Raw genomic sequence first — 72,089 nt, 5'->3', positions numbered from 1 at the left:
TCTGTTAGTTGAATGCACAGAACAGAAAGAAGTTTCATACAATGCTTCTGTGTAGTTTATATTTGAACATATTCTTTTTTCCACTATTACCCACTTAGCGCTACGAATGTCCAGTTGCATTTTCTACAGACAGAGTGTTTCAAAACTGCTCAATCAAAAGTGTGGTTTAACTCTGTTAGCTGAATTCTCAGATCAGAAAAAAGTTTCACAGAATGCTTCTGTGTAGTTTATATTTGAATATATTCCTTTTTCCACTACTACGCTCTTAGCGCTCCAAATGTCCAGTTGCATTTTCTACAGAAATAGTGTTCAGATCTGCTGAATCAAAAGTATGGTTTAACTCTGTTAGCTGAATGCACAGATCAGAAAGAAGTTTCACCGAATGATTCTGTGTAGTTTATATTTGAAGACATTCCTTTTTCCACTATTACCCTCTTAGCGCTCTGAATCTCCACTTGCACTTTCTACAAAAAGAGTGTTTCATAACTGCTCAATCAAAAATATGTTTTATCTCTGTTAACTGAATTTACAGATCAGAAACATGTTTTACAGAATGCATCTGTGTAGTTTTTATTTGAAGATATTCTTTTTCCAAATGTAGGCCTCTTAGCGCTTAGCATGTCCAATTGCAGTTTCTACAGAAAGAGTGTTTCAGAACGGCTCAATCAAAAGTAAGGTTCAACTCTGTTAGTTGAATGCACACAACAGAAAGAATTTTCACAGAATGCTACTGTGTAGTTTATATTTGAATATATTCCTTTTTCCACTATTACCCTCCTAGCGCTACGAATGTCCACTTGCATTTTCTACAGAAAGAGTGTTCAGAACTGCGCCATCAAAAGTATGGTTTAACTCTGTTAGCTTAATGAACATATCAGAAATAAGTTTCACACAATGCTTCTGTGTAGTTTTTATTTGAAGATATTATTTTTCCCAATAGAGGCCTCTTAGCGCTCAGAATGTCCAATTGCAGTTTCTACAGAAAGAGTGTTTCAGAAAGGCTCAATCAAAATTAAGGTTCAGCTCTGTTAGTTGAATGCACAGAACAGAAAGAAGTTTCATACAATGCTTCTGTGTAGTTTATATTTGAACATATTCTTTTTTCCACTATTACCCACTTAGCGCTACGAATGTCCAGTTTCATTTTCTACAGACAGAGTGTTTCAAAACTGCTCAATCAAAAGTATGGTTTAACTCTGTTAGCTGAATGCTCAGATCAGAAAGAAGTTTGACAGAATGCTTCTGTGTAGTTTATATTTGAATATATTCCTTTTTCCACTACTACTCTCTTAGCGCTCCAAATGTCCAGTTGCATTTTCTACAGAAAGAGTGTTCAGATCTGCTCAATCAAAAGTATGGTTTAACTCTGTTAGCTGAATGCACAGATCAGAAAGAAGTTTCACAGAATGATTCTGTGTAGTTTATATTTGGAGACATTCCTTTTTCCACTATTACCCTCTTAGCGCTCCGAATGTCCACTTGCATTTTCTACAGAAAGAGTGTTTCAGAACGGCTCAATCAAAACTAAGGTTCAACTCTTTTAGTTGAACAAACAGAACAGAAAGAAGTTTCACACAATCCTTCTGTGTAGTTTTTATTTGTAGACATTCTTTTTCCCAATATAGGCCTCTTAGCGCTCAGAATGTCCAATTGCAGTTTCTACAGAAAGAGTGTTTCAGAAAGGCTCAATCAAAAGTAAGGTTCAACTCTGTTAGTTGAATGCACAGAACAGAAAGAAGTTTCATACAATGCTTCTGTGTAGTTTATATTTGAACATATTCTTTTTTCCACTATTACCCACTTAGCGCTACGAATCTCCAGTTGCATTTTCTACAGACAGAGTGTTTCAAAACTGCTCAATCAAAAGTATGGTTTAACTCTGTTAGCTGAATGCTCAGATCAGAAAGAAGTTTCACAGAATGCTTCTGTGTAGTTTATATTTGAATATATTCCTTTTTCCACTACTACGCTCTTAGCGCTCCAAATGTCCAGTTGCATTTTCTACAGAAAGAGTGTTCAGATCTGCTCAATCAAAAGTATGGTTTAACTCTGTTAGCTGAAAGCACAGATCAGAAAGAAGTTTCACCGAATGATTCTGTGTAGTTTATATTTGAAGACATTCCTTTTTCCACTATTACCCTCTTAGCGCTCCGAATCTCCACTTGCATTTTCTACAAAAAGAGTGTTTCATAACTGCTCAATCAAAAATATGTTTTATCTCTGTTAACTGAATTTACAGATCAGAAATATGTTTCACAGAATGCATCTGTGTAGTTTTTATTTGAAGATATTCTTTTTCCCAATGTAGGCCTCTTAGCGCTTAGCATGTCCAATTGCAGTTTCTACAGAAAGAGTGTTTCAGAACGGCTCAATCAAAAGTAAGGTTCAACTCTGTTAGTTGAATGCACAGAACAGAAAGAGTTTTCACAGAATGCTACTGTGTAGTTTATATTTGAATATATTCCTTTTTCCACTATTACCCTCTTAGCGCTCGGAATGTCCACTTGCATTTTCTACAGAAAGAGTGTTCAGAACTGCGCAATCAAAAGTATGGTTTAACTCTGTTAGCTTAATGAACATATCAGAAATAAGTTTCACACAATGCTTCTGTGTAGTTTTTATTTGAAGATATTATTTTTCCCAATAGAGGCCTCTTAGCGCTCAGAATGTCCAATTGCAGTTTCTACAGAAAGAGTGTTTCAGAAAGGCTCAATCAAAAGTAAGGTTCAGCTCTGTTAGTTGAATGCACAGAACAGAAAGAAGTTTCATACAATGCTTCTGTGTAGTTTATATTTGAACATATTCTTTTTTCCACTATTACCCACTTAGCGCTACGAATGTCCAGTTGCATTTTCTACAGACAGAGTGTTTCAAAACTGCTCAATCAAAAGTATGGTTTAACTCTGTTAGCTGAATGCTCAGATCAGAAAGAAGTTTGACAGAATGCTTCTGTGTAGTTTATATTTGAATATATTCCTTTTTCCACTACTACTCTCTTAGCGCTCCAAATGTCCAGTTGCATTTTCTACAGAAAGAGTGTTCAGATCTGCTGAATCAAAAGTATGGTTTAACTCTGTTAGCTGAATGCACAGATCAGAAAGAAGTTTCACAGAATGATTCTGTGTAGTTTATATTTGGAGACATTCCTTTTTCCACTATTACCCTCTTAGCGCTCCGAATGTCCACTTGCATTTTCTACAGAAAGAGTGTTTCAGAACGGCTCAATCAAAACTAAGGTTCAACTCTTTTAGTTGAACAAACAGAACAGAAAGAAGTTTCACACAATTCTTCTGTGTAGTTTTTTTTGTAGACATTCTTTTTCCCAATATAGGCCTCTTAGCGCTCAGAATGTCCAATTGCAGTTTCTACAGAAAGTGTGTTTCAGAAAGGCTCAATCAAAAGTAAGGTTCAACTCTGTTAGTTGAATGCACAGAACAGAAAGAAGTTTCATACAATGCTTCTGTGTAGTTTATATTTGAACATATTCTTTTTCCACTATTACCCACTTAGCGCTACGAATGTCCAGTTGCATTTTCTACAGACAGAGTGTTTCAAAACTGCTCAATCAAAAGTATGGTTTAACTCTGTTAGCTGAATGCTCAGATCAGAAAGAAGTTTCACAGAATGCTTCTGTGTAGTTTATATTTGAATATATTCCTTTTTCCACTACTACGCTCTTAGCGCTCCAAATGTCCAGTTGCATTTTCTACAGAAAGAGTGTTCAGATCTGCTGAATCAAAAGTATGGTTTAACTCTGTTAGCTGAATGCACAGATCAGAAAGAAGTTTCACCGAATGATTCTGTGTAGTTTATATTTGAAGACATTCCTTTTTCCACTATTACCCTCTTAGCGCTCCGAATCTCCACTTGCATTTTCTACAAAAAGAGTGTTTCATAACTGCTCAATCAAAAATATGTTTTATCTCTGTTAACTGAATTTACAGATCAGAAATATGTTTCACAGAATGCATCTGTGTTGTTTTTATTTGAAGATATTCTTTTTCCCAATGTAGGCCTCTTAGCGCTTAGCATGTCCAATTGCAGTTTCTACAGAAAGAGTGTTTCAGAACGGCTCAATCAAAAGTAAGGTTCAACTCTGTTAGTTGAATGCACAGAACAGAAAGAATTTTCACAGAATGCTACTGTGTAGTTTATATTTGAATATATACCTTTTTCCACTATTACCCTCTTAGCGCTACGAATGTCCACTTGCATTTTCTACAGAAAGAGTGTTCAGAACTGCGCAATCAAAAGTATGGTTTAACTCTGTTAGCTAAATGAACATATCAGAAATAAGTTTCACACAATGCTTCTGTGTAGTTTTTATTTGAAGATATTATTTTTCCCAATAGAGGCCTCTTAGCGCTCAGAATGTCCAATTGCAGTTTCTACAGAAAGAGTGTTTCAGAAAGGCTCAATCAAAGTAAGGTTCAGCTCTGTTAGTTGAATGCACAGAACAGAAAGAAGTTTCATACAATGCTTCTGTGTAGTTTATATTTGAACATATTCTTTTTTCCACTATTACCCACTTAGCGCTACGAATGTCCAGTTGCATTTTCTACAGACAGAGTGTTTCAAAACTGCTCAATCAAAAGTATGGTTTAACTCAGTTAGCTGAATGCTCAGATCAGAAAGAAGTTTCACAGAATGCTTCTGTGTAGTTTATATATGAATATATTCCTTTTTCCTCTACTACTCTCTTAGCGCTCCAAATGTCCAGTTGCATTTTCTACAGAAAGAGTGTTCAGATCTGCTCAATCAAAAGTATGGTTAAACTCTGTTAGCTGAATGCACAGATCAGAAAGAAGTTTCACAGAATGATTCTGTGTAGTTTATATTTGGAGACATTCCTTTTTCCACTATTACCCTCTTAGCGCTCCGAATCTCCACTTGCATTTTCTACAGAAAGAGTGTTTCAGAACGGCTCAATCAAAACTAAGGTTCAACTCTTTTAGTTGAACAAACAGAACAGAAAGAAATTTCACACAATTCTTCTGTGTAGTTTTTATTTGTAGACATTCTTTTTCCCAATATAGGCCTCTTAGCGCTCAGAATTTCCAATTGCAGTTTCTACAGAAAGAGTGTTTCAGAACGGCTCAATCAAAAGTAAGGTTCAACTCTGTTAGTTGAATGCACAGAACAGAAAGAAGTTTCATACAATGCTTCTGTGTAGTTTATATTTGAACATATTCTTTTTTCCACTATTACCCACTTAGCGCTACGAATGTCCAGTTGCATTTTCTACAGACAGAGTGTTTCAAAACTGCTCAATCAAAAGTATGGTTTAACTCTGTTAGCTGAATGCTCAGATCAGAAAGAAGTTTCACAGAATGCTTCTGTGTAGTTTATATTTGAATATATTCCTTTTTCCACTACTACGCTCTTAGCGCTCCAAATGTCCAGTTGCATTTTCTACAGAAAGAGTGTTCAGATCTGCTCAATCAAAAGTATGGTTTAACTCTGTTAGCTGAATGCACAGATCAGAAAGAAGTTTCACCGAATTATTCTGTGTAGTTTATATTTGAAGACATTCCTTTTTCCACTATTACCCTCTTAGCGCTCCGAATCTCCACTTGCATTTTCTACAAAAAGAGTGTTTCATAACTGCTCAATCAAAAATATATTTTATCTCTGTTAACTGAATTTACAGATCAGAAATAAGTTTCACAGAATGCATCTGTGTAGTTTTTATTTGAAGATATTCTTTTTCCCAATGTAGGCCTCTTAGCGCTTAGCATGTCCAATTGCAGTTTCTACAGAAAGAGTGTTTCAGAACGGCTCAATCAAAAGTAAGGTTCAACTCTGTTAGTTGAGTGCACAGAACAGAAAGAATTTTCACAGAATGCTACTGTGTAGTTTATATTTGAATATATTCCTTTTTCCACTATTACCCTCTTAGCGCTCCAAATGTCCACTTGCATTTTCTACAGAAAGAGTGTTCAGAACTGCGCAATCAAAAGTATGGTTTAACTCTGTTAGCTTAATGAACATATCAGAAATAAGTTTCACAAAATGCTTCTGTGTAGTTTTTATTTGAAGATATTATTTTTCCCAATAGAGGCCTCTTAGCGCTCAGAATGTCCAATTGCAGTTTCTACCGAAAGAGTGTTTCAGAAAGGCTCAATCAAAAGTAAGGTTCAACTCTGTTAGTTGAATGCACAGAACAGAAAGAAGTTTCATACAATGCTTCTGTGTAGTTTATATTTGAACATACTCTTTTTTCCACTATTACCCACTTAGCGCTACGAATGTCCAGTTGCATTTTCTACAGACAGAGTGTTTCAAAACTGCTCAATCAAAAGTATGGTTTAACTCTGTTAGCTGAATGCTCAGATCAGAAAGAAGTTTGACAGAATGCTTCTGTGTAGTTTATATTTGAATATATTCCTTTTTCCACTACTACTCTCTTAGCGCTCCAAATGTCCAGTTGCATTTTCTACAGAAAGAGTGTTCAGATCTGCTCAATCAAAAGTATGGTTTAACTCTCTTAGCTGAATGAACAGATCAGAAAGAAGTTTCACAGAATGATTCTGTGTAGTTTATATTTGGAGACATTCCTTTTTCCACTATTACCCTCTTAGCGCTCCGAATGTCCACTTGCATTTTCTACAGAAAGAGTGTTTCAGAACGGCTCAATCAAAACTAAGGTTCAACTCTTTTAGTTGAACAAACAGAACAGAAAGAAGTTTCACAAATTCTTCTGTGTAGTTTTTATTTGTAGACATTCCTTTTCCCAATATAGGCCTCTTAGCGCTCAGAATGTCCAATTGCAGTTTCTACAGAAAGAGTGTTTCAGAAAGGCTCAATCAAAAGTAAGGTTCAACTCTGTTAGTTGAATGCACAGAACAGAAAGAAGTTTCATACAATGCTTCTGTGTAGTTTATATTTGAACATATTCTTTTTTCCACTATTACCCACTTAGCGCTACGAATGTCCAGTTGCATTTTCTACAGACAGAGTGTTTCAAAACTGCTCAATCAAAAGTATGGTTTAACTCTGTTAGCTGAATGCTCAGATCAGAAAGAAGTTTCACAGAATGCTTCTGTGTAGTTTATATTTGAATATATTCCTTTTTCCACTACTACGCTCTTAGCGCTCCAAATGTCCAGTTGCATTTTCTACAGAAAGAGTGTTCAGATCTGCTCAATCAAAAGTATGGTTTAACTCTGTTAGCTGAATGCACAGATCAGAAAGAAGTTTCACCGAATGATTCTGTGTAGTTTATATTTGAAGACATTCCTTTTTCCACTATTACCCTCTTAGCGCTCCGAATCTCCACTTGCATTTTCTACAAAAAGAGTGTTTCATAACTGCTCAATCAAAAATATGTTTTATCTCTGTTAACTGAATTTACAGATCAGAAATAAGTTTCACAGAATGCATCTGTGTAGTTTTTATTTGAAGATATTCTTTTTCCCAATGTAGGCCTCTTAGCGCTTAGCATGTCCAATTGCAGTTTCTACAGAAAGAGTGTTTCAGAACGGCTCAATCAAAAGTAAGGTTCAACTCTGTTAGTTGAATGCACAGAACAGAAAGAATTTTCACAGAATGCTACTGTGTAGTTTATATTTGAATATATTCCTTTTTCCACTATTACCCTCTTAGCGCTCCGAATGTCCACTTGCATTTTCTACAGAAAGAGTGTTCAGAACTGCGCAATCAAAAGTATGGTTTAACTCTGTTAGCTTAATGAACATATCAGAAATAAGTTTCACACAATGCTTCTGTGTAGTTTTTATTTGAAGATATTATTTTTCCCAATAGAGGCCTCTTAGCGCTCAGAATGTCCAATTGCAGTTTCTACAGAAAGAGTGTTTCAGAAAGGCTCAATCAAAAGTAAGGTTCAGCTCTGTTAGTTGAATGCACAGAACAGAAAGAAGTTTCATACAATGCTTCTGTGTAGTTTATATTTGAACATATTCTTTTTTCCACTATTACCCAGTTAGCGCTACGAATGTCCAGTTGCATTTTCTACAGACAGAGTGTTTCAAAACTGCTCAATCAAAAGTATGGTTTAACTCTGTTAGCTGAATGCTCAGATCAGAAAGAAGTTTCACAGAATGCTTCTGTGTAGTTTATATTTGAATATATTCCTTTTTCCTCTACTACTCTCTTAGCGCTCCAAATGTCCAGTTGCATTTTCTACAGAAAGAGTGTTCAGATCTGCTCAATCAAAAGTATGGTTAAACTCTGTTAGCTGAATGCACAGATCAGAAAGAAGTTTCACAGAATGATTCTGTGTAGTTTATATTTGGAGACATTCCTTTTTCCACTATTACCCTCTTAGCGCTCCGAATCTCCACTTGCATTTTCTACAGAAAGACTGTTTCAGAACGGCTCAATCAAAACTAAGGTTCAACTCTTTTAGTTGAACAAACAGAACAGAAAGAAGTTTCACACAATTCTTCTGTGTAGTTTTTATTTGTAGACATTCTTTTTCCCAATATAGGCCTCTTAGCGCTCAGAATGTCCAATTGCAGTTTCTACAGAAAGAGTGTTTCAGAACGGCTCAATCAAAAGTAAGGTTCAACTCTGTTAGTTGAATGCACAGAACAGAAAGAAGTTTCGTACAATGCTTCTGTGTAGTTTATATTTGAACATATTCTTTTTTCCACTATTACCCACTTAGCGCTACGAATGTCAAGTTGCATTTTCTACAGACAGAGTGTTTCAAAACTGCTCAATCAAAAGTATGGTTTAACTCTGTTAGCTGAATGCTCAGATCAGAAAGAAGTTTCACAGAATGCTTCTGTGTAGTTTATATTTGAATATATTCCTTTTTCCACTACTACGCTCTTAGCGCTCCAAATGTCCAGTTGCATTTTCTACAGAAAGAGTGTTCAGATCTGCTCAATCAAAAGTATGGTTTAACTCTGTTAGCTGAATGCACAGATCAGAAAGAAGTTTCACCGAATGATTCTGTGTAGTTTATATTTGAAGACATTCCTTTTTCCACTATTACCCTCTTAGCGCTCCGAATCTCCACTTGCATTTTCTACAAAAAGAGTGTTTCATAACTGCTCAATCAAAAATATGTTTTATCTCTGTTAACTGAATTTACAGATCAGAAATAAGTTTCACAGAATGCATCTGTGTAGTTTTTATTTGAAGATATTCTTTTTCCCAATGTAGGCCTCTTAGCGCTTAGCATGTCCAATTGCAGTTTCTACAGAAAGAGTGTTTCAGAACGGCTCAATCAAAAGTAAGGTTCAACTCTGTTAGTTGAATGCACAGAACAGAAAGAATTTTCACAGAATGCTACTGTGTAGTTTATATTTGAATATATTCCTTTTTCCACTATTACCCTCTTAGCGCTCCAAATGTCCACTTGCATTTTCTACAGAAAGAGTGTTCAGAACTGCGCAATCAAAAGTATGGTTTAACTCTGTTAGCTTAATGAACATATCAGAAATAAGTTTCACAAAATGCTTCTGTGTAGTTTTTATTTGAAGATATTATTTTTCCCAATAGAGGCCTCTTAGCGCTCAGAATGTCCAATTGCAGTTTCTACCGAAAGAGTGTTTCAGAAAGGCTCAATCAAAAGTAAGTTTCAACTCTGTTAGTTGAATGCACAGAACAGAAAGAAGTTTCATACAATGCTTCTGTGTAGTTTATATTTGAACATATTATTTTTTCCACTATTACCCACTTAGCGCTACGAATGTCCAGTTGCATTTTCTACAGACAGAGTGTTTCAAAACTGCTCAATCAAAAGTATGGTTTAACTCTGTTAGCTGAATGCTCAGATCAGAAAGAAGTTTCACAGAATGCTTCTGTGTAGTTTATATTTGAATATATTCCTTTTTCCACTACTACTCTCCTAGCGCTCCAAATGTCCAGTTGAATTTTCTACAGAAAGAGTGTTCAGATCTGCTGAATCAAAAGTATGGTTTAACTCTGTTAGCTGAATGCACAGATCAGAAAGAAGTTTCACAGAATGATTCTGTGTAGTTTATATTTGGAGACATTCCTTTTTCCACTATTACCCTCTTAGCGCTCCGAATCTCCACTTGCATTTTCTACAGAAAGAGTGTTTCAGAACGGCTCAATCAAAACTAAGGTTCAACTCTTTTAGTTGAACAAACAGAACAGAAAGAAGTTTCACACAATTCTTCTGTGTAGTTTTTATTTGTAGACCTTCTTTTTCCCAATATAGGCCTCTTAGCGCTCAGAATGTCCAATTGCAGTTTCTACAGAAAGAGTGTTTCAGAACGGCTCAATCAAAAGTAAGGTTCAACTCTGTTAGTTGAATGCACAGAACAGAAAGAAGTTTCATACAATGCTTCTGTGTAGTTTATATTTGAACATATTCTTTTTTCCACTATTACCCACTTAGCGCTACGAATGTCCAGTTGCATTTTCTACAGAGAGAGTGTTTCAAAACTGCTCAATCAAAAGTATGGTTTAACTCTGTTAGCTGAATGCTCAGATCAGAAAGAAGTTTCACCGAATGCTTCTGTGTAGTTTATATTTGAATATATTCCTTTTTCCACTACTACGCTCTTAGCGCTCCAAATGTCCAGTTGCATTTTCTACAGAAAGAGTGTTCAGATCTGCTCAATCAAAAGTATGGTTTAACTCTGTTAGCTGAATGCACAGATCAGAAAGAAGTTTCACCGAATGATTCTGTGTAGTTTATATTTGAAGACATTCCTTTTTCCACTATTACCCTCTTAGCGCTCCGAATCTCCACTTGCATTTTCTACAAAAAGAGTGTTTCATAACTGCTCAATCAAAAATATGTTTTGTCTCTGTTAACTGAATTTACAGATCAGAAATAAGTTTCACAGAATGCATCTGTGTAGTTTTTATTTGAAGATATTCTTTTTCCCAATGTAGGCCTCCTAGCGCTTAGCATGTCCAATTGCAGTTTCTACAGAAAGAGTGTTTCAGAACGGCTCAATCAAAAGTAAGGTTCAACTCTGTTAGTTGAATGCACAGAACAGAAAGAATTTTCACAGAATGCTACTGTGTAGTTTATATTTGAATATATTCCTTTTTCCACTATTACCCTCTTAGCGCTCCGAATGTCCACTTGCATTTTCTACAGAAAGAGTGTTCAGAACTGCGCAATCAAAAGTATGGTTTAACTCTGTTAGCTTAATGAACATATCAGAAATAAGTTTCACACAATGCTTCTGTGTAGTTTTTATTTGAAGATATTATTTTTCCCAATAGAGGCCTCTTAGCGCTCAGAATGTCCAATTGCAGTTTCTACAGAAAGAGTGTTTCAGAAAGGCTCAATCAAAAGTAAGGTTCAGCTCTGTTAGTTGAATGCACAGAACAGAAAGAAGTTTCATACAATGCTTCTGTGTAGTTTATATTTGAACATATTCTTTTTTCCACTATTACCCACTTAGCGCTAAGAATGTCCAGTTGCATTTTCTACAGACAGAGTGTTTCAAAACTGCTCAATCAAAAGTATGGTTTAACTCTGTTAGCTGAATGCTCAGATCAGAAAACAGTTTCACAGAATGCTTCTGTGTAGTTTATATTTGAATATATTCCTTTTTCCACTACTACTCTCTTAGCGCTCCAAATGTCCAGTTGCATTTTCTACAGAAAGAGTGTTCAGATCTGCTCAATCAAAAGTATGGTTAAACTCTGTTAGCTGAATGCACAGATCAGAAAGAAGTTTCACAGAATGATTCTGTGTAGTTTATATTTGGAGACATTCCTTTTTCCACTATTACCCTCTTAGCGCTCCGAATCTCCACTTGCATTTTCTACAGAAAGAGTGTTTCAGAACGGCTCAATCAAAACTAAGGTTCAAATCTTTTAGTTGAACAAACAGAACAGAAAGAAGTTTCACACAATTCTTCTGTGTAGTTTTTATTTGTAGACATTCTTTTTCCCAATATAGGCCTCTTAGCGCTCAGAATGTCCAATTGCAGTTTCTACAGAAAGAGTGTTTCAGAACGGCTCAATCAAAAGTAAGGTTCAACTCTGATAGTTGAATGCACAGAACAGAAAGTAGTTTCATACAATGCTTCTGTGTAGTTTATATTTGAACATATTCTTTTTTCCACTATTACCCACTTAGCGCTACGAATGTCCAGTTGCATTTTCTACAGACAGAGTGTTTCAAAACTGCTCAATCAAAAGTATGGTTTAACTTTGTTAGCTGAATGCTCAGATCACAAAGAAGTTTGACAGAATGCTTCTGTGTAGTTTATATTTGAATATATTCCTTTTTCCACTACTACTCTCTTAGCGCTCCAAATGTCCAGTTGCATTTTCTACAGAAAGAGTGTTCAGATCTGCTGAATCAAAAGTATGGTTTAACTCTGTTAGCTGAATGCACAGATCAGAAAGAATTTTCACAGAATTATTCTGTGTAGTTTATATTTGGAGACATTCCTTTTTCCACTATTACCCTCTTAGCGCTCCGAATGTCCACTTGCATTTTCTACAGAAAGAGTGTTTCAGAACGGCTCAATCAAAACTAAGGTTCAACTCTTTTAGTTGAACAAACAGAACAGAAAGAAGTTTCACACAATTCTTCTGTGTAGTTTTTATTTGTAGACATTCTTTTTCCCAATATAGGCCTCTTAGCGCTCAGAATGTCCAATTGCAGTTTCTACAGAAAGAGTGTTTCAGAAAGGCTCAATCAAAAGTAAGGTTCAACTCTGTTAGTTGAATGCACAGAACAGAAAGAAGTTTCATACAATGCTTCTGTGTAGTTTATATTTGAACATATTCTTTTTTCCACTATTACCCACTTAGCGCTACGAATGTCCAGTTGCATTTTCTACAGACAGAGTGTTTCAAAACTGCTCAATCAAAAGTATGGTTTAACTCTGTTAGCTGAATGCTCAGATCAGAAAGAAGTTTCACAGAATGCGTCTGTGTAGTTTATATTTGAATATATTCCTTTTTCCACTACTACGCTCTTAGCGCTCCAAATGTCCAGTTGCATTTTCTACAGAAAGAGTGTTCAGATCTGCTGAATCAAAAGTATGGTTTAACTCTGTTAGCTGAATGCACAGATCAGAAAGAAGTTTCACCGAATGATTCTGTGTAGTTTATATTTGAAGACATTCCTTTTTCCACTATTACCCTCTTAGCGCTCCGAATCTCCACTTGCATTTTCTACAAAAAGAGTGTTTCATAACTGCTCAATCAAAAATATGTTTTATCTCTGTTAACTGAATTTACAGATCAGAAATATGTTTCACAGAATGCATCTGTGTAGTTTTTATTTGAAGATATTCTTTTTCCCAATGTAGGCCTCTTAGCGCTTAGCATGTCCAATTGCAGTTTCTACAGAAAGAGTGTTTCAGAACGGCTCAATCAAAAGTAAGGTTCAATTCTGTTAGTTGAATGCACAGAACAGAAAGAATTTTCACAGAATGCTACTGTGTAGTTTATATTTGAATATATTCCTTTTTCCACTATTACCCTCTTAGCGCTCCGAATGTCCACTTGCATTTTCTACAGAAAGAGTGTTCAGAACTGCGCAATCAAAAGTATGGTTTAACTCTGTTAGCTTAATGAACATATCAGAAATAAGTTTCACACAATGCTTCTGTGTAGTTTTTATTTGAAGATATTATTTTTCCCAATAGAGGCCTCTTAGCGCTCAAAATGTCCAATTGCAGTTTCTACAGAAAGAGTGTTTCAGAAAGGCTCAATCAAAAGTAAGGTTCAGCTCTGTTAGTTGAATGCACAGAACAGAAAGAAGTTTCATACAATGCTTCTGTGTAGTTTATATTTGAACATATTCTTTTTTCCACTATTACCCACTTAGCGCTACGAATGTCCAGTTGCATATTCTACAGACAGAGTGTTTCAAAACTGCTCAATCAAAAGTATGGTTTAACTCTGTTAGCTGAATGCTCAGATCAGAAAGAAGTTTCACAGAATGCTTCTGTGTAGTTTATATTTGAATATATTCCTTTTTCCACTACTACTCTCTTAGCGCTCCAAATGTCCAGTTGCATTTTCTACAGAAAGAGTGTTCAGATCTGCTCAATCAAAAGTATGGTTAAACTCTGTTAGCTGAATGCACAGATCAGAAAGAAGTTTCACAGAATGATTCTATGTAGTTTATATTTGGAGACATTCCTTTTTCCACTATTACCCACTTAGCGCTCCGAATCTCCACTTGCATTTTCTACAGAAAGAGTGTTTCAGAACGGCTCAATCAAAACTAAGGTTCAACTCTTTTATTTGAACAAACAGAACAGAAAGAAGTTTCACACAATTATTCTGTGTAGTTTTTATTTGTAGACATTCTTTTTCCCAATATAGGCCTCTTAGCGCTCAGAATGTCCAATTGCAGTTTCTACAGAAAGAGTGTTTCAGAACGGCTCAATCAAAAGTAAGGTTCAACTCTGTTAGTTGAATGCACAGAACAGAAAGAAGTTTCATACAATGCTTCTGTGTAGTTTATATTTGAACATATTCTTTTTTCCACTATTACCCACTTAGCGCTACGAATGTCCAGTTGCATTTTCTACAGACAGAGTGTTTCAAAACTGCTCAATCAAAAGTATGGTTTCACTCTGTTAGCTGAATGCTCAGATCAGAAAGAAGTTTCACAGAATGCTTCTGTGTAGTTTATATTTGAATATATTCCTTTTTCCACTACTACGCTCTTAGCGCTCCAAATGTCCAGTTGCATTTTCTACAGAAAGAGTGTTCAGATCTGCTCAATCAAAAGTATGGTTTAACTCTGTTAGCTGAATGCACAGATCAGAAAGAAGTTTCACCGAATGATTCTGTGTAGTTTATATTTGAAGACATTCCTTTTTCCACTATTACCCTCTTAGCGCTCCGAATCTCCACTTGCATTTTCTACAAAAAGTGTGTTTCATAACTGCTCAATCAAAAATATGTTTTATCTCTGTTAACTGAATTTACAGTTCAGAAATAAGTTTCACAGAATGCATCTGTGTAGTTTTTATTTGAAGATATTCTTTTTCCCAATGTAGGCCTCTTAGCGCTTAGCATGTCCAATTGCAGTTTCTACAGAAAGAGTGTTTCAGAACGGCTCAATCAAAAGTAAGGTTCAACTCTGTTAGTTGAATGCACAGAACAGAAAGAATTTTCACAGAATGCTACTGTGTAGTTTATATTTGAATATATTCCTTTTTCCACTATTACCCTCTTAGCGCTCCAAATGTCCACTTGCATTTTCTACAGAAAGAGTGTTCAGAACTGCGCAATCAAAAGTATGGTTTAACTCTGTTAGCTTAATGAACATATCAGAAATAAGTTTCACACAATGCTTCTGTGTAGTTTTTATTTGAAGATATTATTTTTCCCAATAGAGGCCTCTTAGCGCTCAGAATGTCCAATTGCAGTTTCTACAGAAAGAGTGTTTCAGAAAGGCTCAATCAAAAGTAAGGTTCAACTCTGTTAGTTGAATGCACAGAACAGAAAGAAGTTTCATACAATGATTCTGTGTAGTTTATATTTGAACATATTCTTTTTTCCACTATTACCCACTTAGCGCTACGAATGTCCAGTTGCATTTTCTACAGACAGAGTGTTTCAAAACTGCTCAATCAAAAGTATGGTTTAACTCTGTTAGCTGAATGCTCAGATCAGAAAGAAGTTTCACAGAATGCTTCTGTGTAGTTTATATTTGAATATATTCCTTTTTCCACTACTACTCTCTTAGCGCTCCAAATGTCCAGTTGCATTTTCTACAGAAAGAGTGTTCAAATCTGCTCAATCAAAAGTATGGTTTAACTCTTTTAGCTGAATGCACAGATCAGAAAGAAGTTTCACCGAATGATTCTGTGTAGTTTATATTTGAAGACATTCCTTTTTCCACTATTACCCCCTTAGCGCTCCGAATCTCCACTTGCATTTTCTACAAAAAGAGTGTTTCATAACTGCTCAATCAAAAATATGTTTTATCTCTGTTAACTGAATTTACAGATCAGAAATAAGTTTCACAGAATGCATCTGTGTAGTTTTTATTTGAAGATATTCTTTTTCCCAATGTAGGCCTCTTAGCGCTTAGCATGTCCAATTGCAGTTTCTACAGAAAGAGTGTTTCAGAACGGCTCAATCAAAAGTAAGGTTCAACTCTGTTAGTTGAATGCACAGAACAGAAAGAATTTTCACAGAATGCTACTGTGTAGTTTATATTTGAATATATTCCTTTTTCCACTATTACCCTCTTAGCGCTCCGAATGTCCACTTGCATTTTCTACAGAAAGAGTGTTCAGAACTGCGCAATCAAAAGTATGGTTTAACTCTGTTAGCTTAATGAACATATCAGAAATAAGTTTCACACAATGCTTCTGTGTAGTTTTTATTTGAAGATATTATTTTTCCCAATAGAGGCCTCTTAGCGCTCAGAATGTCCAATTGCAGTTTCTACAGAAAGAGTGTTCAGAAAGGCTCAATCAAAAGTAAGGTTCAGCTCTGTTAGTTGAATGCACAGAACAGAAAGAAGTTTCATACAATGCTTCTGTGTAGTTTATATTTGAACATATTCTTTATTCCAGTATTACCCACTTAGCGCTACGAATGTCCAGTTGCATTTTCTACAGTCAGAGTGTTTCAAAACTGCTCAATCAAAAGTATGGTTTAACTCTGTTAGCTGAATGCTCAGATCAGAAAGAAGTTTCACAGAATGCTTCTGTGTAGTTTATATTTGAATATATTCCTTTTTCCACTACTACTCTCTTAGCGCTCCAAATGTCCAGTTGCATTTTCTACAGAAAGAGTGTTCAGATCTGCTCAATCAAAAGTATGGTTAAACTCTGTTAGCTGAATGCACAGATCAGAAAGAAGTTTCACAGAATGATTCTGTGTAGTTTATATTTGGAGACATTCCTTTTTCCACTATTACCCTCTTAGCGCTCCGAATCTCCACTTGCATTTTCTACAGAAAGAGTGTTTCAGAACGGCTCAATCAAAACTAATGTTCAAATCTTTTAGTTGAACAAACAGAACAGAAAGAAGTTTCACACAATTCTTCTGTGTAGTTTTTATTTGTAGACATTCTTTTTCCCAATATAGGCCTCTTAGCGCTCAGAATGTCCAATTGCAGTTTCTACAGAAAGAGTGTTTCAGAACGGCTCAATCAAAAGTAAGGTTCAACTCTGTTAGTTGAATGCACAGAACAGAAAGAAGTTTCATACAATGCTTCTGTGTAGTTTATATTTGAACATATTCTTTTTTCCACTATTACCCACTTAGCGCTACGAATGTCCAGTTGCATTTTCTACAGACAGAGTGTTTCAAAACTGCTCAATCAAAAGTATGGTTTAACTCTGTTAGCTGAATGCTCAGATCACAAAGAAGTTTGACAGAATGCTTCTGTGTAGTTTATATTTGAATATATTCCTTTTTCCACTACTACTCTCTTAGCGCTCCAAATGTCCAGTTGCATTTTCTACAGAAAGAGTGTTCAGATCTGCTGAATCAAAAGTATGGTTTAACTCTGTTAGCTGAATGCACAGATCAGAAAGAATTTTCACAGAATTATTCTGTGTAGTTTATATTTGGAGACATTCCTTTTTCCACTATTACCCTCTTAGCGCTCCGAATGTCCACTTGCATTTTCTACAGAAAGAATGTTTCAGAACGGCTCAATCAAAACTAAGGTTCAACTCTTTTAGTTGAACAAACAGAACAGAAAGAAGTTTCACACAATTCTTCTGTGTAGTTTTTATTTGTAGACATTCTTTTTCCCAATATAGGCCTCTTAGCGCTCAGAATGTCCAATTGCAGTTTCTACAGAAAGAGTGTTTCAGAAAGGCTCAATCAAAAGTAAGGTTCAACTCTGTTAGTTGAATGCACAGAACAGAAAGAAGTTTCATACAATGCTTCTGTGTAGTTTATATTTGAACATATTCTTTTTTCCACTATTACCCACTTAGCGCTACGAATGTCCAGTTGCATTTTCTACAGACAGAGTGTTTCAAAACTGCTCAATCAAAAGTATGGTTTAACTCTGTTTGCTGAATGCTCAGATCAGAAAGAAGTTTCACAGAATGCGTCTGTGTAGTTTATATTTGAATATATTCCTTTTTCCACTACTACGCTCTTAGCGCTCCAAATGTCCAGTTGCATTTTCTACAGAAAGAGTGTTCAGATCTGCTGAATCAAAAGTATGGTTTAACTCTGTTAGCTGAATGCACAGATCAGAAAGAAGTTTCACCGAATGATTCTGTGTAGTTTATATTTGAAGACATTCCTTTTTCCACTATTACCCTCTTAGCGCTCCGAATCTCCACTTGCATTTTCTACAAAAAGAGTGTTTCATAACTGCTCAATCAAAAATATGTTTTATCTCTGTTAACTGAATTTACAGATCAGAAATATGTTTCACAGAATGCATCTGTGTAGTTTTTATTTGAAGATATTCTTTTTCCCAATGTAGGCCTCTTAGCGCTTAGCATGTCCAATTGCAGTTTCTACAGAAAGAGTGTTTCAGAACGGCTCAATCAAAAGTAAGGTTCAATTCTGTTAGTTGAATGCACAGAACAGAAAGAATTTTCACAGAATGCTACTGTGTAGTTTATATTTGAATATATTCCTTTTTCCACTATTACCCTCTTAGCGCTCCGAATGTCCACTTGCATTTTCTACAGAAAGAGTGTTCAGAACTGCGCAATCAAAAGTATGGTTTAACTCTGTTAGCTTAATGAACATATCAGAAATAAGTTTCACACAATGCTTCTGTGTAGTTTTTATTTGAAGATATTATTTTTCCCAATAGAGGCCTCTTAGCGCTCAGAATGTCCAATTGCAGTTTCTACAGAAAGAGTGTTTCAGAAAGGCTCAATCAAAAGTAAGGTTCAGCTCTGTTAGTTGAATGCACAGAACAGAAAGAAGTTTCATACAATGCTTCTGTGTAGTTTATATTTGAACATATTCTTTTTTCCACTATTACCCACTTAGCGCTACGAATGTCCAGTTGCATATTCTACAGACAGAGTGTTTCAAAACTGCTCAATCAAAAGTATGGTTTAACTCTGTTAGCTGAATGCTCAGATCAGAAAGAAGTTTCACAGAATGCTTCTGTGTAGTTTATATTTGAATATATTCCTTTTTCCACTACTACTCTCTTAGCGCTCCAAATGTCCAGTTGCATTTTCTACAGAAAGAGTGTTCAGATCTGCTCAATCAAAAGTATGGTTAAACTCTGTTAGCTGAATGCACAGATCAGAAAGAAGTTTCACAGAATGATTCTATGTAGTTTATATTTGGAGACATTCCTTTTTCCACTATTACCCACTTAGCGCTCCGAATCTCCACTTGCATTTTCTACAGAAAGAGTGTTTCAGAACGGCTCAATCAAAACTAAGGTTCAACTCTTTTATTTGAACAAACAGAACAGAAAGAAGTTTCACACAATTATTCTGTGTAGTTTTTATTTGTAGACATTCTTTTTCCCAATATAGGCCTCTTAGCGCTCAGAATGTCCAATTGCAGTTTCTACAGAAAGAGTGTTTCAGAACGGATCAATCAAAAGTAAGGTTCAACTCTGTTAGTTGAATGCACAGAACAGAAAGAAGTTTCATACAATGCTTCTGTGTAGTTTATATTTGAACATATTCTTTTTTCCACTATTACCCACTTAGCGCTACGAATGTCCAGTTGCATTTTCTACAGACAGAGTGTTTCAAAACTGCTCAATCAAAAGTATGGTTTAACTCTGTTAGCTGAATGCTCAGATCAGAAAGAAGTTTCACAGAATGCTTCTGTGTAGTTTATATTTGAATATATTCCTTTTTCCACTACTACGCTCTTAGCGCTCCAAATGTCCAGTTGCATTTTCTACAGAAAGAGTGTTCAGATCTGCTCAATCAAAAGTATGGTTTAACTCTGTTAGCTGAATGCACAGATCAGAAAGAAGTTTCACCGAATGATTCTGTGTAGTTTATATTTGAAGACATTCCTTTTTCCACTATTACCCTCTTAGCGCTCCGAATCTCCACTTGCATTTTCTACAAAAAGAGTGTTTCATAACTGCTCAATCAAAAATATGTTTTATCTCTGTTAACTGAATTTACAGATCAGAAATAAGTTTCACAGAATGCATCTGTGTAGTTTTTATTTGAAGATATTCTTTTTCCCAATGTAGGCCTCTTAGCGCTTAGCATGTCCAATTGCAGTTTCTACAGAAAGAGTGTTTCAGAACGGCTCAATCAAAAGTAAGGTTCAACTCTGTTAGTTGAATGCACAGAACAGAAAGAATTTTCACAGAATGCTACTGTGTAGTTTATATTTGAATATATTCCTTTTTCCACTATTACCCTCTTAGCGCTCCAAATGTCCACTTGCATTTTCTACAGAAAGAGTGTTCAGAACTGCGCAATCAAAAGTATGGTTTAACTCTGTTAGCTTAATGAACATATCAGAAATAAGTTTCACACAATGCTTCTGTGTAGTTTTTATTTGAAGATATTATTTTTCCCAATAGAGGCCTCTTAGCGCTCAGAATGTCCAATTGCAGTTTCTACAGAAAGAGTGTTTCAGAAAGGCTCAATCAAAAGTAAGGTTCAACTCTGTTAGTTGAATGCACAGAACAGAAAGAAGTTTCATACAATGCTTCTGTGTAGTTTATATTTGAACATATTCTTTTTTCCACTATTACCCACTTAGCGCTACGAATGTCCAGTTGCATTTTCTACAGACAGAGTGTTTCAAAACTGCTCAATCAAAAGTATGGTTTAACTCTGTTAGCTGAATGCTCAGATCAGAAAGAAGTTTCACAGAATGCTTCTGTGTAGTTTATATTTGAATATATTCCTTTTTCCACTACTACTCTCTTAGCGCTCCAAATGTCCAGTTGCATTTTCTACAGAAAGAGTGTTCAGATCTGCTCAATCAAAAGTATGGTTTAACTCTGTTAGCTGAATGCACAGATCAGAAAGAAGTTTCACCGAATGATTCTGTGTAGTTTATATTTGAAGACATTCCTTTTTCCACTATTACCCACTTAGCGCTCCGAATCTCCACTTGCATTTTCTACAAAAAGAGTGTTTCATAACTGCTCAATCAAAAATATGTTTTATCTCTGTTAACTGAATTTACAGATCAGAAATAAGTTTCACAGAATGCATCTGTGTAGTTTTTATTTGAAGATATTCTTTTTCCCAATGTAGGCCTCTTAGCGCTTAGCATGTCCAATTGCAGTTTCTACAGAAAGAGTGTTTCAGAACGGCTCAATCAAAAGTAAGGTTCAACTCTGTTAGTTGAATGCACAGAACAGAAAGAATTTTCACAGAATGCTACTGTGTAGTTTATATTTGAATATATTCCTTTTTCCACTATTACCCTCTTAGCGCTCCGAATGTCCACTTGCATTTTCTACAGAAAGAGTGTTCAGAACTGCGCAATCAAAAGTATGGTTTAACTCTGTTAGCTTAATGAACATATCAGAAATAAGTTTCACACAATGCTTCTGTGTAGTTTTTATTTGAAGATATTATTTTTCCCAATAGAGGCCTCTTAGCGCTCAGAATGTCCAATTGCAGTTTCTACAGAAAGAGTGTTCAGAAAGGCTCAATCAAAAGTAAGGTTCAGCTCTGTTAGTTGAATGCACAGAACAGAAAGAAGTTTCATACAATGCTTCTGTGTAGTTTATATTTGAACATATTCTTTATTCCAGTATTACCCACTTAGCGCTACGAATGTCCAGTTGCATTTTCTACAGACAGAGTGTTTCAAAACTGCTCAATCAAAAGTATGGTTTAACTCTGTTAGCTGAATGCTCAGATCAGAAAGAAGTTTCACAGAATGCTTCTGTGTAGTTTATATTTGAATATATTCCTTTTTCCACTACTACTCTCTTAGCGCTCCAAATGTCCAGTTGCATTTTCTACAGAAAGAGTGTTCAGATCTGCTCAATCAAAAGTATGGTTAAACTCTGTTAGCTGAATGCACAGATCAGAAAGAAGTTTCACAGAATGATTCTGTGTAGTTTATATTTGGAGACATTCCTTTTTCCACTATTACCCTCTTAGCGCTCCGAATCTCCACTTGCATTTTCTACAGAAAGAGTGTTTCAGAACGGCTCAATCAAAACTAAGGTTCAAATCTTTTAGTTGAACAAACAGAACAGAAAGAAGTTTCACACAATTCTTCTGTGTAGTTTTTATTTGTAGACATTCTTTTTCCCAATATAGGCCTCTTAGCGCTCAGAATGTCCAATTGCAGTTTCTACAGAAAGAGTGTTTCAGAACGGCTCAATCAAAAGTAAGGTTCAACTCTGTTAGTTGAATGCACAGAACAGAAAGAAGTTTCATACAATGCTTCTGTGTAGTTTATATTTGAACATATTCTTTTTTCCACTATTACCCACTTAGCGCTACGAATGTCCAGTTGCATTTTCTACAGACAGAGTGTTTCAAAACTGCTCAATCAAAAGTATGGTTTAACTCTGTTAGCTGAATGCTCAGATCAGAAAGAAGTTTCACAGAATGCTTCTGTGTAGTTTATATTTGAATATATTCCTTTTTCCACTACTACGCTCTTAGCGCTCCAAATGTCCAGTTGCATTTTCTACAGAAAGAGTGTTCAGATCTGCTCAATCAAAAGTATGGTTTAACTCTGTTAGCTGAATGCACAGATCAGAAAGAAGTTTCACCGAATGATTCTGTGTAGTTTATATTTGAAGACATTCCTTTTTCCACTATTACCCTCTTAGCGCTCCGAATCTCCACTTGCATTTTCTACAAAAAGAGTGTTTCATAACTGCTCAATCAAAAATATGTTTTATCTCTGTTAACTGAATTTACAGATCAGAAATAAGTTTCACAGAATGCATCTGTGTAGTTTTTATTTGAAGATATTCTTTTTCCCAATGTAGGCCTCTTAGCGCTTAGCATGTCCAATTGCAGTTTCTACAGAAAGAGTGTTTCAGAACGGCTCAATCAAAAGTAAGGTTCAACTCTGTTAGTTGAATGCACAGAACAGAAAGAATTTTCACAGAATGCTACTGTGTAGTTTATATTTGAATATATTCCTTTTTCCACTATTACCCTCTTAGCGCTCCAAATGTCCACTTGCATTTTCTACAGAAAGAGTGTTCAGAACTGCGCAATCAAAAGTATGGTTTAACTCTGTTAGCTTAATGAACATATCAGAAATAAGTTTCACACAATGCTTCTGTGTAGTTTTTATTTGAAGATATTATTTTTCCCAATAGAGGCCTCTTAGCACTCAGAATGTCCAATTGCAGTTTCTACAGAAAGAGTGTTTCAGAAAGGCTCAATCAAAAGTAAGGTTCAACTCTGTTAGTTGAATGCACAGAACAGAAAGAAGTTTCATACAATGCTTCTGTGTAGTTTATATTTGAACATATTCTTTTTTCCACTATTACCCACTTAGCGCTACGAATGTCCAGTTGCATTTTCTACAGACAGAGTGTTTCAAAACTGCTCAATCAAAAGTATGGTTTAACTCTGTTAGCTGAATGCTCAGATCAGAAAGAAGTTTCACAGAATGCTTCTGTGTAGTTTATATTTGAATATATTCCTTTTTCCACTACTACTCTCTTAGCGCTCCAAATGTCCAGTTGCATTTTCTACAGAAAGAGTGTTCAGATCTGCTCAATCAAAAGTATGGTTTAACTCTGTTAGCTGAATGCACAGATCAGAAAGAAGTTTCACCGAATGATTCTGTGTAGTTTATATTTGAAGACATTCCTTTTTCCACTATTACCCTCTTAGCGCTCCGAATCTCCACTTGCATTTTCTACAAAAAGAGTGTTTCATAACTGCTCAATCAAAAATATGTTTTATCTCTGTTAACTGAATTTACAGATCAGAAATAAGTTTCACAGAATGCATCTGTGTAGTTTTTATTTGAAGATATTCTTTTTCCCAATGTAGGCCTCTTAGCGCTTAGCATGTCCAATTGCAGTTTCTACAGAAAGAGTGTTTCAGAACGGCTCAATCAAAAGTAAGGTTCAACTCTGTTAGTTGAATGCACAGAACAGAAAGAATTTTCACAGAATGCTACTGTGTAGTTTATATTTGAATATATTCCTTTTTCCACTATTACCCTCTTAGCGCTCCGAATGTCCACTTGCATTTTCTACAGAAAGAGTGTTCAGAACTGCGCAATCAAAAGTATGGTTTAACTCTGTTAGCTTAATGAACATATCAGAAATAAGTTTCACACAATGCTTCTGTGTAGTTTTTATTTGAAGATATTATTTTTCCCAATAGAGGCCTCTTAGCGCTCAGAATGTCCAATTGCAGTTTCTACAGAAAGAGTGTTCAGAAAGGCTCAATCAAAAGTAAGGTTCAGCTCTGTTAGTTGAATGCACAGAACAGAAAGAAGTTTCATACAATGCTTCTGTGTAGTTTATATTTGAACATATTCTTTATTCCAGTATTACCCACTTAGCGCTACGAATGTCCAGTTGCATTTTCTACAGACAGAGTGTTTCAAAACTGCTCAATCAAAAGTATGGTTTAACTCTGTTAGCTGAATGCTCAGATCAGAAAGAAGTTTCACAGAATGCTTCTGTGTAGTTTATATTTGAATATATTCCTTTTTCCACTACTACTCTCTTAGCGCTCCAAATGTCCAGTTGCATTTTCTACAGAAAGAGTGTTCAGATCTGCTCAATCAAAAGTATGGTTAAACTCTGTTAGCTGAATGCACAGATCAGAAAGAAGTTTCACAGAATGATTCTGTGTAGTTTATATTTGGAGACATTCCTTTTTCCACTATTACCCTCTTAGCGCTCCGAATCTCCACTTGCATTTTCTACAGAAAGAGTGTTTCAGAACGGCTCAATCAAAACTAAGGTTCAAATCTTTTAGTTGAACAAACAGAACAGAAAGAAGTTTCACACAATTCTTCTGTGTAGTTTTTATTTGTAGACATTCTTTTTCCCAATATAGGCCTCTTAGCGCTCAGAATGTCCAATTGCAGTTTCTACAGAAAGAGTGTTTCAGAACGGCTCAATCAAAAGTAAGGTTCAACTCTGTTAGTTGAATGCACAGAACAGAAAGAAGTTTCATACAATGCTTCTGTGTAGTTTATATTTGAACATATTCTTTTTTCCACTATTACCCACTTAGCGCTACGAATGTCCAGTTGCATTTTCTACAGACAGAGTGTTTCAAAACTGCTCAATCAAAAGTATGGTTTAACTCTGTTAGCTGAATGCTCAGATCACAAAGAAGTTTGACAGAATGCTTCTGTGTAGTTTATATTTGAATATATTCCTTTTTCCACTACTACTCTCTTAGCGCTCCAAATGTCCAGTTGCATTTTCTACAGAAAGAGTGTTCAGATCTGCTGAATCAAAAGTATGGTTTAACTCTGTTAGCTGAATGCACAGATCAGAAAGTATTTTCACAGAATTATTCTGTGTAGTTTATATTTGGAGACATTCCTTTTTCCACTATTACCCTCTTAGCGCTCCGAATGTCCACTTGCATTTTCTACAGAAAGAGTGTTTCAGAACGGCTCAATCAAAACTAAGGTTCAACTCTTTTAGTTGAACAAACAGAACAGAAAGAAGTTTCACACAATTCTTCTGTGTAGTTTTTATTTGTAGACATTCTTTTTCCCAATATAGGCCTCTTAGCGCTCAGAATGTCCAATTGCAGTTTCTACAGAAAGAGTGTTTCAGAAAGGCTCAATCAAAAGTAAGGTTCAACTCTGTTAGTTGAATGCACAGAACAGAAAGAAGTTTCATACAATGCTTCTGTGTAGTTTATATTTGAACATATTCTTTTTTCCACTATTACCCACTTAGCGCTACGAATGTCCAGTTGCATTTTCTACAGACAGAGTGTTTCAAAACTGCTCAATCAAAAGTATGGTTTAACTCTGTTTGCTGAATGCTCAGATCAGAAAGAAGTTTCACAGAATGCGTCTGTGTAGTTTATATTTGAATATATTCCTTTTTCCACAACTACGCTCTTAGCGCTCCAAATGTCCAGTTGCATTTTCTACAGAAAGAGTGTTCAGATCTGCTGAATCAAAAGTATGGTTTAACTCTGTTAGCTGAATGCACAGATCAGAAAGAAGTTTCACCGAATGATTCTGTGTAGTTTATATTTGAAGACATTCCTTTTTCCACTATTACCCTCTTAGCGCTCCGAATCTCCACTTGCATTTTCTACAAAAAGAGTGTTTCATAACTGCTCAATCAAAAATATGTTTTATCTCTGTTAACTGAATTTACAGATCAGAAATATGTTTCACAGAATGCATCTGTGTAGTTTTTATTTGAAGATATTCTTTTTCCCAATGTAGGCCTCTTAGCGCTTAGCATGTCCAATTGCAGTTTCTACAGAAAGAGTGTTTCAGAACGGCTCAATCAAAAGTAAGGTTCAATTCTGTTAGTTGAATGCACAGAACAGAAAGAATTTTCACAGAATGCTACTGTGTAGTTTATATTTGAATATATTCCTTTTTCCACTATTACCCTCTTAGCGCTCCGAATGTCCACTTGCATTTTCTACAGAAAGAGTGTTCAGAACTGCGCAATCAAAAGTATGGTTTAACTCTGTTAGCTTAATGAACATATCAGAAATAAGTTTCACACAATGCTTCTGTGTAGTTTTTATTTGAAGATATTATTTTTCCCAATAGAGGCCTCTTAGCGCTCAGAATGTCCAATTGCAGTTTCTACAGAAAGAGTGTTTCAGAAAGGCTCAATCAAAAGTAAGGTTCAGCTCTGTTAGTTGAATGCACAGAACAGAAAGAAGTTTCATACAATGCTTCTGTGTAGTTTATATTTGAACATATTCTTTTTTCCACTATTACCCACTTAGCGCTACGAATGTCCAGTTGCATATTCTACAGACAGAGTGTTTCAAAACTGCTCAATCAAAAGTATGGTTTAACTCTGTTAGCTGAATGCTCAGATCAGAAAGAAGTTTCACAGAATGCTTCTGTGTAGTTTATATTTGAATATATTCCTTTTTCCACTACTACTCTCTTAGCGCTCCAAATGTCCAGTTGCATTTTCTACAGAAAGAGTGTTCAGATCTGCTCAATCAAAAGTATGGTTAAACTCTGTTAGCTGAATGCACAGATCAGAAAGAAGTTTCACAGAATGATTCTATGTAGTTTATATTTGGAGACATTCCTTTTTCCACTATTACCCACTTAGCGCTCCGAATCTCCACTTGCATTTTCTACAGAAAGAGTGTTTCAGAACGGCTCAATCAAAACTAAGGTTCAACTCTTTTATTTGAACAAACAGAACAGAAAGAAGTTTCACACAATTATTCTGTGTAGTTTTTATTTGTAGACATTCTTTTTCCCAATATAGGCCTCTTAGCGCTCAGAATGTCCAATTGCAGTTTCTACAGAAAGAGTGTTTCAGAACGGCTCAATCAAAAGTAAGGTTCAACTCTGTTAGTTGAATGCACAGAACAGAAAGAAGTTTCATACAATGCTTCTGTGTAGTTTATATTTGAACATATTCTTTTTTCCACTATTACCCACTTAGCGCTACGAATGTCCAGTTGCATTTTCTACAGACAGAGTGTTTCAAAACTGCTCAATCAAAAGTATGGTTTCACTCTGTTAGCTGAATGCTCAGATCAGAAAGAAGTTTCACAGAATGCTTCTGTGTAGTTTATATTTGAATATATTCCTTTTTCCACTACTACGCTCTTAGCGCTCCAAATGTCCAGTTGCATTTTCTACAGAAAGAGTGTTCAGATCTGCTCAATCAAAAGTATGGTTTAACTCTGTTAGCTGAATGCACAGATCAGAAAGAAGTTTCACCGAATGATTCTGTGTAGTTTATATTTGAAGACATTCCTTTTTCCACTATTACCCTCTTAGCGCTCCGAATCTCCACTTGCATTTTCTACAAAAAGAGTGTTTCATAACTGCTCAATCAAAAATATGTTTTATCTCTGTTAACTGAATTTACAGATCAGAAATAAGTTTCACAGAATGCATCTGTGTAGTTTTTATTTGAAGATATTCTTTTTCCCAATGTAGGCCTCTTAGCGCTTAGCATGTCCAATTGCAGTTTCTACAGAAAGAGTGTTTCAGAACGGCTCAATCAAAAGTAAGGTTCAACTCTGTTAGTTGAATGCACAGAACAGAAAGAATTTTCACAGAATGCTACTGTGTAGTTTATATTTGAATATATTCCTTTTTCCACTATTACCCTCTTAGCGCTCCAAATGTCCACTTGCATTTTCTACAGAAAGAGTGTTCAGAACTGCGCAATCAAAAGTATGGTTTAACTCTGTTAGCTTAATGAACATATCAGAAATAAGTTTCACACAATGCTTCTGTGTAGTTTTTATTTGAAGATATTATTTTTCCCAATAGAGGCCTCTTAGCGCTCAGAATGTCCAATTGCAGTTTCTACAGAAAGAGTGTTTCAGAAAGGCTCAATCAAAAGTAAGGTTCAACTCTGTTAGTTGAATGCACAGAACAGAAAGAAGTTTCATACAATGCTTCTGTGTAGTTTATATTTGAACATATTCTTTTTTCCACTATTACCCACTTAGCGCTACGAATGTCCAGTTGCATTTTCTACAGACAGAGTGTTTCAAAACTGCTCAATCAAAAGTATGGTTTAACTCTGTTAGCTGAATGCTCAGATCAGAAAGAAGTTTCACAGAATGCTTCTGTGTAGTTTATATTTGAATATATTCCTTTTTCCACTACTACTCTCTTAGCGCTCCAAATGTCCAGTTGCATTTTCTACAGAAAGAGTGTTCAGATCTGCTCAATCAAAAGTATGGTTTAACTCTGTTAGCTGAATGCACAGATCAGAAAGAAGTTTCACCGAATGATTCTGTGTAGTTTATATTTGAAGACATTCCTTTTTCCACTATTACCCTCTTAGCGCTCCGAATCTCCACTTGCATTTTCTACAAAAAGAGTGTTTCATAACTGCTCAATCAAAAATATGTTTTATCTCTGTTAACTGAATTTACAGATCAGAAATAAGTTTCACAGAATGCATCTGTGTAGTTTTTATTTGAAGATATTCTTTTTCCCAATGTAGGCCTCTTAGCGCTTAGCATGTCCAATTGCAGTTTCTACAGAAAGAGTGTTTCAGAACGGCTCAATCAAAAGTAAGGTTCAACTCTGTTAGTTGAATGCACAGAACAGAAAGAATTTTCACAGAATGCTACTGTGTAGTTTATATTTGAATATATTCCTTTTTCCACTATTACCCTCTTAGCGCTCCGAATGTCCACTTGCATTTTCTACAGAAAGAGTGTTCAGAACTGCGCAATCAAAAGTATGGTTTAACTCTGTTAGCTTAATGAACATATCAGAAATAAGTTTCACACAATGCTTCTGTGTAGTTTTTATTTGAAGATATTATTTTTCCCAATAGAGGCCTCTTAGCGCTCAGAATGTCCAATTGCAGTTTCTACAGAAAGAGTGTTTCAGAAAGGCTCAATCAAAAGTAAGGTTCAGCTCTGTTATTTGAATGCACAGAACAGAAAGAAGTTTCATACAATGCTTCTGTGTAGTTTATATTTGAACATATTCTTTTTTCCACTATTACCCACTTAGCGCTACGAATGTCCAGTTGCATTTTCTACAGACAGAGTGTTTCAAAACTGCTCAATCAAAAGTATGGTTTAACTCTGTTAGCTGAATGCTCAGATCAGAAAGAAGTTTCACAGAATGCTTCTGTGTAGTTTATATTTGAATATATTCCTTTTTCCACTACTACTCTCTTAGCGCTCCAAATGTCCAGTTGCATTTTCTACAGAAAGAGTGTTCAGATCTGCTCAATCAAAAGTATGGTTAAACTCTGTTAGCTGAATGCACAGATCAGAAAGAAGTTTCACAGAATGATTCTGTGTAGTTTATATTTGGAGACATTCTTTTTCCACTATTACCCTCTTAGCGCTCCGAATCTCCACTTGCATTTTCTACAGAAAGAGTGTTTCAGAACGGCTCAATCAAAACTAAGGTTCAAATCTTTTAGTTGAACAAACAGAACAGAAAGAAGTTTCACACAATTCTTCTGTGTAGTTTTTATTTGTAGACATTCTTTTTCCCAATATAGGCCTCTTAGCGCTCAGAATGTCCAATTGCAGTTTCTACAGAAAGAGTGTTTCAGAACGGCTCAATCAAAAGTAAGGTTCAACTCTGTTAGTTGAATGCACAGAACAGAAAGAAGTTTCATACAATGCTTCTGTGTAGTTTATATTTGAACATATTCTTTTTTCCACTATTACCCACTTAGCGCTACGAATGTCCAGTTGCATTTTCTACAGACAGAGTGTTTCAAAACTGCTCAATCAAAAGTATGGTTTAACTCTGTTAGCTGAATGCTCAGATCACAAAGAAGTTTGACAGAATGCTTCTGTGTAGTTTATATTTGAATATATTCCTTTTTCCACTACTACTCTCTTAGCGCTCCAAATGTCCAGTTGCATTTTCTACAGAAAGAGTGTTCAGATCTGCTGAATCAAAAGTATGGTTTAACTCTGTTAGCTGAATGCACAGATCAGAAAGTATTTTCACAGAATTATTCTGTGTAGTTTATATTTGGAGACATTCCTTTTTCCACTATTACCCTCTTAGCGCTCCGAATGTCCACTTGCATTTTCTACAGAAAGAGTGTTTCAGAACGGCTCAATCAAAACTAAGGTTCAACTCTTTTAGTTGAACAAACAGAACAGAAAGAAGTTTCACACAATTCTTCTGTGTAGTTTTTATTTGTAGACATTCTTTTTCCCAATATAGGCCTCTTAGCGCTCAGAATGTCCAATTGCAGTTTCTACAGAAAGAGTGTTTCAGAAAGGCTCAATCAAAAGTAAGGTTCAACTCTGTTAGTTGAATGCACAGAACAGAAAGAAGTTTCATACAATGCTTCTGTGTAGTTTATATTTGAACATATTCTTTTTTCCACTATTACCCACTTAGCGCTACGAATGTCCAGTTGCATTTTCTACAGACAGAGTGTTTCAAAACTGCTCAATCAAAAGTATGGTTTAACTCTGTTTGCTGAATGCTCAGATCAGAAAGAAGTTTCACAGAATGCGTCTGTGTAGTTTATATTTGAATATATTCCTTTTTCCACAACTACGCTCTTAGCGCTCCAAATGTCCAGTTGCATTTTCTACAGAAAGAGTGTTCAGATCTGCTGAATCAAAAGTATGGTTTAACTCTGTTAGCTGAATGCACAGATCAGAAAGAAGTTTCACCGAATGATTCTGTGTAGTTTATATTTGAAGACATTCCTTTTTCCACTATTACCCTCTTAGCGCTCCGAATCTCCACTTGCATTTTCTACAAAAAGAGTGTTTCATAACTGCTCAATCAAAAATATGTTTTATCTCTGTTAACTGAATTTACAGATCAGAAATATGTTTCACAGAATGCATCTGTGTAGTTTTTATTTGAAGATATTCTTTTTCCCAATGTAGGCCTCTTAGCGCTTAGCATGTCCAATTGCAGTTTCTACAGAAAGAGTGTTTCAGAACGGCTCAATCAAAAGTAAGGTTCAATTCTGTTAGTTGAATGCACAGAACAGAAAGAATTTTCACAGAATGCTACTGTGTAGTTTATATTTGAATATATTCCTTTTTCCACTATTACCCTCTTAGCGCTCCGAATGTCCACTTGCATTTTCTACAGAAAGAGTGTTCAGAACTGCGCAATCAAAAGTATGGTTTAACTCTGTTAGCTTAATGAACATATCAGAAATAAGTTTCACACAATGCTTCTGTGTAGTTTTTATTTGAAGATATTATTTTTCCCAATAGAGGCCTCTTAGCGCTCAGAATGTCCAATTGCAGTTTCTACAGAAAGAGTGTTTCAGAAAGGCTCAATCAAAAGTAAGGTTCAGCTCTGTTAGTTGAATGCACAGAACAGAAAGAAGTTTCATACAATGCTTCTGTGTAGTTTATATTTGAACATATTCTTTTTTCCACTATTACCCACTTAGCGCTACGAATGTCCAGTTGCATATTCTACAGACAGAGTGTTTCAAAACTGCTCAATCAAAAGTATGGTTTAACTCTGTTAGCTGAATGCTCAGATCAGAAAGAAGTTTCACAGAATGCTTCTGTGTAGTTTATATTTGAATATATTCCTTTTTCCACTACTACTCTCTTAGCGCTCCAAATGTCCAGTTGCATTTTCTACAGAAAGAGTGTTCAGATCTGCTCAATCAAAAGTATGGTTAAACTCTGTTAGCTGAATGCACAGATCAGAAAGAAGTTTCACAGAATGATTCTATGTAGTTTATATTTGGAGACATTCCTTTTTCCACTATTACCCACTTAGCGCTCCGAATCTCCACTTGCATTTTCTACAGAAAGAGTGTTTCAGAACGGCTCAATCAAAACTAAGGTTCAACTCTTTTATTTGAACAAACAGAACAGAAAGAAGTTTCACACAATTATTCTGTGTAGTTTTTATTTGTAGACATTCTTTTTCCCAATATAGGCCTCTTAGCGCTCAGAATGTCCAATTGCAGTTTCTACAGAAAGAGTGTTTCAGAACGGCTCAATCAAAAGTAAGGTTCAACTCTGTTAGTTGAATGCACAGAACAGAAAGAAGTTTCATACAATGCTTCTGTGTAGTTTATATTTGAACATATTCTTTTTTCCACTATTACCCACTTAGCGCTACGAATGTCCAGTTGCATTTTCTACAGACAGAGTGTTTCAAAACTGCTCAATCAAAAGTATGGTTTCACTCTGTTAGCTGAATGCTCAGATCAGAAAGAAGTTTCACAGAATGCTTCTGTGTAGTTTATATTTGAATATATTCCTTTTTCCACTACTACGCTCTTAGCGCTCCAAATGTCCAGTTGCATTTTCTACAGAAAGAGTGTTCAGATCTGCTCAATCAAAAGTATGGTTTAACTCTGTTAGCTGAATGCACAGATCAGAAAGAAGTTTCACCGAATGATTCTGTGTAGTTTATATTTGAAGACATTCCTTTTTCCACTATTACCCTCTTAGCGCTCCGAATCTCCACTTGCATTTTCTACAAAAAGAGTGTTTCATAACTGCTCAATCAAAAATATGTTTTATCTCTGTTAACTGAATTTACAGATCAGAAATAAGTTTCACAGAATGCATCTGTGTAGTTTTTATTTGAAGATATTCTTTTTCCCAATGTAGGCCTCTTAGCGCTTAGCATGTCCAATTGCAGTTTCTACAGAAAGAGTGTTTCAGAACGGCTCAATCAAAAGTAAGGTTCAACTCTGTTAGTTGAATGCACAGAACAGAAAGAATTTTCACAGAATGCTACTGTGTAGTTTATATTTGAATATATTCCTTTTTCCACTATTACCCTCTTAGCGCTCCAAATGTCCACTTGCATTTTCTACAGAAAGAGTGTTCAGAACTGCGCAATCAAAAGTATGGTTTAACTCTGTTAGCTTAATGAACATATCAGAAATAAGTTTCACACAATGCTTCTGTGTAGTTTTTATTTGAAGATATTATTTTTCCCAATAGAGTCCTCTTAGCGCTCAGAATGTCCAATTGCAGTTTCTACAGAAAGAGTGTTTCAGAAAGGCTCAATCAAAAGTAAGGTTCAACTCTGTTAGTTGAATGCACAGAACAGAAAGAAGTTTCATACAATGCTTCTGTGTAGTTTATATTTGAACATATTCTTTTTTCCACTATTACCCACTTAGCGCTACGAATGTCCAGTTGCATTTTCTACAGACAGAGTGTTTCAAAACTGCTCAATCAAAAGTATGGTTTAACTCTGTTAGCTGAATGCTCAGATCAGAAAGAAGTTTCACAGAATGCTTCTGTGTAGTTTATATTTGAATATATTCCTTTTTCCACTACTACTCTCTTAGCGCTCCAAATGTCCAGTTGCATTTTCTACAGAAAGAGTGTTCAGATCTGCTCAATCAAAAGTATGGTTTAACTCTGTTAGCTGAATGCACAGATCAGAAAGAAGTTTCACCGAATGATTCTGTGTAGTTTATATTTGAAGACATTCCTTTTTCCACTATTACCCTCTTAGCGCTCCGAATCTCCACTTGCATTTTCTACAAAAAGAGTGTTTCATAACTGCTCAATCAAAAATATGTTTTATCTCTGTTAACTGAATTTACAGATCAGAAATAAGTTTCACAGAATGCATCTGTGTAGTTTTTATTTGAAGATATTCTTTTTCCCAATGTAGGCCTCTTAGCGCTTAGCATGTCCAATTGCAGTTTCTACAGAAAGAGTGTTTCAGAACGGCTCAATCAAAAGTAAGGTTCAACTCTGTTAGTTGAATGCACAGAACAGAAAGAATTTTCACAGAATGCTACTGTGTAGTTTATATTTGAATATATTCCTTTTTCCATTATTACCCTCTTAGCGCTCCGAATGTCCACTTGCATTTTCTACAGAAAGAGTGTTCAGAACTGCGCAATCAAAAGTATGGTTTAACTCTGTTAGCTTAATGAACATATCAGAAATAAGTTTCACACAATGCTTCTGTGTAGTTTTTATTTGAAGATATTATTTTTCCCAATAGAGGCCTCTTAGCGCTCAGAATGTCCAATTGCAGTTTCTACAGAAAGAGTGTTTCAGAAAGGCTCAATCAAAAGTAAGGTTCAGCTCTGTTATTTGAATGCACAGAACAGAAAGAAGTTTCATACAATGCTTCTGTGTAGTTTATATTTGAACATATTCTTTTTTCCACTATTACCCACTTAGCGCTACGAATGTCCAGTTGCATTTTCTACAGACAGAGTGTTTCAAAACTGCTCAATCAAAAGTATGGTTTAACTCTGTTAGCTGAATGCTCAGATCAGAAAGAAGTTTCACAGAATGCTTCTGTGTAGTTTATATTTGAATATATTCCTTTTTCCACTACTACTCTCTTAGCGCTCCAAATGTCCAGTTGCATTTTCTACAGAAAGAGTGTTCAGATCTGCTCAATCAAAAGTATGGTTAAACTCTGTTAGCTGAATGCACAGATCAGAAAGAAGTTTCACAGAATGATTCTGTGTAGTTTATATTTGGAGACATTCTTTTTCCACTATTACCCTCTTAGCGCCCCGAATCTCCACTTGCATTTTCTACAGAAAGAGTGTTTCAGAACGGCTCAATCAAAACTAAGGTTCAAATCTTTTAGTTGAACAAACAGAACAGAAAGAAGTTTCACACAATTCTTCTGTGTAGTTTTTATTTGTAGACATTCTTTTTCCCAATATAGGCCTCTTAGCGCTCAGAATGTCCAATTGCAGTTTCTACAGAAAGAGTGTTTCAGAACGGCTCAATCAAAAGTAAGGTTCAACTCTGTTAGTTGAATGCACAGAACAGAAAGAAGTTTCATACAATGCTTCTGTGTAGTTTATATTTGAACATATTCTTTTTTCCACTATTACCCACTTAGCGCTACGAATGTCCAGTTGCATTTTCTACAGACAGAGTGTTTCAAAACTGCTCAATCAAAAGTATGGTTTAACTCTGTTAGCTGAATGCTCAGATCACAAAGAAGTTTGACAGAATGCTTCTGTGTAGTTTATATTTGAATATATTCCTTTTTCCACTACTACTCTCTTAGCGCTCCAAATGTCCAGTTGCATTTTCTACAGAAAGAGTGTTCAGATCTGCTGAATCAAAAGTATGGTTTAACTCTGTTAGCTGAATGCACAGATCAGAAAGAATTTTCACAGAATGATTCTGTGTAGTTTATATTTGGAGACATTCCTTTTTCCACTATTACCCTCTTAGCGCTCCGAATGTCCACTTGCATTTTCTACAGAAAGAGTGTTTCAGAACGGCTCAATCAAAACTAAGGTTCAACTCTTTTAGTTGAACAAACAGAACAGAAAGAAGTTTCACGCAATTCTTCTGTGTAGTTTTTATTTGTAGACATTCTTTTTCCCAATATAGGCCTCTTAGCGCTCAGAATGTCCAATTGCAGTTTCTACAGAAAGAGTGTTTCAGAAAGGCTCAATCAAAAGTAAGGTTCAACTCTGTTAGTTGAATGCACAGAACAGAAAGAAGTTTCATACAATGCCTTTGTGTAGTTTATATTTGAACATATTCTTTTTTCCACTATTACCCACTTAGCGCTACGAATGTCCAGTTGCATTTTCTACAGACAGAGTGTTTCAAAACTGCTCAATCAAAAGTATGGTTTAACTCTGTTAGCTGAATGCTCAGATCAGAAAGAAGTTTCACAGAATGCTTCTGTGTAGTTTATATTTGAATATATTCCTTTTTCCACTACTACGCTCTTAGCGCTCCAAATGTCCAGTTGCATTTTCTACAGAAAGAGTGTTCAGATCTGCTGAATCAAAAGTATGGTTTAACTCTGTTAGCTGAATGCACAGATCAGAAAGAAGTTTCACCGAATGATTCTGTGTAGTTTATATTTGAAGACATTCCTTTTTCCACTATTACCCTCTTAGCGCTCCGAATCTCCACTTGCATTTTCTACAAAAAGAGTGTTTCATAACTGCTCAATCAAAAATATGTTTTATCTCTGTTAACTGAATTTACAGATCAGAAATATGTTTCACAGAATGCATCTGTGTAGTTTTTATTTGAAGATATTCTTTTTCCCAATGTAGGCCTCTTAGCGCTTAGCATGTCCAATTGCAGTTTCTACAGAAAGAGTGTTTCAGAACGGCTCAATCAAAAGTAAGGTTCAACTCTGTTAGTTGAATGCACAGAACAGAAAGAATTTTCACAGAATGCTACTGTGTAGTTTATATTTGAATATATTCCTTTTTCCACTATTACCCTCTTAGCGCTCCGAATGTCCACTTGCATTTTCTACAGAAAGAGTGTTCAGAACTGCGCAATCAAAAGTATGGTTTAACTCTGTTAGCTTAATGAACATATCAGAAATAAGTTTCACACAATGCTTCTGTGTAGTTTTTATTTGAAGATATTATTTTTCCCAATAGAGGCCTCGTAGCGCTCAGAATGTCCAATTGCAGTTTCTACAGAAAGAGTGTTTCAGAAAGGCTCAATCAAAAGTAAGGTTCAGCTCTGTTAGTTGAATGCACAGAACAGAAAGAAGTTTCATACAATGCTTCTGTGTAGTTTATATTTGAACATATTCTTTTTTCCACTATTACCCACTTAGCGCTACGAATGTCCAGTTGCATTTTCTACAGACAGAGTGTTTCAAAACTGCTCAATCAAAAGTATGTTTTAACTCTGTTAGCTGAATGCTCAGATCAGAAAGAAGTTTCACAGAATGTTTCTGTGTAGTTTATATTTGAATATATTCCTTTTTCCACTACTACTCTCTTAGCGCTCCAAATGTCCAGTTGCATTTTCTACAGAAAGAGTGTTCAGATCTGCTCAATCAAAAGTATGGTTAAACTCTGTTAGCTGAATGCACAGATCAGAAGGAAGTTTCACAGAATGATTCTATGTAGTTTATATTTGGAGACATTCCTTTTTCCACTATTACCCTCTTAGCGCTCCGAATCTCCACTTGCATTTTCTACAGAAAGAGTGTTTCAGAACGGATCAATCAAAACTAAGGTTCAACTCTTTTATTTGAACAAACAGAACAGAAAGAAGTTTCACACAATTCTTCTGTGTAGTTTTTATTTGTAGACATTCTTTTTCCCAATATAGGCCTCTTAGCGCTCAGAATGTCCAATTGCAGTTTCTACAGAAAGAGTGTTTCAGAACGGCTCAATCAAAAGTAAGGTTCAACTCTGTTAGTTGAATGCACAGAACAGAAAGAAGTTTCATACAATGCTTCTGTGTAGTTTATATTTGAACATATTCTTTTTTCCACTATTACCCACTTAGCGCTACGAATGTCCAGTTGCATTTTATACAGACAGAGTGTTTCAAAACTGCTCAATCAAAAGTATGGTTTAACTCTGTTAGCTGAATGCTCAGATCAGAAAGAAGTTTCACAGAATGCTTCTGTGTAGTTTATATTTGAATATATTCCTTTTTCCACTACTACGCTCTTAGCGCTCAAAATGTCCAGTTGCATTTTCTACAGAAAGAGTGTTCAGATCTGCTCAATCAAAAGTATGGTTTAACTCTGTTAGCTGAATGCACAGATCAGAAAGAAGTTTCACCGAATGATTCTGTGTAGTTTATATTTGAAGACATTCCTTTTTCCACTATTACCCTCTTAGCGCTCCGAATCTCCACTTGCATTTTCTACAAAAAGAGTGTTTCATAACTGCTCAATCAAAAATATGTTTTATCTCTGTTAACTGAATTTACAGATCAGAAATAAGTTTCACAGAATGCATCTGTGTAGTTTTTATTTGAAGATATTCTTTTTCCCAATGTAGGCCTCTTAGCGCTTAGCATGTCCAATTGCAGTTTCTACAGAAAGAGTGTTTCAGAACGGCTCAATCAAAAGTAAGGTTCAACTCTGTTAGTTGAATGCACAGAACAGAAAGAATTTTCACAGAATGCTACTGTGTAGTTTATATTTGAATATATTCCTTTTTCCACTATTACCCTCTTAGCGCTCCAAATGTCCACTTGCATTTTCTACAGAAAGAGTGTTCAGAACTGCGCAATCAAAACTATGGTTTAACTCTGTTAGCTTAATGAACATATCAGAAATAAGTTTCACACAATGCTTCTGTGTAGTTTTTATTTGAAGATATTATTTTTCCCAATAGAGGCCTCTTAGCGCTCAGAATGTCCAATTGCAGTTTCTACAGAAAGAGTGTTTCAGAAAGGCTCAATCAAAAGTAAGGTTCAACTCTGTTAGTTGAATGCACAGAACAGAAAGAAGTTTCATACAATGCTTCTGTGTAGTTTATATTTGAACATATTCTTTTTTCCACTATTACCCACTTAGCGCTACGAATGTCCAGTTGCATTTTCTACAGACAGAGTGTTTCAAAACTGCTCAATCAAAGGTATGGTTTAACTCTGTTAGCTGAATGCTCAGATCAGAAAGAAGTTTCACAGAATGCTTCTGTGTAGTTTATATTTGAATATATTCCTTTTTCCACTACTACTCTCTTAGCGCTCCAAATGTCCAGTTGCATTTTCTACAGAAAGAGTGTTCAGATCTGCTCAATCAAAAGTATGGTTAAACTCTGTTAGCTGAATGCACAGATCAGAAAGAAATTTCACAGAATGATTCTGTGTAGTTTATATTTGGAGACATTCCTTTTTCCACTATTACCCTCTTAGCCCTCCGAATCTCCACTTGCATTTTCTACAGAAAGAGTGTTTCAGAACGGCTCAATCAAAACTAAGGTTCAACTCTTTTAGTTGAACAAACAGAACAGAAAGAAGTTTCACACAATTCTTCTGTGTCGTTTTTATTTATAGACATTCTTTTTCCCAATATAGGCCTCTTAGCGCTCAGAATGTCCAATTGCAGTTTCTACAGAAAGAGTGTTTCAGAACGGCTCAATCAAAAGTAAGGTTCAACTCTGTTAGTTGAATGCACAGAACAGAAAGAAGTTTCATACAATGCTTCTGTGTAGTTTATATTTGAACATATTCTTTTTTCCACTATTACCCACTTAGCGCTACGAATGTCCAGTTGCATTTTCTACAGACAGAGTGTTTCAAAACTGCTCAATCAAAAGTATGGTTTCACTCTGTTAGCTGAATGCTCAGATCAGAAAGAAGTTTCACAGAATGCTTCTGTGTAGTTTATATTTGAATATATTCCTTTTTCCACTACTACGCTCTTAGCGCTCCAAATGTCCAGTTGCATTTTCTACAGAAAGAGTGTTCAGATCTGCTCAATCAAAAGTATGGTTTAACTCTGTTAGCTGAATGCACAGATCAGAAAGAAGTTTCACCGAATGATTCTGTGTAGTTTATATTTGAAGACATTCCTTTTTCCACTATTACCCTCTTAGCGCTCCGAATCTCCACTTGCATTTTCTACAAAAAGAGTGTTTCATAACTGCTCAATCAAAAATATGTTTTATCTCTGTTAACTGAATTTACAGATCAGAAATAAGTTTCACAGAATGCATCTGTGTAGTTTTTATTTGAAGATATTCTTTTTCCCAATGTAGGCCTCTTAGCGCTTAGCATGTCCAATTGCAGTTTCTACAGAAAGAGTGTTTCAGAACGGCTCAATCAAAAGTAAGGTTCAACTCTGTTAGTTGAATGCACAGAACAGAAAGAATTTTCACAGAATGCTACTGTGTAGTTTATATTTGAATATATTCCTTTTTCCACTATTACCCTCTTAGCGCTCCAAATGTCCACTTGCATTTTCTACAGAAAGAGTGTTCAGAACTGCGCAATCAAAAGTATGGTTTAACTCTGTTAGCTTAATGAACATATCAGAAATAAGTTTCACACAATGCTTCTGTGTAGTTTTTATTTGAAGATATTATTTTTCCCAATAGAGGCCTCTTAGCGCTCAGAATGTCCAATTGCAGTTTCTACAGAAAGAGTGTTTCAGAAAGGCTCAATCAAAAGTAAGGTTCAACTCTGTTAGTTGAATGCACAGAACAGAAAGAAGTTTCATACAATGCTTCTGTGTAGTTTATATTTGAACATATTCTTTTTTCCACTATTACCCACTTAGCGCTACGAATGTCCAGTTGCATTTTCTACAGACAGAGTGTTTCAAAACTGCTCAATCAAAAGTATGGTTTAACTCTGTTAGCTGAATGCTCAGATCAGAAAGAAGTTTCACAGAATGCTTCTGTGTAGTTTATATTTGAATATATTCCTTTTTCCACTACTACTCTCTTAGCGCTCCAAATGTCCAGTTGCATTTTCTACAGAAAGAGTGTTCAGATCTGCTCAATCAAAAGTATGGTTTAACTCTGTTAGCTGAATGCACAGATCAGAAAGAAGTTTCACCGAATGATTCTGTGTAGTTTATATTTGAAGACATTCCTTTTTCCACTATTACCCTCTTAGCGCTCCGAATCTCCACTTGCATTTTCTACAAAAAGAGTGTTTCATAACTGCTCAATCAAAAATATGTTTTATCTCTGTTAACTGAATTTACAGATCAGAAATAAGTTTCACAGAATGCATCTGTGTAGTTTTTATTTGAAGATATTCTTTTTCCCAATGTAGGCCTCTTAGCGCTTAGCATGTCCAATTGCAGTTTCTACAGAAAGAGTGTTTCAGAACGGCTCAATCAAAAGTAAGGTTCAACTCTGTTAGTTGAATGCACAGAACAGAAAGAATTTTCACAGAATGCTACTGTGTAGTTTATATTTGAATATATTCCTTTTTCCACTATTACCCTCTTAGCGCTCCGAATGTCCACTTGCATTTTCTACAGAAAGAGTGTTCAGAACTGCGCAATCAAAAGTATGGTTTAACTCTGTTAGCTTAATGAACATATCAGAAATAAGTTTCACACAATGCTTCTGTGTAGTTTTTATTTGAAGATATTATTTTTCCCAATAGAGGCCTCTTAGCGCTCAGAATGTCCAATTGCAGTTTCTACAGAAAGAGTGTTTCAGAAAGGCTCAATCAAAAGTAAGGTTCAGCTCTGTTATTTGAATGCACAGAACAGAAAGAAGTTTCATACAATGCTTCTGTGTAGTTTATATTTGAACATATTCTTTTTTCCACTATTACCCACTTAGCGCTACGAATGTCCAGTTGCATTTTCTACAGACAGAGTGTTTCAAAACTGCTCAATCAAAAGTATGGTTTAACTCTGTTAGCTGAATGCTCAGATCAGAAAGAAGTTTCACAGAATGCTTCTGTGTAGTTTATATTTGAATATATTCCTTTTTCCACTACTACTCTCTTAGCGCTCCAAATGTCCAGTTGCATTTTCTACAGAAAGAGTGTTCAGATCTGCTCAATCAAAAGTATGGTTAAACTCTGTTAGCTGAATGCACAGATCAGAAAGAAGTTTCACAGAATGATTCTGTGTAGTTTATATTTGGAGACATTCTTTTTCCACTATTACCCTCTTAGCGCCCCGAATCTCCACTTGCATTTTCTACAGAAAGAGTGTTTCAGAACGGCTCAATCAAAACTAAGGTTCAAATCTTTTAGTTGAACAAACAGAACAGAAAGAAGTTTCACACAATTCTTCTGTGTAGTTTTTATTTGTAGGCATTCTTTTTCCCAATATAGGCCTCTTAGCGCTCAGAATGTCCAATTGCAGTTTCTACAGAAAGAGTGTTTCAGAACGGCTCAATCAAAAGTAAGGTTCAACTCTGTTAGTTGAATGCACAGAACAGAAAGAAGTTTCATACAATGCTTCTGTGTAGTTTATATTTGAACATATTCTTTTTTCCACTATTACCCACTTAGCGCTACGAATGTCCAGTTGCATTTTCTACAGACAGAGTGTTTCAAAACTGCTCAATCAAAAGTATGGTTTAACTCTGTTAGCTGAATGCTCAGATCACAAAGAAGTTTGACAGAATGCTTCTGTGTAGTTTATATTTGAATATATTCCTTTTTCCACTACTACTCTCTTAGCGCTCCAAATGTCCAGTTGCATTTTCTACAGAAAGAGTGTTCAGATCTGCTGAATCAAAAGTATGGTTTAACTCTGTTAGCTGAATGCACAGATCAGAAAGAATTTTCACAGAATGATTCTGTGTAGTTTATATTTGGAGACATTCCTTTTTCCACTATTACCCTCTTAGCGCTCCGAATGTCCACTTGCATTTTCTACAGAAAGAGTGTTTCAGAACGGCTCAATCAAAACTAAGGTTCAACTCTTTTAGTTGAACAAACAGAACAGAAAGAAGTTTCACGCAATTCTTCTGTGTAGTTTTTATTTGTAGACATTCTTTTTCCCAATATAGGCCTCTTAGCGCTCAGAATGTCCAATTGCAGTTTCTACAGAAAGAGTGTTTCAGAAAGGCTCAATCAAAAGTAAGGTTCAACTCTGTTAGTTGAATGCACAGAACAGAAAGAAGTTTCATACAATGCCTTTGTGTAGTTTATATTTGAACATATTCTTTTTTCCACTATTACCCACTTAGCGCTACGAATGTCCAGTTGCATTTTCTACAGACAGAGTGTTTCAAAACTGCTCAATCAAAAGTATGGTTTAACTCTGTTAGCTGAATGCTCAGATCAGAAAGAAGTTTCACAGAATGCTTCTGTGTAGTTTATATTTGAATATATTCCTTTTTCCACTACTACGCTCTTAGCGCTCCAAATGTCCAGTTGCATTTTCTACAGAAAGAGTGTTCAGATCTGCTGAATCAAAAGTATGGTTTAACTCTGTTAGCTGAATGCACAGATCAGAAAGAAGTTTCACCGAATGATTCTGTGTAGTTTATATTTGAAGACATTCCTTTTTCCACTATTACCCTCTTAGCGCTCCGAATCTCCACTTGCATTTTCTACAAAAAGAGTGTTTCATAACTGCTCAATCAAAAATATGTTTTATCTCTGTTAACTGAATTTACAGATCAGAAATATGTTTCACAGAATGCATCTGTGTAGTTTTTATTTGAAGATATTCTTTTTCCCAATGTAGGCCTCTTAGCGCTTAGCATGTCCAATTGCAGTTTCTACAGAAAGAGTGTTTCAGAACGGCTCAATCAAAAGTAAGGTTCAACTCTGTTAGTTGAATGCACAGAACAGAAAGAATTTTCACAGAATGCTACTGTGTAGTTTATATTTGAATATATTCCTTTTTCCACTATTACCCTCTTAGCGCTCCGAATGTCCACTTGCATTTTCTACAGAAAGAGTGTTCAGAACTGCGCAATCAAAAGTATGGTTTAACTCTGTTAGCTTAATGAACATATCAGAAATAAGTTTCACACAATGCTTCTGTGTAGTTTTTATTTGAAGATATTATTTTTCCCAATAGAGGCCTCGTAGCGCTCAGAATGTCCAATTGCAGTTTCTACAGAAAGAGTGTTTCAGAAAGGCTCAATCAAAAGTAAGGTTCAGCTCTGTTAGTTGAATGCACAGAACAGAAAGAAGTTTCATACAATGCTTCTGTGTAGTTTATATTTGAACATATTCTTTTTTCCACTATTACCCACTTAGCGCTACGAATGTCCAGTTGCATTTTCTACAGACAGAGTGTTTCAAAACTGCTCAATCAAAAGTATGTTTTAACTCTGTTAGCTGAATGCTCAGATCAGAAAGAAGTTTCACAGAATGTTTCTGTGTAGTTTATATTTGAATATATTCCTTTTTCCACTACTACTCTCTTAGCGCTCCAAATGTCCAGTTGCATTTTCTACAGAAAGAGTGTTCAGATCTGCTCAATCAAAAGTATGGTTAAACTCTGTTAGCTGAATGCACAGATCAGAAGGAAGTTTCACAGAATGATTCTATGTAGTTTATATTTGGAGACATTCCTTTTTCCACTATTACCCTCTTAGCGCTCCGAATCTCCACTTGCATTTTCTACAGAAAGAGTGTTTCAGAACGGATCAATCAAAACTAAGGTTCAACTCTTTTATTTGAACAAACAGAACAGAAAGAAGTTTCACACAATTCTTCTGTGTAGTTTTTATTTGTAGACATTCTTTTTCCCAATATAGGCCTCTTAGCGCTCAGAATGTCCAATTGCAGTTTCTACAGAAAGAGTGTTTCAGAACGGCTCAATCAAAAGTAAGGTTCAACTCTGTTAGTTGAATGCACAGAACAGAAAGAAGTTTCATACAATGCTTCTGTGTAGTTTATATTTGAACATATTCTTTTTTCCACTATTACCCACTTAGCGCTACGAATGTCCAGTTGCATTTTATACAGACAGAGTGTTTCAAAACTGCTCAATCAAAAGTATGGTTTAACTCTGTTAGCTGAATTCTCAGATCAGAAAGAAGTTTCACAGAATGCTTCTGTGTAGTTTATATTTGAATATATTCCTTTTTCCACTACTACGCTCTTAGCGCTCAAAATGTCCAGTTGCATTTTCTACAGAAAGAGTGTTCAGATCTGCTCAATCAAAAGTATGGTTTAACTCTGTTAGCTGAATGCACAGATCAGAAAGAAGTTTCACCGAATGATTCTGTGTAGTTTATATTTGAAGACATTCCTTTTTCCACTATTACCCTCTTAGCGCTCCGAATCTCCACTTGCATTTTCTACAAAAAGAGTGTTTCATAACTGCTCAATCAAAAATATGTTTTATCTCTGTTAACTGAATTTACAGATCAGAAATAAGTTTCACAGAATGCATCTGTGTAGTTTTTATTTGAAGATATTCTTTTTCCCAATGTAGGCCTCTTAGCGCTTAGCATGTCCAATTGCAGTTTCTACAGAAAGAGTGTTTCAGAACGGCTCAATCAAAAGTAAGGTTCAACTCTGTTAGTTGAATGCACAGAACAGAAAGAATTTTCACAGAATGCTACTGTGTAGTTTATATTTGAATATATTCCTTTTTCCACTATTACCCTCTTAGCGCTCCAAATGTCCACTTGCATTTTCTACAGAAAGAGTGTTCAGAACTGCGCAATCAAAACTATGGTTTAACTCTGTTAGCTTAATGAACATATCAGAAATAAGTTTCACACAATGCTTCTGTGTAGTTTTTATTTGAAGATATTATTTTTCCCAATAGAGGCCTCTTAGCGCTCAGAATGTCCAATTGCAGTTTCTACAGAAAGAGTGTTTCAGAAAGGCTCAATCAAAAGTAAGGTTCAACTCTGTTAGTTGAATGCACAGAACAGAAAGAAGTTTCATACAATGCTTCTGTGTAGTTTATATTTGAACATATTCTTTTTTCCACTATTACCCACTTAGCGCTACGAATGTCCAGTTGCATTTTCTACAGACAGAGTGTTTCAAAACTGCTCAATCAAAGGTATGGTTTAACTCTGTTAGCTGAATGCTCAGATCAGAAAGAAGTTTCACAGAATGCTTCTGTGTAGTTTATATTTGAATATATTCCTTTTTCCACTACTACTCTCTTAGCGCTCCAAATGTCCAGTTGCATTTTCTACAGAAAGAGTGTTCAGATCTGCTCAATCAAAAGTATGGTTAAACTCTGTTAGCTGAATGCACAGATCAGAAAGAAATTTCACAGAATGATTCTGTGTAGTTTATATTTGGAGACATTCCTTTTTCCACTATTACCCTCTTAGCCCTCCGAATCTCCACTTGCATTTTCTACAGAAAGAGTGTTTCAGAACGGCTCAATCAAAACTAAGGTTCAACTCTTTTAGTTGAACAAACAGAACAGAAAGAAGTTTCACACAATTCTTCTGTGTCGTTTTTATTTATAGACATTCTTTTTCCCAATATAGGCCTCTTAGCGCTCAGAATGTCCAATTGCAGTTTCTACAGAAAGAGTGTTTCAGAACGGCTCAATCAAAAGTAAGGTTCAACTCTGTTAGTTGAATGCACAGAACAGAAAGAAGTTTCATACAATGCTTCTGTGTAGTTTATATTTGAACATATTCTTTTTTCCACTATTACCCACTTAGCGCTACGAATGTCCAGTTGCATTTTCTACAGACAGAGTGTTTCAAAACTGCTCAATCAAAAGTATGGTTTCACTCTGTTAGCTGAATGCTCAGATCAGAAAGAAGTTTCACAGAATGCTTCTGTGTAGTTTATATTTGAATATATTCCTTTTTCCACTACTACGCTCTTAGCGCTCCAAATGTCCAGTTGCATTTTCTACAGAAAGAGTGTTCAGATCTGCTCAATCAAAAGTATGGTTTAACTCTGTTAGCTGAATGCACAGATCAGAAAGAAGTTTCACCGAATGATTCTGTGTAGTTTATATTTGAAGACATTCCTTTTTCCACTATTACCCTCTTAGCGCTCCGAATCTCCACTTGCATTTTCTACAAAAAGAGTGTTTCATAACTGCTCAATCAAAAATATGTTTTATCTCTGTTAACTGAATTTACAGATCAGAAATAAGTTTCACAGAATGCATCTGTGTAGTTTTTATTTGAAGATATTCTTTTTCCCAATGTAGGCCTCTTAGCGCTTAGCATGTCCAATTGCAGTTTCTACAGAAAGAGTGTTTCAGAACGGCTCAATCAAAAGTAAGGTTCAACTCTGTTAGTTGAATGCACAGAACAGAAAGAATTTTCACAGAATGCTACTGTGTAGTTTATATTTGAATATATTCCTTTTTCCACTATTACCCTCTTAGCGCTCCAAATGTCCACTTGCATTTTCTACAGAAAGAGTGTTCAGAACTGCGCAATCAAAAGTATGGTTTAACTCTGTTAGCTTAATGAACATATCAGAAATAAGTTTCACACAATGCTTCTGTGTAGTTTTTATTTGAAGATATTATTTTTCCCAATAGAGGCCTCTTAGCGCTCAGAATGTCCAATTGCAGTTTCTACAGAAAGAGTGTTTCAGAAAGGCTCAATCAAAAGTAAGGTTCAACTCTGTTAGTTGAATGCACAGAACAGAAAGAAGTTTCATACAATGCTTCTGTGTAGTTTATATTTGAACATATTCTTTTTTCCACTATTACCCACTTAGCGCTACGAATGTCCAGTTGCATTTTCTACAGACAGAGTGTTTCAAAACTGCTCAATCAAAAGTATGGTTTAACTCTGTTAGCTGAATGCTCAGATCAGAAAGAAGTTTCACAGAATGCTTCTGTGTAGTTTATATTTGAATATATTCCTTTTTCCACTACTACTCTCTTAGCGCTCCAAATGTCCAGTTGCATTTTCTACAGAAAGAGTGTTCAGATCTGCTCAATCAAAAGTATGGTTTAACTCTGTTAGCTGAATGCACAGATCAGAAAGAAGTTTCACCGAATGATTCTGTGTAGTTTATATTTGAAGACATTCCTTTTTCCACTATTACCCTCTTAGCGCTCCGAATCTCCACTTGCATTTTCTACAAAAAGAGTGTTTCATAACTGCTCAATCAAAAATATGTTTTATCTCTGTTAACTGAATTTACAGATCAGAAATAAGTTTCACAGAATGCATCTGTGTAGTTTTTATTTGAAGATATTCTTTTTCCCAATGTAGGCCTCTTAGCGCTTAGCATGTCCAATTGCAGTTTCTACAGAAAGAGTGTTTCAGAACGGCTCAATCAAAAGTAAGGTTCAACTCTGTTAGTTGAATGCACAGAACAGAAAGAATTTTCACAGAATGCTACTGTGTAGTTTATATTTGAATATATTCCTTTTTCCACTATTACCCTCTTAGCGCTCCGAATGTCCACTTGCATTTTCTACAGAAAGAGTGTTCAGAACTGCGCAATCAAAAGTATGGTTTAACTCTGTTAGCTTAATGAACATATCAGAAATAAGTTTCACACAATGCTTCTGTGTAGTTTTTATTTGAAGATATTATTTTTCCCAATAGAGGCCTCTTAGCGCTCAGAATGTCCAATTGCAGTTTCTACAGAAAGAGTGTTTCAGAAAGGCTCAATCAAAAGTAAGGTTCAGCTCTGTTATTTGAATGCACAGAACAGAAAGAAGTTTCATACAATGCTTCTGTGTAGTTTATATTTGAACATATTCTTTTTTCCACTATTACCCACTTAGCGCTACGAATGTCCAGTTGCATTTTCTACAGACAGAGTGTTTCAAAACTGCTCAATCAAAAGTATGGTTTAACTCTGTTAGCTGAATGCTCAGATCAGAAAGAAGTTTCACAGAATGCTTCTGTGTAGTTTATATTTGAATATATTCCTTTTTCCACTACTACTCTCTTAGCGCTCCAAATGTCCAGTTGCATTTTCTACAGAAAGAGTGTTCAGATCTGCTCAATCAAAAGTATGGTTAAACTCTGTTAGCTGAATGCACAGATCAGAAAGAAGTTTCACAGAATGATTCTGTGTAGTTTATATTTGGAGACATTCTTTTTCCACTATTACCCTCTTAGCGCCCCGAATCTCCACTTGCATTTTCTACAGAAAGAGTGTTTCAGAACGGCTCAATCAAAACTAAGGTTCAAATCTTTTAGTTGAACAAACAGAACAGAAAGAAGTTTCACACAATTCTTCTGTGTAGTTTTTATTTGTAGACATTCTTTTTCCCAATATAGGCCTCTTAGCGCTCAGAATGTCCAATTGCAGTTTCTACAGAAAGAGTGTTTCAGAACGGCTCAATCAAAAGTAAGGTTCAACTCTGTTAGTTGAATGCACAGAACAGAAAGAAGTTTCATACAATGCTTCTGTGTAGTTTATATTTGAACATATTCTTTTTTCCACTATTACCCACTTAGCGCTACGAATGTCCAGTTGCATTTTCTACAGACAGAGTGTTTCAAAACTGCTCAATCAAAAGTATGGTTTAACTCTGTTAGCTGAATGCTCAGATCACAAAGAAGTTTGACAGAATGCTTCTGTGTAGTTTATATTTGAATATATTCCTTTTTCCACTACTACTCTCTTAGCGCTCCAAATGTCCAGTTGCATTTTCTACAGAAAGAGTGTTCAGATCTGCTGAATCAAAAGTATGGTTTAACTCTGTTAGCTGAATGCACAGATCAGAAAGAATTTTCACAGAATGATTCTGTGTAGTTTATATTTGGAGACATTCCTTTTTCCACTATTACCCTCTTAGCGCTCCGAATGTCCACTTGCATTTTCTACAGAAAGAGTGTTTCAGAACGGCTCAATCAAAACTAAGGTTCAACTCTTTTAGTTGAACAAACAGAACAGAAAGAAGTTTCACGCAATTCTTCTGTGTAGTTTTTATTTGTAGACATTCTTTTTCCCAATATAGGCCTCTTAGCGCTCAGAATGTCCAATTGCAGTTTCTACAGAAAGAGTGTTTCAGAAAGGCTCAATCAAAAGTAAGGTTCAACTCTGTTAGTTGAATGCACAGAACAGAAAGAAGTTTCATACAATGCCTTTGTGTAGTTTATATTTGAACATATTCTTTTTTCCACTATTACCCACTTAGCGCTACGAATGTCCAGTTGCATTTTCTACAGACAGAGTGTTTCAAAACTGCTCAATCAAAAGTATGGTTTAACTCTGTTAGCTGAATGCTCAGATCAGAAAGAAGTTTCACAGAATGCTTCTGTGTAGTTTATATTTGAATATATTCCTTTTTCCACTACTACGCTCTTAGCGCTCCAAATGTCCAGTTGCATTTTCTACAGAAAGAGTGTTCAGATCTGCTGAATCAAAAGTATGGTTTAACTCTGTTAGCTGAATGCACAGATCAGAAAGAAGTTTCACCGAATGATTCTGTGTAGTTTATATTTGAAGACATTCCTTTTTCCACTATTACCCTCTTAGCGCTCCGAATCTCCACTTGCATTTTCTACAAAAAGAGTGTTTCATAACTGCTCAATCAAAAATATGTTTTATCTCTGTTAACTGAATTTACAGATCAGAAATATGTTTCACAGAATGCATCTGTGTAGTTTTTATTTGAAGATATTCTTTTTCCCAATGTAGGCCTCTTAGCGCTTAGCATGTCCAATTGCAGTTTCTACAGAAAGAGTGTTTCAGAACGGCTCAATCAAAAGTAAGGTTCAACTCTGTTAGTTGAATGCACAGAACAGAAAGAATTTTCACAGAATGCTACTGTGTAGTTTATATTTGAATATATTCCTTTTTCCACTATTACCCTCTTAGCGCTCCGAATGTCCACTTGCATTTTCTACAGAAAGAGTGTTCAGAACTGCGCAATCAAAAGTATGGTTTAACTCTGTTAGCTTAATGAACATATCAGAAATAAGTTTCACACAATGCTTCTGTGTAGTTTTTATTTGAAGATATTATTTTTCCCAATAGAGGCCTCGTAGCGCTCAGAATGTCCAATTGCAGTTTCTACAGAAAGAGTGTTTCAGAAAGGCTCAATCAAAAGTAAGGTTCAGCTCTGTTAGTTGAATGCACAGAACAGAAAGAAGTTTCATACAATGCTTCTGTGTAGTTTATATTTGAACATATTCTTTTTTCCACTATTACCCACTTAGCGCTACGAATGTCCAGTTGCATTTTCTACAGACAGAGTGTTTCAAAACTGCTCAATCAAAAGTATGTTTTAACTCTGTTAGCTGAATGCTCAGATCAGAAAGAAGTTTCACAGAATGTTTCTGTGTAGTTTATATTTGAATATATTCCTTTTTCCACTACTACTCTCTTAGCGCTCCAAATGTCCAGTTGCATTTTCTACAGAAAGAGTGTTCAGATCTGCTCAATCAAAAGTATGGTTAAACTCTGTTAGCTGAATGCACAGATCAGAAGGAAGTTTCACAGAATGATTCTATGTAGTTTATATTTGGAGACATTCCTTTTTCCACTATTACCCTCTTAGCGCTCCGAATCTCCACTTGCATTTTCTACAGAAAGAGTGTTTCAGAACGGATCAATCAAAACTAAGGTTCAACTCTTTTATTTGAACAAACAGAACAGAAAGAAGTTTCACACAATTCTTCTGTGTAGTTTTTATTTGTAGACATTCTTTTTCCCAATATAGGCCTCTTAGCGCTCAGAATGTCCAATTGCAGTTTCTACAGAAAGAGTGTTTCAGAACGGCTCAATCAAAAGTAAGGTTCAACTCTGTTAGTTGAATGCACAGAACAGAAAGAAGTTTCATACAATGCTTCTGTGTAGTTTATATTTGAACATATTCTTTTTTCCACTATTACCCACTTAGCGCTACGAATGTCCAGTTGCATTTTATACAGACAGAGTGTTTCAAAACTGCTCAATCAAAAGTATGGTTTAACTCTGTTAGCTGAATTCTCAGATCAGAAAGAAGTTTCACAGAATGCTTCTGTGTAGTTTATATTTGAATATATTCCTTTTTCCACTACTACGCTCTTAGCGCTCAAAATGTCCAGTTGCATTTTCTACAGAAAGAGTGTTCAGATCTGCTCAATCAAAAGTATGGTTTAACTCTGTTAGCTGAATGCACAGATCAGAAAGAAGTTTCACCGAATGATTCTGTGTAGTTTATATTTGAAGACATTCCTTTTTCCACTATTACCCTCTTAGCGCTCCGAATCTCCACTTGCATTTTCTACAAAAAGAGTGTTTCATAACTGCTCAATCAAAAGTATGGTTTAACTCTGTTAGCTGAATGCTCAGATCAGAAAGAAGTTTCACAGAATGCTTCTGTGTAGTTTATATTTGAATATATTCCTTTTTCCACTACTACGCTCTTAGCGCTCAAAATGTCCAGTTGCATTTTCTACAGAAAGAGTGTTCAGATCTGCTCAATCAAAAGTATGGTTTAACTCTGTTAGCTGAATGCACAGATCAGAAAGAAGTTTCACCGAATGATTCTGTGTAGTTTATATTTGAAGACATTCCTTTTTCCACTATTACCCTCTTAGCGCTCCGAATCTCCACTTGCATTTTCTACAAAAAGAGTGTTTCATAACTGCTCAATCAAAAATATGTTTTATCTCTGTTAACTGAATTTACAGATCAGAAATAAGTTTCACAGAATGCATCTGTGTAGTTTTTATTTGAAGATATTCTTTTTCCCAATGTAGGCCTCTTAGCGCTTAGCATGTCCAATTGCAGTTTCTACAGAAAGAGTGTTTCAGAACGGCTCAATCAAAAGTAAGGTTCAACTCTGTTAGTTGAATGCACAGAACAGAAAGAATTTTCACAGAATGCTACTGTGTAGTTTATATTTGAATATATTCCTTTTTCCACTATTACCCTCTTAGCGCTCCAAATGTCCACTTGCATTTTCTACAGAAAGAGTGTTCAGAACTGCGCAATCAAAACTATGGTTTAACTCTGTTAGCTTAATGAACATATCAGAAATAAGTTTCACACAATGCTTCTGTGTAGTTTTTATTTGAAGATATTATTTTTCCCAATAGAGGCCTCTTAGCGCTCAGAATGTCCAATTGCAGTTTCTACAGAAAGAGTGTTTCAGAAAGGCTCAATCAAAAGTAAGGTTCAACTCTGTTAGTTGAATGCACAGAACAGAAAGAAGTTTCATACAATGCTTCTGTGTAGTTTATATTTGAACATATTCTTTTTTCCACTATTACCCACTTAGCGCTACGAATGTCCAGTTGCATTTTCTACAGACAGAGTGTTTCAAAACTGCTCAATCAAAGGTATGGTTTAACTCTGTTAGCTGAATGCTCAGATCAGAAAGAAGTTTCACAGAATGCTTCTGTGTAGTTTATATTTGAATATATTCCTTTTTCCACTACTACTCTCTTAGCGCTCCAAAGGTCCAGTTGCATTTTCTACAGAAAGAGTGTTCAGATCTGCTCAATCAAAAGTATGGTTAAACTCTGTTAGCTGAATGCACAGATCAGAAAGAAATTTCACAGAATGATTCTGTGTAGTTTATATTTGGAGACATTCCTTTTTCCACTATTACCCTCTTAGCCCTCCGAATCTCCACTTGCATTTTCTACAGAAAGAGTGTTTCAGAACGGCTCAATCAAAACTAAGGTTCAACTCTTTTAGTTGAACAAACAGAACAGAAAGAAGTTTCACACAATTCTTCTGTGTCGTTTTTATTTATAGACATTCTTTTTCCCAATATAGGCCTCTTAGCGCTCAGAATGTCCAATTGCAGTTTCTACAGAAAGAGTGTTTCAGAACGGCTCAATCAAAAGTAAGGTTCAACTCTGTTAGTTGAATGCACAGAACAGAAAGAAGTTTCATACAATGCTTCTGTGTAGTTTATATTTGAACATATTCTTTTTTCCACTATTACCCACTTAGCGCTACGAATGTCCAGTTGCATTTTCTACAGACAGAGTGTTTCAAAACTGCTCAATCAAAAGTATGGTTTAACTCTGTTAGCTGAATGCTCAGATCAGAAAGAAGTTTCACAGAATGCTTCTGTGTAGTTTATATTTGAATATATTCCTTTTTCCACTACTACGCTCTTAGCGCTCCAAATGTCCAGTTGCATTTTCTACAGAAAGAGTGTTCAGATCTGCTCAATCAAAAGTATGGTTTAACTCTGTTAGCTGAATGCACAGATCAGAAAGAAGTTTCCCCGAATGATTCTGTGTAGTTTATATTTGAAGACATTCCTTTTTCCACTATTACCCTCTTAGCGCTCCGAATCTCCACTTGCATTTTCTACAAAAAGAGTGTTTCATAACTGCTCAATCAAAAATATGTTTTATCTCTGTTAACTGAATTTACAGATCAGAAATAAGTTTCACAGAATGCATCTGTGTAGTTTTTATTTGAAGATATTCTTTTTCCCAATGTAGGCCTCTTAGCGCTTAGGATGTCCAATTGCAGTTTCTACAGAAAGAGTGTTTCAGAACGGCTCAATCAAAAGTAAGGTTCAACTCTGTTAGTTGAATGCACAGAACAGAAAGAATTTTCACAGAATGCTACTGTGTAGTTTATATTTGAATATATTCCTTTTTCCACTATTACCCTCTTAGCGCTCCAAATGTCCACTTGCATTTTCTACAGAAAGAGTGTTCAGAACTGCGCAATCAAAAGTATGGTTTAACTCTGTTAGCTTAATGAACATATCAGAAATAAGTTTCACACAATGCTTCTGTGTAGTTTTTATTTGAAGATATTATTTTTCCCAATAGAGGCCTCTTAGCGCTCAGAATGTCCAATTGCAGTTTCTACAGAAAGAGTGTTTCAGAAAGGCTCAATCAAAAGTAAGGTTCAAATCTGTTAGTTGAATGCACAGAACAGAAAGAAGTTTCATACAATGCTTCTGTGTAGTTTATATTTGAACATATTCTTTTTTCCACTATTACCCACTTAGCGCTACGAATGTCCAGTTGCATTTTCTACAGACAGAGTGTTTCAAAACTGCTCAATCAAAATTATGGTTTAACTCTGTTAGCTGAATGCTCAGATCAGAAAGAAGTTTCACAGAATGCTTCTGTGTAGTTTATATTTGAATATATTCCTTTTTCCACTACTACTCTCTTAGCGCTCCAAATGTCCAGTTGCATTTTCTACAGAAGGAGTGTTTCAGAACGGCTCAATCAAAACTAAGGTTCAACTCTTTTAGTTGAACAAACAGAACAGAAAGAAGTTTCACACAATTCTTCTGTGTAGTTTTTATTTGTAGACATTCTTTTTCCCAATATAGGCCTCTTAGCGCTCAGAATGTCCAATTGCAGTTTCTACAGAAAGAGTGTTTCAGAAAGGCTCAATCAAAAGTAAGGTTCAACTCTGTTAGTTGAATGCACAGAACAGAAAGAAGTTTCATACAATGCTTCTGTGTAGTTTATATTTGAACATATTCTTTTTTCCACTATTACCCACTTAGCGCTACGAATGTCCAGTTGCATTTTCTACAGACAGAGTGTTTCAAAACTGCTCAATCAAAAGTATGGTTTAACTCTGTTAGCTGAATGCTCAGATCAGAAAGAAGTTTCAGAGAATGCTTCTGTGTAGTTTATATTTGAATATATTCCTTTTTCCACTACTACGCTCTTAGCGCTCCAAATGTCCAGTTGCATTTTCTACAGAAAGAGTGTTCAGATCTGCTGAATCAAAAGTATGGTTTAACTCTGTTAGCTGAATGCACAGATCAGAAAGAAGTTTCACCGAATGATTCTGTGTAGTTTATATTTGAAGACATTCCTTTTTCCACTATTACCCTCTTAGTGCTCCGAATCTCCACTTGCATTCTCTACAAAAAGAGTGTTTCATAACTGCTCAATCAAAAATATGTTTTATCTCTGTTAACTGATTTTACAGATCAGAAATATGTTTCACAGAATGCATCTGTGTAGTTTTTATTTGAAGATATTCTTTTTCCCAATGTAGGCCTCTTAGCGCTTAGCATGTCCAATTGCAGTTTCTACAGAAAGAGTGTTTCAGAACGGCTCAATCAAAAGTAAGGTTCAATTCTGTTAGTTGAATGCACAGAACAGAAAGAATTTTCACAGAATGCTACTGTGTAGTTTATATTTGAATATATTCCTTTTTCCACTATTACCCTCTTAGCGCTCCGAATGTCCACTTGCATTTTCTACAGAAAGAGTGTTCAGAACTGCGCAATCAAAAGTATGGTTTAACTCTGTTAGCTTAATGAACATATCAGAAATAAGTTTCACACAATGCTTCTGTGTAGTTTTTATTTGAAGATATTATTTTTCCCAATAGAGGCCTCTTAGCGCTCAGAATGTCCAATTGCAGTTTCTACAGAAAGAGTGTTTCAGAAAGGCTCAATCAAAAGTAAGGTTCAGCTCTGTTAGTTGAATGCACAGAACAGAAAGAAGTTTCATACAATGCTTCTGTGTAGTTTATATTTGAACATATTCTTTTTTCCACTATTACAAACTTAGCGCTACGAATGTCCAGTTGCATTTTCTACAGACAGAGTGTTTCAAAACTGCTCAATCAAAAGTATGGTTTAACTCTGTTAGCTGAATGCTCAGATCAGAAAGAAGTTTCACAGAATGCTTCTGTGTAGTTTATATTTGAATATATTCCTTTTTCCACTACTACTCTCTTAGCGCTCCAAATGTCCAGTTGCATTCTCTACAGAAAGAGTGTTCAGATCTGCTCAATCAAAAGTATGGTTAAACTCTGTTAGCTGAATGCACAGATCAGAAGGAAGTTTCACAGAATGATTCTATGTAGTTTATATTTGGAGACATTCCTTTTTCCACTATTACCCTCTTAGCGCTCCGAATCTCCACTTGCATTTTCTACAGAAAGAGTGTTTCAGAACGGCTCAATCAAAACTAAGGTTCAACTCTTTTATTTGAACAAACAGAACAGAAAGAAGTTTCACACAATTCTTCTGTGTAGTTTTTATTTGTAGACATTCTTTTTCCCAATATAGGCCTCTTAGCGCTCAGAATGTCCAATTGCATTTTCTACAGAAAGAGTGTTTCAGAACGGCTCAATCAAAAGTAAGGTTCAACTCTGTTAGTTTAATGCACAGAACAGAAAGAAGTTTCATACAATGCTTCTGTGTAGTTTATATTTGAACATATTCTTTTTTCCACTATTACCCACTTAGCGCTACGAATGTCCAGTTGCATTTTCTACAGACAGAGTGTTTCAAAACTGCTCAATCAAAAGTATGGTTTAACTCTGTTAGCTGAATGCTCAGATCAGAAGGAAGTTTCACAGAATGCTTCTGTGTAGTTTATATTTGAATATATTCCTTTTTCCACTACTACGCTCTTAGCGCTCCAAATGTCCAGTTGCATTTTCTACAGAAAGAGTGTTCAGATCTGCTCAATCAAAAGTATGATTTAACTCTGTTAGCTGAATGCACAGATCAGAAAGAAGTTTCACCGAATGATTCTGTGTAGTTTATATTTGAAGACATTCCTTTTTCCACTATTACCCTCTTAGCGCTCCGAATCTCCACTTGCATTTTCTACAAAAAGAGTGTTTCATAACTGCTCAATCAAAAATATGTTTTATCTCTGTTAACTGAATTTACAGATCAGAAATAAGTTTCACAGAATGCATCTGTGTAGTTTTTATTTGAAGATATTCTTTTTCCCAATGTAGGCCTCTTAGCGCTTAGCATGTCCAATTGCAGTTTCTACAGAAAGAGTGTTTCAGAACGGCTCAATCAAAAGTAAGGTTCAACTCTGTTAGTTGAATGCACAGAACAGAAAGAATTTTCACAGAATGCTACTGTGTAGTTTATATTTGAATATATTCCTTTTTCCACTATTACCCTCTTAGCGCTCCAAATGTCCACTTGCATTTTCTACAGAAAGAGTGTTCAGAACTGCGCAATCAAAACTATGGTTTAACTCTGTTAGCTTAATGAACATATCAGAAATAAGTTTCACACAATGCTTCTGTGTAGTTTTTATTTGAAGATATTATTTTTCCCAATAGAGGCCTCTTAGCGCTCAGAATGTCCAATTGCAGTTTCTACAGAAAGAGTGTTTCAGAAAGGCTCAATCAAAAGTAAGGTTCAACTCTGTTAGTTGAATGCACAGAACAGAAAGTAGTTTCATACAATGCTTCTGTGTAGTTTATATTTGAACATATTCTTTTTTCCACTATTACCCACTTAGCGCTACGAATGTCCAGTTGCATTTTCTACAGACAGAGTGTTTCAAAACTGCTCAATCAAAAGTATGGTTTAACTCTGTTAGCTGAATGCTCAGATCAGAAAGAAGTTTCACAGAATGCTTCTGTGTAGTTTATATTTGAATATATTCCTTTTTCCACTACTACTCTCTTAGCGCTCCAAATGTCCAGTTGCATTTTCTACAGAAAGATTGTTCAGATCTGCTCAATCAAAAGTATGGTTAAACTCTGTTAGCTGAATGCACAGATCAGAAAGAAATTTCACAGAATGATTCTGTGTAGTTTATATTTGGAGACATTCCTTTTTCCACTATTACCCTCTTAGCCCTCCGAATCTCCACTTGCATTTTCTACAGAAAGAGTGTTTCAGAACGGCTCAATCAAAACTAAGGTTCAACTCTTTTAGTTGAACAAACAGAACAGAAAGAAGTTTCACACAATTCTTCTGTGTCGTTTTTATTTATAGACATTCTTTTTCCCAATATAGGCCTCTTAGCGCTCAGAATGTCCAATTGCAGTTTCTACAGAAAGAGTGTTTCAGAACGGCTCAATCAAAAGTAAGGTTCAACTCTGTTAGTTGAATGCACAGAACAGAAAGAAGTTTCATACAATGCTTCTGTGTAGTTTATATTTGAACATATTCTTTTTTCCACTATTACCCACTTAGCGCTACGAATGTCCGGTTGCATTTTCTACAGACAGAGTGTTTCAAAACTGCTCAATCAAAAGTATGGTTTAACTCTGTTAGCTGAATGCTCAGATCAGAAAGAAGTTTCACAGAATGCTTCTGTGTAGTTTATATTTGAATATATTCCTTTTTCCACTACTACGCTCTTAGCGCTCCAAATGTCCAGTTGCATTTTCTACAGAAAGAGTGTTCAGATCTGCTCAATCAAAAGTATGGTTTAACTCTGTTAGCTGAATGCACAGATCAGAAAGAAGTTTCACCGAATGATTCTGTGTAGTTTATATTTGAAGACATTCCTTTTTCCACTATTACCCTCTTAGCGCTCCGAATCTCCACTTGCATTTTCTACAAAAAGAGTGTTTCATAACTGCTCAATCAAAAATATGTTTTATCTCTGTTAACTGAATTTACAGATCAGAAATAAGTTTCACAGAATGCATCTGTGTAGTTTTTATTTGAAGATATTCTTTTTCCCAATGTAGGCCTCTTAGCGCTTAGGATGTCCAATTGCAGTTTCTACAGAAAGAGTGTTTCAGAACGGCTCAATCAAAAGTAAGGTTCAACTCTGTTAGTTGAATGCACAGAACAGAAAGAATTTTCACAGAATGCTACTGTGTAGTTTATATTTGAATATATTCCTTTTTCCACTATTACCCTCTTAGCGCTCCAAATGTCCACTTGCATTTTCTACAGAAAGAGTGTTCAGAACTGCGCAATCAAAAGTATGGTTTAACTCTGTTAGCTTAATGAACATATCAGAAATAAGTTTCACACAATGCTTCTGTGTAGTTTTTATTTGAAGATATTATTTTTCCCAATAGAGGCCTCTTAGCGCTCAGAATGTCCAATTGCAGTTTCTACAGAAAGAGTGTTTCAGAAAGGCTCAATCAAAAGTAAGGTTCAAATCTGTTAGTTGAATGCACAGAACAGAAAGAAGTTTCATACAATGCTTCTGTGTAGTTTATATTTGAACATATTCTTTTTTCCACTATTACCCACTTAGCGCTACGAATGTCCAGTTGCATTTTCTACAGACAGAGTGTTTCAAAACTGCTCAATCAAAATTATGGTTTAACTCTGTTAGCTGAATGCTCAGATCAGAAAGAAGTTTCACAGAATGCTTCTGTGTAGTTTATATTTGAATATATTCCTTTTTCCACTACTACTCTCTTAGCGCTCCAAATGTCCAGTTGCATTTTCTACAGAAAGAGTGTTCAGATCTGCTGAATCAAAAGTATGGTTTAACTCTGTTAGCTGAATGCACAGATCAGAAAGAAGTTTCACAGAATGATTCTGTGTAGTTTATATTTGGAGACATTCCTTTTTCCACTATTACCCTCTTAGCGCTCCGAATGTCCACTTGCATTTTCTACAGAAAGAGTGTTTCAGAACGGCTCAATCAAAACTAAGGTTCAACTCTTTTAGTTGAACAAACAGAACAGAAAGAAGTTTCACACAATTCTTCTGTGTAGTTTTTATTTGTAGACATTCTTTTTCCCAATATAGGCCTCTTAGCGCTCAGAATGTCCAATTGCAGTTTCTACAGAAAGAGTGTTTCAGAAAGGCTCAATCAAAAGTAAGGTTCAACTCTGTTAGTTGAATGCACAGAACAGAAAGAAGTTTCATACAATGCTTCTGTGTAGTTTATATTTGAACATATTCTTTTTTCCACTATTACCCACTTAGCGCTACGAATGTCCAGTTGCATTTTCTACAGACAGAGTGTTTCAAAACTGCTCAATCAAAAGTATGGTTTAACTCTGTTAGCTGAATGCTCAGATCAGAAAGAAGTTTCACAGAATGCTTCTGTGTAGTTTATATTTGAATATATTCCTTTTTCCACTACTACGCTCTTAGCGCTCCAAATGTCCAGTTGCATTCTCTACAGAAAGAGTGTTCAGATCTGCTGAATCAAAAGTATGGTTTAACTCTGTTAGCTGAATGCACAGATCAGAAAGAAGTTTCACCGAATGATTCTGTGTAGTTTATATTTGAAGACATTCCTTTTTCCACTATTACCCTCTTAGTGCTCCGAATCTCCACTTGCATTCTCTACAAAAAGAGTGTTTCATAACTGCTCAATCAAAAATATGTTTTATCTCTGTTAACTGATTTTACAGATCAGAAATATGTTTCACAGAATGCATCTGTGTAGTTTTTATTTGAAGATATTCTTTTTCCCAATGTAGGCCTCTTAGCGCTTAGCATGTCCAATTGCAGTTTCTACAGAAAGAGTGTTTCAGAACGGCTCAATCAAAAGTAAGGTTCAACTCTGTTAGTTGAATGCACAGAACAGGAAGAAGTTTCACAGAATGCTATTGTGTAGTTTATATTTGAATATATTCCTTTTTCCACTATTACCCTCTTAGCGCTACGAATGTCCACTTGCATTTTCTGCAGAAAGAGTGTTCAGAACTGCGCAATCAAAAGTATGGTTTAACTCTGTTAGCTTAATGAACATATCAGAAATAAGTTTCACACAATGCTTCTGTGTAGTTTTTATTTGAAGATATTATTTTTCCCAATAGAGGCCTCTTAGCGCTCAGAATGTCCAATTGCAGTTTCTACAGAAAGAGTGTTTCAGAAAGGCTCAATCAAAAGTAAGGTTCAGCTCTGTTAGTTGAATGCACAGAACAGAAAGAAGTTTCATACAATGCTTCTGTGTAGTTTATATTTGAACATATTCTTTTTTCCACTATTACCCACTTAGCGCTACGAATGTCCAGTTGCATTTTCTGCAGACAGAGTGTTTCAAAACTGCTCAATCAAAAGTATGGTTTAACTCTGTTAGCTGAATGCTCAGATCAGAAAGAAGTTTCACAGAATGCTTCTGTGTAGTTTATATTTGAATATATTCCTTTTTCCACTACTACTCTCTTAGCGCTCCAAATGTCCAGTTGCATTTTCTACAGAAAGAGTGTTCAGATCTGCTCAATCAAAAGTATGGTTAAACTCTGTTAGCTGAATGCACAGATCAGAAAGAAGTTTCACAGAATGATTCTGTGTAGTTTATATTTGGAGACATTCCTTTTTCCACTATTACCCTCTTAGCGCTCCGAATCTCCACTTGCATTTTCTACAGAAAGAGTGTTTCAGAACGGCTCAATGAAAACTAAGGTTCAACACTTTTAGTTGAACAAACAGAACAGAAAGTAGTTTCACACAATTCTTCTGTGTAGTTTTTATTTGTAGACATTCTTTTTCCCAATATAGGCCTCTTAGCGCTCAGAATGTCCAATTGCAGTTTCTACAGAAAGAGTGTTTCATAACGGCTCAATCAAAAGTAAGGTTCAACTCTGTTAGTTGAATGCACAGAACAGAAAGAAGTTTCATACAATGCTTCTGTGTAGTTTATATTTGAATATATTCTTTTTTCCACTATTACCCACTTAGGGCTACGAATGTCCAGTTGCATTTTCTACAGATAGAGTGTTTCAAAACTGCTCAATCAAAAGTATGGTTTAACTCTGTTAGCTGAATGCTCAGATCAGAAAGAAGTTTGACAGAATGCTTCTGTGTAGTTTATATTTGAATATATTCCTTTTTCCACTACTACTCTCTTAGCGCTCCAAATGTCCAGTTGCATTTTCTACAGAAAGAGTGTTCAGATCTGCTGAATCAAAAGTATGGTTTAACTCTGTTAGCTGAATGCACAGATCAGAAAGAAGTTTCACAGAATGATTCTGTGTAGTTTATATTTGGAGACATTCCTTTTTCCACTATTACCCTCTTAGCGCTCCGAATGTCCACTTGCATTTTCTACAGAAAGAGTGTTTCAGAACGGCTCAATCAAAACTAAGGTTCAACTCTTTTAGTTGAACAAACAGAACAGAAAGAAGTTTCACACAATTCTTCTGTGTAGTTTTTATTTGTAGACATTCTTTTTCCCAATATAGGCCTCTTAGCGCTCAGAATGTCCAATTGCAGTTTCTACAGAAAGAGTGTTTCAGAAAGGCTCAATCAAAAGTAAGGTTCAACTCTGTTAGTTGAATGCACAGAACAGAAAGAAGTTTCATACAATGCTTCTGTGTAGTTTATATTTGAACATATTCTTTTTTCCACTATTACCCACTTAGCGCTACGAATGTCCAGTTGCATTTTCTACAGACAGAGTGTTTCAAAACTGCTCAATCAAAAGTATGGTTTAACTCTGTTAGCTGAATGCTCAGATCAGAAAGAAGTTTCACAGAATGCTTCTGTGTAGTTTATATTTGAATATATTCCTTTTTCCACTACTACGCTCTTAGCGCTCCAAATGTCCAGTTGCATTCTCTACAGAAAGAGTGTTCAGATCTGCTGAATCAAAAGTATGGTTTAACTCTGTTAGCTGAATGCACAGATCAGAAAGAAGTTTCACCGAATGATTCTGTGTAGTTTATATTTGAAGACATTCCTTTTTCCACTATTACCCTCTTAGTGCTCCGAATCTCCACTTGCATTCTCTACAAAAAGAGTGTTTCATAACTGCTCAATCAAAAATATGTTTTATCTCTGTTAACTGATTTTACAGATCAGAAATATGTTTCACAGAATGCATCTGTGTAGTTTTTATTTGAAGATATTCTTTTTCCCAATGTAGGCCTCTTAGCGCTTAGCATGTCCAATTGCAGTTTCTACAGAAAGAGTGTTTCAGAACGGCTCAATCAAAAGTAAGGTTCAACTCTGTTAGTTGAATGCACAGAACAGGAAGAAGTTTCACAGAATGCTATTGTGTAGTTTATATTTGAATATATTCCTTTTTCCACTATTACCCTCTTAGCGCTACGAATGTCCACTTGCATTTTCTGCAGAAAGAGTGTTCAGAACTGCGCAATCAAAAGTATGGTTTAACTCTGTTAGCTTAATGAACATATCAGAAATAAGTTTCACACAATGCTTCTGTGTAGTTTTTATTTGAAGATATTATTTTTCCCAATAGAGGCCTCTTAGCGCTCAGAATGTCCAATTGCAGTTTCTACAGAAAGAGTGTTTCAGAAAGGCTCAATCAAAAGTAAGGTTCAGCTCTGTTAGTTGAATGCACAGAACAGAAAGAAGTTTCATACAATGCTTCTGTGTAGTTTATATTTGAACATATTCTTTTTTCCACTATTACCCACTTAGCGCTACGAATGTCCAGTTGCATTTTCTACAGACAGAGTGTTTCAAAACTGCTCAATCAAAAGTATGGTTTAACTCTGTTAGCTGAATGCTCAGATCAGAAAGAAGTTTCACAGAATGCTTCTGTGTAGTTTATATTTGAATATATTCCTTTTTCCACTACTACTCTCTTAGCGCTCCAAATGTCCAGTTGCATTTTCTACAGAAAGAGTGTTCAGATCTGCTCAATCAAAAGTATGGTTAAACTCTGTTAGCTGAATGCACAGATCAGAAAGAAGTTTCACAGAATGATTCTGTGTAGTTTATATTTGGAGACATTCCTTTTTCCACTATTACCCTCTTAGCGCTCCGAATCTCCACTTGCATTTTCTACAGAAAGAGTGTTTCAGAACGGCTCAATGAAAACTAAGGTTCAACACTTTTAGTTGAACAAACAGAACAGAAAGTAGTTTCACACAATTCTTCTGTGTAGTTTTTATTTGTAGACATTCTTTTTCCCAATATAGGCCTCTTAGCGCTCAGAATGTCCAATTGCAGTTTCTACAGAAAGAGTGTTTCATAACGGCTCAATCAAAAGTAAGGTTCAACTCTGTTAGTTGAATGCACAGAACAGAAAGAAGTTTCATACAATGCTTCTGTGTAGTTTATATTTGAATATATTCTTTTTTCCACTATTACCCACTTAGGGCTACGAATGTCCAGTTGCATTTTCTACAGATAGAGTGTTTCAAAACTGCTCAATCAAAAGTATGGTTTAACTCTGTTAGCTGAATGCTCAGATCAGAAAGAAGTTTGACAGAATGCTTCTGTGTAGTTTATATTTGAATATATTCCTTTTTCCACTACTACTCTCTTAGCGCTCCAAATGTCCAGTTGCATTTTCTACAGAAAGAGTGTTCAGATCTGCTGAATCAAAAGTATGGTTTAACTCTGTTAGCTGAATGCACAGATCAGAAAGAAGTTTCACAGAATGATTCTGTGTAGTTTATATTTGGAGACATTCCTTTTTCCACTATTACCCTCTTAGCGCTCCGAATGTCCACTTGCATTTTCTACAGAAAGAGTGTTTCAGAACGGCTCAATCAAAACTAAGGTTCAACTCTTTTAGTTGAACAAACAGAACAGAAATAAGTTTCACACAATTCTTCTGTGTAGTTTTTATTTGTAGACATTCTTTTTCCCAATATAGGCCTCTTAGCGCTCAGAATGTCCAATTGCAGTTTCTACAGAAAGAGTGTTTCAGAAAGGCTCAATCAAAAGTAAGGTTCAACTCTGTTAGTTGAATGCACAGAACAGAAAGAAGTTTCATACAATGCTTCTGTGTAGTTTATATTTGAACATATTCTTTTTTCCACTATTACCCACTTAGCGCTACGAATGTCCAGTTGCATTTTCTACAGACAGAGTGTTTCAAAACTGCTCAATCAAAAGTATGGTTTAACTCTGTTAGCTGAATGCTCAGATCAGAAAGAAGTTTCACAGAATGCTTCTGTGTAGTTTATATTTGAATATATTCCTTTTTCCACTACTACGCTCTTAGCGCTCCAAATGTCCAGTTGCATTTTCTACAGAAAGAGTGTTCAGATCTGCTGAATCAAAAGTATGGTTTAACTCGGTTAGCTGAATGCACAGATCAGAAAGAAGTTTCACCGAATGATTCTGTGTAGTTTATATTTGAAGACATTCCTTTTTCCACTATTACACTCTTAGTGCTCCGAATCTCCACTTGCATTCTCTACAAAAAGAGTGTTTCATAACTGCTCAATCAAAAATATGTTTTATCTCTGTTAACTGATTTTACAGATCAGAAATATGTTTCACAGAATGCATCTGTGTAGTTTTTATTTGAAGATATTCTTTTTCCCAATGTAGGCCTCTTAGCGCTTAGCATGTCCAATTGCAGTTTCTACAGAAAGAGTGTTTCAGAACGGCTCAATCAAAAGTAAGGTTCAACTCTGTTAGTTGAATGCACAGAACAGGAAGAAGTTTCACAGAATGCTATTGTGTAGTTTATATTTGAATATATTCCTTTTTCCACTATTACCCTCTTAGCGCTACGAATGTCCACTTGCATTTTCTGCAGAAAGAGTGTTCAGAACTGCGCAATCAAAAGTATGGTTTAACTCTGTTAGCTTAATGAACATATCAGAAATAAGTTTCACACAATGCTTCTGTGTAGTTTTTATTTGAAGATATTTTTTTTCCCAATAGAGGCCTCTTAGCGCTCAGAATGTCCAATTGCAGTTTCTACAGAAAGAGTGTTTCAGAAAGGCTCAATCAAAAGTAAGGTTCAGCTCTGTTAGTTGAATGCACAGAACAGAAAGAAGTTTCATACAATGCTTCTGTGTAGTTTATATTTGAACATATTCTTTTTTCCACTATTACCCACTTAGCGCTACGAATGTCCAGTTGCATTTTCTACAGACAGAGTGTTTCAAAACTGCTCAATCAAAAGTATGGTTTAACTCTGTTAGCTGAATGCTCAGATCAGAAAGAAGTTTGACAGAATGCTTCTGTGTAGTTTATATTTGAATATATTCCTTTTTCCACTACTACTCTCTTAGCGCTCCAAATGTCCAGTTGCATTTTCTACAGAAAGAGTGTTCAGATCTGCTCAATCAAAAGTATGGTTAAACTCTGTTAGCTGAATGCACAGATCAGAAAGAAGTTTCACAGAATGATTCTGTGTAGTTTATATTTGGAGACATTCCTTTTTCCACTATTACCCTCTTAGCGCTCCGAATCTCCACTTGCATTTTCTACAGAAAGAGTGTTTCAGAACGGCTCAATGAAAACTAAGGTTCAACACTTTTAGTTGAACAAACAGAACAGAAAGAAGTTTCACACAATTCTTCTGTGTAGTTTTTATTTGTAGACATTCTTTTTCCCAATATAGGCCTCTTAGCGCTCAGAATGTCCAATTGCAGTTTCTACAGAAAGAGTGTTTCATAACGGCTCAATCAAAAGTAAGGTTCAACTCTGTTAGTTGAATGCACAGAACAGAAAGAAGTTTCATACAATGCTTCTGTGTAGTTTATATTTGAACATATTCTTTTTTCCACTATTACCCACTTAGCGCTACGAATGTCCAGTTGCATTTTCTACAGACAGAGTGTTTCAAAACTGCTCAATCAAAAGTATGGTTTAACTCTGTTAGCTGAATGCTCAGATCAGAATGAAGTTTGACAGAATGCTTCTGTGTAGTTTATATTTGAATATATTCCTTTTTCCACTACTACTCTCTTAGCGCTCCAAATGTCCAGTTGCATTTTCTACAGAAAGAGTGTTCAGATCTGCTCAATCAAAAGTATGGTTTAATTCTGTTAGCTGAATGCACAGATCAGAAAGAAGTTTCACAGAATGATTCTGTGTAGTTTATATTTGGAGACATTCCTTTTTCCACTATTACCCTCTTAGCGCTCCGAATGTCCACTTGCATTTTCTACAGAAAGAGTGTTTCAGAACGGCTCAATCAAAACTAAGGTTCAACTCTTTTAGTTGAACAAACAGAACAGAAAGAAGTTTCACACAATTCTTCTGTGTAGTTTTTATTTGTAGACATTCTTTTTCCCAATATAGGCCTCTTAGCGCTCAGAATGTCCAATTGCAGTTTCTACAGAAAGAGTGTTTCAGAAAGGCTCAATCAAAAGTAAGGTTCAACTCTGTTAGTTGAATGCACAGAACAGAAAGAAGTTTCATACAATGCTTCTGTGTAGTTTATATTTGAACATATTCTTTTTTCCACTATTACCCACTTAGCGCTACGAATGTCCAGTTGCATTTTCTACAGACAGAGTGTTTCAAAACTGCTCAATCAAAAGTATGGTTTAACTCTGTTAGCTGAATGCTCAGATCAGAAAGAAGTTTCACAGAATGCTTCTGTGTAGTTTATATTTGAATATATTCCTTTTTCCACTACTACGCTCTTAGCGCTCCAAATGTCCAGTTGCATTCTCTACAGAAAGAGTGTTCAGATCTGCTGAATCAAAAGTATGGTTTAACTCTGTTAGCTGAATGCACAGATCAGAAAGAAGTTTCACCGAATGATTCTGTGTAGTTTATATTTGAAGACATTCCTTTTTCCACTATTACCCTCTTAGTGCTCCGAATCTCCACTTGCATTCTCTACAAAAAGAGTGTTTCATAACTGCTCAATCAAAAATATGTTTTATCTCTGTTAACTGATTTTACAGATCAGAAATATGTTTCACAGAATGCATCTGTGTAGTTTTTATTTGAAGATATTCTTTTTCCCAATGTAGGCCTCTTAGCGCTTAGCATGTCCAATTGCAGTTTCTACAGAAAGAGTGTTTCAGAACGGCTCAATCAAAAGTAAGGTTCAACTCTGTTAGTTGAATGCACAGAACAGGAAGAAGTTTCACAGAATGCTATTGTGTAGTTTATATTTGAATATATTCCTTTTTCCACTATTACCCTCTTAGCGCTACGAATGTCCACTTGCATTTTCTGCAGAAAGAGTGTTCAGAACTGCGCAATCAAAAGTATGGTTTAACTCTGTTAGCTTAATGAACATATCAGAAATAAGTTTCACACAATGCTTCTGTGTAGTTTTTATTTGAAGATATTATTTTTCCCAATAGAGGCCTCTTAGCGCTCAGAATGTCCAATTGCAGTTTCTACAGAAAGAGTGTTTCAGAAAGGCTCAATCAAAAGTAAGGTTCAGCTCTGTTAGTTGAATGCACAGAACAGAAAGAAGTTTCATACAATGCTTCTGTGTAGTTTATATTTGAACATATTCTTTTTTCCACTATTACCCACTTAGCGCTACGAATGTCCAGTTGCATTTTCTACAGACAGAGTGTTTCAAAACTGCTCAATCAAAAGTATGGTTTAACTCTGTTAGCTGAATGCTCAGATCAGAAAGAAGTTTCACAGAATGCTTCTGTGTAGTTTATATTTGAATATATTCCTTTTTCCACTACTACTCTCTTAGCGCTCCAAATGTCCAGTTGCATTTTCTACAGAAAGAGTGTTCAGATCTGCTCAATCAAAAGTATGGTTAAACTCTGTTAGCTGAATGCACAGATCAGAAAGAAGTTTCACAGAATGATTCTGTGTAGTTTATATTTGGAGACATTCCTTTTTCCACTATTACCCTCTTAGCGCTCCGAATCTCCACTTGCATTTTCTACAGAAAGAGTGTTTCAGAACGGCTCAATGAAAACTAAGGTTCAACACTTTTAGTTGAACAAACAGAACAGAAAGTAGTTTCACACAATTCTTCTGTGTAGTTTTTATTTGTAGACATTCTTTTTCCCAATATAGGCCTCTTAGCGCTCAGAATGTCCAATTGCAGTTTCTACAGAAAGAGTGTTTCATAACGGCTCAATCAAAAGTAAGGTTCAACTCTGTTAGTTGAATGCACAGAACAGAAAGAAGTTTCATACAATGCTTCTGTGTAGTTTATATTTGAATATATTCTTTTTTCCACTATTACCCACTTAGGGCTACGAATGTCCAGTTGCATTTTCTACAGATAGAGTGTTTCAAAACTGCTCAATCAAAAGTATGGTTTAACTCTGTTAGCTGAATGCTCAGATCAGAAAGAAGTTTGACAGAATGCTTCTGTGTAGTTTATATTTGAATATATTCCTTTTTCCACTACTACTCTCTTAGCGCTCCAAATGTCCAGTTGCATTTTCTACAGAAAGAGTGTTCAGATCTGCTGAATCAAAAGTATGGTTTAACTCTGTTAGCTGAATGCACAGATCAGAAAGAAGTTTCACAGAATGATTCTGTGTAGTTTATATTTGGAGACATTCCTTTTTCCACTATTACCCTCTTAGCGCTCCGAATGTCCACTTGCATTTTCTACAGAAAGAGTGTTTCAGAACGGCTCAATCAAAACTAAGGTTCAACTCTTTTAGTTGAACAAACAGAACAGAAAGAAGTTTCACACAATTCTTCTGTGTAGTTTTTATTTGTAGACATTCTTTTTCCCAATATAGGCCTCTTAGCGCTCAGAATGTCCAATTGCAGTTTCTACAGAAAGAGTGTTTCAGAAAGGCTCAATCAAAAGTAAGGTTCAACTCTGTTAGTTGAATGCACAGAACAGAAAGAAGTTTCATACAATGCTTCTGTGTAGTTTATATTTGAACATATTCTTTTTTCCACTATTACCCACTTAGCGCTACGAATGTCCAGTTGCATTTTCTACAGACAGAGTGTTTCAAAACTGCTCAATCAAAAGTATGGTTTAACTCTGTTAGCTGAATGCTCAGATCAGAAAGAAGTTTCACAGAATGCTTCTGTGTAGTTTATATTTGAATATATTCCTTTTTCCACTACTACGCTCTTAGCGCTCCAAATGTCCAGTTGCATTTTCTACAGAAAGAGTGTTCAGATCTGCTGAATCAAAAGTATGGTTTAACTCGGTTAGCTGAATGCACAGATCAGAAAGAAGTTTCACCGAATGATTCTGTGTAGTTTATATTTGAAGACATTCCTTTTTCCACTATTACACTCTTAGTGCTCCGAATCTCCACTTGCATTCTCTACAAAAAGAGTGTTTCATAACTGCTCAATCAAAAATATGTTTTATCTCTGTTAACTGATTTTACAGATCAGAAATATGTTTCACAGAATGCATCTGTGTAGTTTTTATTTGAAGATATTCTTTTTCCCAATGTAGGCCTCTTAGCGCTTAGCATGTCCAATTGCAGTTTCTACAGAAAGAGTGTTTCAGAACGGCTCAATCAAAAGTAAGGTTCAACTCTGTTAGTTGAATGCACAGAACAGGAAGAAGTTTCACAGAATGCTATTGTGTAGTTTATATTTGAATATATTCCTTTTTCCACTATTACCCTCTTAGCGCTACGAATGTCCACTTGCATTTTCTGCAGAAAGAGTGTTCAGAACTGCGCAATCAAAAGTATGGTTTAACTCTGTTAGCTTAATGAACATATCAGAAATAAGTTTCACACAATGCTTCTGTGTAGTTTTTATTTGAAGATATTTTTTTTCCCAATAGAGGCCTCTTAGCGCTCAGAATGTCCAATTGCAGTTTCTACAGAAAGAGTGTTTCAGAAAGGCTCAATCAAAAGTAAGGTTCAGCTCTGTTAGTTGAATGCACAGAACAGAAAGAAGTTTCATACAATGCTTCTGTGTAGTTTATATTTGAACATATTCTTTTTTCCACTATTACCCACTTAGCGCTACGAATGTCCAGTTGCATTTTCTACAGACAGAGTGTTTCAAAACTGCTCAATCAAAAGTATGGTTTAACTCTGTTAGCTGAATGCTCAGATCAGAAAGAAGTTTGACAGAATGCTTCTGTGTAGTTTATATTTGAATATATTCCTTTTTCCACTACTACTCTCTTAGCGCTCCAAATGTCCAGTTGCATTTTCTACAGAAAGAGTGTTCAGATCTGCTCAATCAAAAGTATGGTTAAACTCTGTTAGCTGAATGCACAGATCAGAAAGAAGTTTCACAGAATGATTCTGTGTAGTTTATATTTGGAGACATTCCTTTTTCCACTATTACCCTCTTAGCGCTCCGAATCTCCACTTGCATTTTCTACAGAAAGAGTGTTTCAGAACGGCTCAATCAAAACTAAGGTTCAACTCTTTTAGTTGAACAAACAGAACAGAAAGAAGTTTCACACAATTCTTCTGTGTAGTTTTTATTTGTAGACATTCTTTTTCCCAATATAGGCCTCTTAGCGCTCAGAATGTCCAATTGCAGTTTCTACAGAAAGAGTGTTTCAGAACGGCTCAATCAAAAGTAAGGTTCAACTCTGTTAGTTGAATGCACAGAACAGAAAGAAGTTTCATACAATGCTTCTGTGTAGTTTATATTTGAACATATTCTTTTTTCCACTATTACCCACTTAGCGCTACGAATGTCCAGTTGCATTTTCTACAGACAGAGTGTTTCAAAACTGCTCAATCAAAAGTATGGTTTAACTCTGTTAGCTGAATGCTCAGATCAGAAAGAAGTTTCACAGAATGCTTCTGTGTAGTTTATATTTGAATATATTCCTTTTTCCACTACTACGCTCTTAGCGCTCCAAATGTCCAGTTGCATTTTCTACAGAAAGAGTGTTCAGATCTGCTCAATCAAAAGTATGGTTTAACTCTGTTAGCTGAATGCACAGATCAGAAAGAAGTTTCACCGAATTATTCTGTGTAGTTTATATTTGAAGACATTCCTTTTTCCACTATTACCCACTTAGCGCTCCAAATCTCCACTTGCATTTTCTACAAAAAGAGTGTTTCATAACTGCTCAATCAAAAATATGTTTTATCTCTGTTAACTGAATTTACAGATCAGAAATAAGTTTCACAGAATGCATCTGTGTAGTTTTTATTTGAAGATATTCTTTTTCCCAATGTAGGCCTCTTAGCGCTTAGCATGTCCAATTGCAGTTTCTACAGAAAGAGTGTTTCAGAACGGCTCAATCAAAAGTAAGGTTCAACTCTGTTAGTTGAATGCACAGAACAGAAAGAATTTTCACAGAATGCTACTGTGTAGTTTATATTTGAATATATTCCTTTTTCCACTATTACCCTCTTAGCGCTCCAAATGTCCACTTGCATTTTCTACAGAAAGAGTGTTCAGAACTGCGCAATCAAAAGTATGGTTTAACTCTGTTAGCTTAATGAACATATCAGAAATAAGTTTCACACAATGCTTCTGTGTAGTTTTTATTT

The sequence above is a fragment of the Symphalangus syndactylus genome, chromosome 8 (genome assembly GCF_028878055.3).
Source record: "Symphalangus syndactylus isolate Jambi chromosome 8, NHGRI_mSymSyn1-v2.1_pri, whole genome shotgun sequence".
NCBI lineage: Eukaryota > Metazoa > Chordata > Mammalia > Primates > Hylobatidae > Symphalangus > Symphalangus syndactylus.
This window is presented reverse-complemented; position numbering follows the sequence as displayed.